Consider the following 70716-nt stretch of genomic DNA (forward strand, 5'->3'; position numbering starts at 1 on the left):
TCAGTAGTCCCACACTCACTGATTTATATACATGGGAAACTTTTGCAATAAAACATAATGCGTGCTGGAGTTCACCTTTAAGGTTTCAATTTCCTCTGACAAACTGTGTCCCTGTAAGTCAGGCACATGTGCTTCGAAGTCTTAGTGGTTAATGGAATATCAATTTATGATGTACCCCAGGATATAAAAGACTTCAGGTGAAAGCAAGCTGTTTTACAGCTATTGATCTCAATAAATACTCATGTAGAACAGAACAACAAATCTCATTTGCCTTTTACATTTACAACCAGAATGCACAAGACAGACTCGTAATACATGTAGATGGCCATTGATCTTTTTGGTATTAAAAATTCAGTCTCGAATAATTACTTTCTGGTTATTATATTATAAATTAGATTTTGGGTCAAATTAAATTAATTAAATCTGGATTATATTTTATTAGGAGAGTGAGCAAGAAACAATTTGTGAGCTAAGAAAGCATGGTTAGTCAATTGGGACTAAAATTTGAATAAAATAGCTTTTTTAGGCCGCAAATTACTATCAATGACCTGTCTGTCCATACAAGTAAGCTGATATCCTAAGGAACAAACTGTCTGCTTCCTGCTCCATCCTTCGCGTAGCATCGCAACTCCGTGATGCACATAGGGAATGGCAGAAGTCCTGGGTGTCACACTCCTAGGTATAAACTGCTAATAAAATATCCTATGGATAGTCCCTATTAGTTAATGTGCCTAGAAAACCCTTCTAACACTTGCATAGCACTTTGAAATTGGGGAGTCACCATATTTCCAAATATGCTGAGTTTCATACAAATTTTAATAAGAATTCTCATACATTTGACATGTTCTAGTGGGAAAGGGTATGGATTGGGGTGGTCATAGAGGTCAAGCTTGGTATAAAATTAGAATACCCCTTCAATAATCTAAGGCTGTAGGGAACATTTAATAATAATGAAAAAAGTTGTATATTGCTAGTTCTTGTTTGGCTGAGGTGCCATGATTGTGGGGGTACCCAGTAGTCCGACTCCCAGTGGGATAAGTGTGTTCAAAGAAACCTACCATTAGGATTCTACCATAAGAAGTAGATCTGATGGTATATTTCTCCTGCCTGCCTCTGCTCTGATATGTAGTTTAATAATCCTGGAACCTGACCTAACTTGTAAAAAAACTTATTTTAGTAATATGTAAATTAACTGCAGAGGCTACTGGGGTGTGTACTAGCCTGGCCAGAAACTGGGAGCTATTGCTACTCCACACCCCAGTAGCATTTGCCGTTAATTTACATATCACTAAAATAAAGTTAGGTTAGGTTCCAGGATTATTCAATTACAGATTAGGGCAGAGGCAGGCAGGAGAAATTTACCATCAGATCTACTTCTTATGGTTTCCTTTACGTGAGTACGTCTGTGCTTCAATACCAAAAAAGCCCATGCAAAGAAGTGGCGCTGTTTACTATTCCTGCCACGATTTGCGGCACTGCTCATTTCCTTTGGTTCTTTGTTTACAGAAGCCTAAAGGACATAAAATTACTTTCCTGTAAAACTAAATTCTTATTTTTAAATCCAAATGGAAAACAGTATGACAATCCTCATCTGCCAAATTTTATCTTTGTGAATTAATTCTCAAGACATCGACCCTCTGAGTAGGGTAAGTTGAAATTAGTTGCTCACTTGAGGTTGTTAGCAAATTAATTTCCCTAGCATGCAAACAACTGACTGGCAAAATGTCAATTTCTCTCAGTGCACCATGAAGAATGCAGACAGAATTGTAATTTTGTACGTGAATAAGTTTAATTTCAGAGAATTCTTTTGAAATCCCTTCTTAATACAGGTTATGTGACGATAATGGGGAACATTGGGGCAAGGGATTGTATGTTTATGAGCTTATGTGAAATTTTTGTAATATGTTGATGTTATGATGGTAAGGTTTGGCCTAATGGTCATGTTAAGGGTCAGTATTTAAAGGAACTACAATGGGCATTTTGCCAAATTACTACACAATATTGGATCTCTATCGTCTCTTCACCTTAAAATATACCTCACCTTTTAACAAACTTTGAAATAGTCAATGTTCTAACATCAGGCATAACAGTATTTAGGGTCAGCATATGACTTGTAAGATCTCATCTCTGCAGTCTCTGTTTGTGAATTTGCTGTGCACGTTCAGCTGGGTGGGTGGGGGCTTGGGTGGGGCTGTTACTGCTTTGAGTGACTGTTCCACTACCCCTTTGTATAAAATTCTATAAATTAAAACAACATATATGAACTTCTGTCTTTCTCATTAAGAAGACAGAATTCTGCAGGCACTTCAGAGTGAAAAGCAGATTGGGGGAGGGGGGAGGACTAGTGGAGAAAAAGAAATTGCAAAGAATACAGAAAATTTTCCTTTAATTTAAAAGGGTTTGGATATGAAAGAAAGTCCTCAGATCTTAATCCCTTAGTAATTCTAACATGATAAAGATAACTTTTATCCACTTATTTTGCTGTTTTTGCTCATATTACTGCATCAGTTCATCTCTGCAAGATTAAGCTCTGTCGATGGTCACTGGCTGAGCAGACAATTGCTGACTCCTCTGTGCTATCAAGGTGCACTAGAGGTTCCTGTCTACTGTTTTTGTATGCTGAAAATATAGATTATGATAGGCGTTTGGACTAGAGGGTATAAGGAGGAAAAGACCAGCGCGAAAAGACTCAATTTGCAGGAGTAGGTACAACCAATTTAGTAAAGGAGTAGTAGAATGCTCACCTTTACGATTGAGATAATAGGCATATAGGTAGTATCTTTTTTGCGGTAGGAAGTGCAGCTCACAGTGGATTTGGAGTTACGGGAAAGGAGTAGTCCACAGCTTCAGCCCGTTTGGAGATCAGAGATTTTTTGCAAGAAAGGGTTAAACCACTCTACAGGCGCATCTTCCAAGAGTATAAAGGATTTTTATTCTTGTTCATAATACAGGTATGCAAACAACGCGTTTCAGCATTGAGCCAATGCCTTCATCAGGTGAAACCAATGTATGTATAGGTATAGATTATGATGGTACAGGGTTTATCTACACTTTCATTTATCTTCTGAAGATTCTATTAATATCTGACACATAGAAAAAGAGAGAAGAGATAGATCAGAGTCATGAAATGGATATAAGATCTCAGCTCTGCTATCTCACCTAAACAACAACGTACTCTGATGCACGTGAATGTGAGAAGAATCTAACCAGGCAGGAAGACCTGTCCAACCATAGTCAAGACTGAGTTTATGGTCGGATCCATGGACAACCAAAAAACATAACAGCAGGACTGATGGATGCAGGCTACAATTTTATCTGTGAAATACTGCATTTTTATGTTCATGACATTGAATTACAAAATGTGTTATTTTGTCATTCTGAGTATATTTAAGAATACCCCTTAAATATAGACCAAAGAAACTGAGTAAAGCGGTGGAGATTATAACTTAATTTTGGAATTCTTGATTTAGAAAACTGGCTTCTTTTTGTAATGTTACTAGTGCCTAACAGTACTTATAGTTCATAAGGTTTCATTAAACAACAGTATTAGGCCCCATACACACGAACGTGTAGAAAACATATTAAAATGGTGGTATATACGGCTCCCCATTCCTATTTACCCCGTATACATCAGACTTTAGCCATCACACAGACTGCTGTAAGCTTCAAAAGTTCTCTGATCAAAGGGTAATAAAACAACCCCGGAAACCATCACCATCTAAGGTCAGACCATTAAGCGGGTCGATAGCTACAAATACCTATATGTCCTCATTGATGACAAACTGGATTTGGTAGCTAACAGTGATAAGGTATTTAAAAAGGCATCGTCAAGATCCTGAGAATTTTTTATGAATCACAATTGCAAGAATCATCTTTTTTTGCTGTTTGTTGAGGAGGATTAATCAAAAAAAGGGAAGAAAACAAGATTATCAAGAGGGCCCAGAGCACAATTGGTTTACCCCTAGGTCAGTTCAGGTCAAACTGGCAAGATGTCTTTGCGAAATTGCGTCAATTACAGGAAACAAATCACATCCCATGTTCACAATTTTAGCTGAACAACTAAGTACAATCAGCAAATCCGAAAGGTTTCACAACTCCTTTATCCCTAAATTGATTGACCTGTTTAATAAGTCGATTGGTAACAACAGGTCACGGATAGTGACCAGCCGAATCTTTCTACAACCCAAACAAGTAATATAGTCCCTTGTGTTCCTTTCTAGTGTTCCTTTCTACTTGTATGTATAAAACTAATGCACCTTAATGTCATTTGATGCCCGGACCGCTTGTACAAAGCAATTTCTGCCGCAGGGTCAATAAAGTTGTATTGTACATAAGACAGCACAAGAGACATAGTTTTCCTTTTCCCACCATAGATAACTTATTTGCTTTTTCCTCACCCAGAATCTCTATGGGTGAATGCATCACTTATACGACTCCATACTTACCTGCAAAGCCTTTCCCGGTGAAATGAAGAAATATCAGTAGTTTTTTTTTATGAATACTGGCTTTACTGTGTATAGATTGAGTGAAGATTGTTTATAGTAAAGGTAAAATATTAGACATTTTAAAAATACATTTTCTCTTTTCCAATGTAGATTCTTTGACGCACTGTCATATATTAGTAAATGGTGAAAGTATGATGCAGGAAATATATTAAAATGTTTCAGTTCACTAAATGTATTTAAAAAACAATAAAGGCAGCCAGAGGCTGTCCACTTCCAAATATGCCCATTCATCTGGAAAGCTAAAGTTGAAATCCCAAAGTATAAATGGGTAAGTGATGGACAAGTATCCTATGAGTTTTAAGCCAGGCACGAAATCTTGGCTTGTCAAGAGCAGTCTAAAAAGTGATTGATGCACGCCGTCGTGGGCATGTTAGTGACTCTTGAGAGAAGGCAGATTCAAAACTTTGTTTTATGTATCCACCTGCTCGTCTAAGAGTCTGGAGATTCAGATTTAGTGGATTTCGAAGAACTGAAGACAATGTGGTTTTATATCTGTATTTACAGCTTGAATTTAAGAATGTACTGCACAATCTTAAATGAAATTGATAAAATACATAATTAACATCCTGGTTTCCTGAAGTGTTTTTATTATTATTTAAGATCTCTTCAAATGTTTTTTTTTTTTATTAATCCCTGAGTTGCATAATATAATAGAAGAATATCATCCTCTAACGGTATCTGCATAAACCCTAAGGAGCTTTCTGTTGCTTCCTTCTCTCACTTCAGCAAGGGATTAGGTCCAGTTAATCGGATTGTGGTTACTGTTGGGATTCTCACACCCCGGGTGTGAAATGATATTTCAACTTCCCAACTTTTCACATAACTTTTTTATTCCTGAACCTTTAAACATGACAAAGAAGTAAAAATGTTATTCTCTATTATCACAGATGGGGGCATCTTTTTACTAGTTTTCTAGCAACTTTCAACTAGTCATTGAGTTATGAAAAGAGAGCACCATTCAAGCTACACAGTATTGGTGGATTGTTCAAAGAAAAAGTTTGTTTCTCTTTTATTTTGTAAATAAAAAAATTAATTATTAGCAACCCAGAGTAATATCAACAGGAGACAGATGTGTGTGGTAGAAATCTATTAAGTTAGCTAGGAATTAAATAAAGGAGTATTCAGACTAGTATAGATACAATGTAACCCAAGAACCAAATCACACTCATGAGCACATCCTCACAATTATTTTACTTGTGAGGATGAATAACTCTATTTTTATGTTTATACTTATTTGGGGACATATACACGTTTTTGGTCTGTATCAGTTTTGGTTTTCCCTCATGACACCCTTTTTGTATTTAGTATTTATTAGTTACCTCTAATATCTATAGGATTCTTGGCTATTTATTTGTGCCCTTGGCTGCGGATATTGGTGTATGTGGTTCTATTATGGTCCACACTCAGAGATTGCAGCTTTACAACATGTATGTTACATATGTTACACTGAATTGTGCATATTGTTGTTTTAGTCTGTCTTGTACTTTTTAGGTCTGCCTTTTTAGGATTAATAATGTGTATGTATAAGTATTAATAAAGTATATAATTTTTGCATCATTTTCATGTGCTCTGTCAGCTTTTTGCACATATAAGTTGGTAGCGTTATACATAATTAGATTTATATGCATGTCTATTTATTTATTTAGATATGGAATTATGTACATATGAATTTATTTACTGATTTATTTATTTCTATGTGTATTTACCTACATACATTTGGTTTTGTTTTTATTGTTATTATTATTGATACCTTTGATTCCTTCTGAATGTAGATATATGTATTCTTAACATAAAGCCTTTGAAGCGCTATACTTTTATATAGACCTACCCCTATTTTAAAATATTTTTACCATTTACAATTTTAACAGCATTGATCATTATTGCATAATATTACAATATTGTTAATGAATGTGTGAATAACCATTAAAGGGGTGGGCCACATTACCTCATGTTTTATGTAACGTATGTTTAAGTGTGAGGGGGCAGGATATTACGTTATTTACCAATATACATCTATTACTAGTTCTGCTCTGTTTTCTTGATATGTAAAGTGAAGCCTCCTGCCTGTTACCTAATCAGCCTGAGATTCCTGTCCATAAAATGGTCGCAGATGGAGGGTCATGTGATTTCTAGCTGGCGATTGTTTATGGACAGTTAGAGATCACATGACCTTCCATCTGTATCCATTTTTGTACAGTAATGTTTGGCTAATGAGGTAAAAGACAGGAGACTTCACTTCACATATGAAGAACGCGGAGAAGAACTAGTAATAGATGTATATTGATAAATTACCTATTATCCTGCCCCCCCATACTTACATCCACATTACAAAAAGGTAAAGTGTCCCACCCCTTTAGTGATAAGCTTCACCTTGTTTTGTTTTGCTTTATTTTTGCATGCATAGTTGCTGTGTGTATTTTGGCATGATGAAGACAGCCTTTCTTCGTTGAAACACGTTGCCCCAGTAGCTCAACAAAATTGAACATCATCTTTAAGCAAGCCCTTTTCTCCTCTAATTTGATATAGTGCGTCTGCATACCAACCAAATTTTTATTTATTTATTTACTCAGTCTACAATTGGATCTTGTTCCAGTCTTGGGTTTAGATGCTGCAACAACATTACCATTACCCTGTGGCACTTGTTATTCACAACGTATTTGCACATTTTTTTAGGCGCCCAGTTCACTAACTTCTTTAGATTATTTTCCGCTTTCATATAGGCTTATAATGTACCATACACAATTATGCTTTTACTTGTGAGATATTGGTAGACTCTGTTCTAGGAGGTTTATTTTAGTGTTTAGCAATGATATGATTTTATATGATTTTTTGCTTTAGCTCCTTCTGGTTTCACAACATTCATTAAATGTTTTAACTTCCTGGGAAGTCTCTGGTGGCCAAATCAAATAAGCAAGACTATAATGTAAAAGAGAGAAGTATTGACCTCACTCATAAGGTAGATGGAGGATTTTAAATGCATTTTAACAATGCATGTTTTTCAATAGACAGATCTAATAAGCAAACAATTACCCAATGCTTAATAAGCAGCAATTTTGAAAGCTTTATCAAAACCTAACTTGATGTAGACCCCAGACCAAATGTATACATTGAGACCACTAAATAAATTCAGATCTCATACCAGAATTGACCATCCTGAATTGAATGCAGGCATCCAAAAATATTCTTAATTTTAAAACCCAACCAGACTTACCCTCCACACTCCTGTGCTCCATTTTATCTACCACTGCCACTGCACTGGGCCATGATTTGGGACAACATTAGGAACCAGTGAGGCAATTCTTAGACTCAAAGAAGTCCCTAGGAGTGATATATAAATCACACAATTACTATATATACTGTATAAAAAAGATCATAGATAGGTAAACTGTATGTGTAAGTACTTAACCTGTGTCGATGAAGAGAGGTGGAGTTCATTGAAATATTAATAGTGAGAGTGAAGAGTAGGAAATGGATAATCCCTTGGGTTAGATAAAATTATGGAAACTCTGGATGATGGATTATAACATAACAGCTCAGAGCTGTGTTAAACATAGAGAGAGAGAAGAAAGGGGTCTGGCTGAAATAGAATCTTTCTTACAAATAGAGAAATTATAGTGCTTACTATGGATAATTTTCAGTGTGTTTCCCTATCTAACAACCAACGAGGACAAGACAAATAAGAGTAGTCAGAGCAGAGTCAAGGACCAAGAGAATAAAGAAGTACCAAAATGGTAGACAAAATGATAATGAAGAAGACAAGCAAAGGGAGCCAGGTCAACAGATACCAGATATAAGCAGGCAGAATGAATGCAAGCTTACTATATTGTGAACTCTAACAAGCACTGAGCATAAATTCCCAGGGCCTTTTACATGATGTCAGAATCCTGGTTCAAATGCTTATAGGATAAGGATTTTGTCCATCACAACAGCCTAACTGTTAGTGAACCAGACAGGACACTGCTGATGCATAATTTATAGTACTGCTAGGAAGTATTGGACCAGTGTTCACACTACTAAAGGCAGAACTATTTTTACCAACATATCCTCAGTGGCACTTCGTTGATGCATGCATAGATATTACACATCGAAACACATCCATTCCCTGAAAGAATGTTTAAAAGTATCTAAAACAATAGTTACTCTTTAAGGATGTGCTTTTATACTTTCACCAAAAGTCAAAATAAAAACAGTTCTTTTTTTTTATAAAAAGCACACATATAATCCCTAGAACATTTTGAAATAATAAGTCCTTATCCACAGCCAAGTCAATATTTGAATTCAGTTTTAATGAAGTGTATGATATTCAACTTGTTACTAATCAAATGCAGTCAAAAAGAAATGTTTTATTGAGCAGTCTGTAGTATTCTGTAACGTTTTCTCTGAATAGTATTGATTGTAATGGATGTGTATGCTATCATATAGCCTTGTGAACTTATCTACTGAGAATATGTTCATTTCAGTAATATCTGGCTCATCTCTGTAGCTGACGAAACATAAATCATATTACAGAATTTATTGAGCAGTTGGCAGAGGTGTAACTTAACCCATTTTGGACGCAGCCACTTTGTGAGTTAAAGGGGTGCCCACGAAGACATGATTCTTAAATATACTCAGGATAACAAAATAAAACATTTTCTAATTCACTGTTATAAACAAAAATACAGCATTTCAAAGATAGAATTCCAACCTGTCTCTATCAGGCCTGTAGTTTACAATTTGGTTGTCCTTTAAACCGACCGTAAATCTTCTGACTATGGTTAAGTGCTTTCTGCCTCCTGCCCCTCCACAAGACCAGCTCAGACACAGGTACTTCTTGCCGGCAAGCAGTAGTGTGTAGAGTTTATTAACTATAGACAAGATAAGGTCTTGATCCTAGGGGAGGGAGAGGCATAGCAGAGTTTGACTGTTTGTGTGTTATCAGTTATATAACACTGGAGTATGTCATTGTTTCCTACATCCATGTCATGACTCTCATCTGTCTTATCTCTCTTTTTCTTTGTGTCAGATGCTAATAGACTTTTCAGAAGCTAAAAAAAATGTAGATAAACACTGTTAGGTAGCTTACAAATCAATGATTTTACAGATTTATAAGGAAATTTCAGAATATAATTTTTTGAGGATCATTTTTGTTTTTACTCAGATGTAAAATATTTATAATATTAAGCAATTCCTACTAATCATCCCATTTTGAAAACATCACCCCCACAAATATAAATGAAAGCTTTTAGGAAGCCTTTTGACCTTTTGAGACCTGCATAGTAATTAAAACAAAATGGAGGTGAAATTTGGTCCTAAAATGTATACATCCGCAAGAGAAACAAGGAGAAAACGCATCTTAAAATTTGCTATGCATGGGCATGAAAACACCCTATATGTGGATGTCACCTGTTGTATTAGCACAAAGTGAGGAGCAGAAGGGAAGGTAGTCATGCAGCAGCCAGTTTTGTCCTTCAGGATTTAGTGGCTTTTAATTTTTTCAATTGCGCACTTTTGTAAGCTAACAAAATATTTATATTTCCATTAATGTGGCCATGTGAAGGCAAATTTTTTTATTAAAAAAATCATTAAAACATATAGAAAACGTCACCTAGGATACCTTTTTTCCAAATGAAAGAATGGACATTTAACATTTTCCTACTGTCTGGAATGCTAGAGTTTTCCTGCTGGAATTTTTTCTTGTGCAAAATGATAATACTGGAGACCCCAGAGAAAAAAAAGTGCTGCAGACTCCATAGAAGACCATAAATAATACTGGAGACCCAAAGAATGGACTTCTAATACTGGAGACCCCAGTACAATCAACTAGTGGTATAGATCCCAGAGCAAACAATAAAAATAATGGAATAAAAAAAATGGAGACTGTAGTGGAGATCAAGAATATTGGAGACCCCAGAGCAAAGTAGCACCTTCTCTACCTTTCTGGTTGTATACGCCGTTGTCAGGACTCAGAACAAAGAGGTGCCCTAAGCAGAAGAAAACCCAGGAACACTGGGTCCGGAACAAGTTTTCACCTCTCCTCTGATGCTGTTACAACTAGTGTCAGAAAAAGGAGCAGGACAGCAGGAAAGGACATGTGAGTGGTGAGTACTTGTGAGCTCCATAACTGCATCAATAAGTGTTTCCATAAATTATGCAAAGGCTCCTTGTCTCTGCCAGGGGTTGTGTGTCCCTGGTTAAGAGGAGCATTTCTGAGATTCTAAAAACAAGATAAATCAATGCATTGAGAAAATGTACTCAAAAATATAAAATTAAAAAGGTATTTAAGTACTGCACCTTCACTGATGTCAGTCCTTCTAAAACCTCCAATAAGTAAATCTCTAGGCAAGAAACTTATCTGGGGAAAAAAAGTTCAACAGCAAGATATGACACATTGTACTAGTTGTTTGCTGTTGTTTTGCAGTATTGCTTGAATGTTTATAATACATGATACAAGTTCATTTTTGTGATCTTTTATAACAATTTATTATTTCCACTAGGGGGTATAAAACCAATTTTGGCTTGGTTATATCATAGATATGAAAGTAATTTTCTGCAAAGTCTTTTCTTTAAATCTATTTTTTGCTCTGTATAATATAAACTCCAAATTGTATGAAATTCTAAGGCTCCTAAGTGATTTTTCATTGAAGGGAACAAAGTCATTTACTGAATAGACTCCTTTGAAAAGCATCTGTCATGCGCTGAAGCATTCATCCATCAACAATTAAAACAAAGCATGTTCTCAGTATGACTAGTTATGTTGCTTTGTGCAATGTGACAATAGCTATAATGTTGGCAGTTATAATCATTAATGCTGTCATTTGATACTGTGAATAAGGGTCACAGAAGTGAATTGTACATTTTAGTTTATGTGCTAGAATTATCAAGAACGATCAGCACAGACATTGTTATGTTAAAACAAACTTAGTGTAATGATCACCTTGAATGTCCTAAATAACCACAAGGCTATAGACTGTGTAGAGGACTGAACATCTGATCGCCCAGCAGGTGAATATACTATAACATGTCTTTCATGGGGGAACTGTGAATAGTACTCATGTGTGAGGAACTTTGGTTGAATTGCTTGTGGCTCATTGGCAGACATTTAGAGAAATACAGAAATCTACAGATACAAGTTTTCATGTTTAAAAAAGTTGGTTGTTTTTGCTCAAGTGGGGCAAATAGTGGAAAAGTGTTATGGACAGATGAATCTAAGTTTGAGGTGTTTGGATCACATAGAAGAACATTTGTGAGACGCAGAGCAACTGAAAAGATTCCAGGTAGAGTGCCTGACGCCATCTGTCATGGTAGAGGTATTGTGATGGTCTGGAGTTGCTTTGGTGATGGTGAGGTGGGAGATTTGTACACGGTCAAAAGGATTTTGAAAAAGGAAGGCTATCACTCTATTTTGCTACACTATGCCATATAAAGGTATGAGTTTCTATGGAAAACACAAAATTGACCCCAAACTTTTGAGCTGTAGTGTATGTGTGTTACGAGTTATGCTTATACTGTACTGTTTAGAAATGTACATCTCTAGAGATACTTTTTATGTTAAGAGAGTAAACATTGCAGAAAACAGTTACACATTGTGGGATTTTATAAATGTGGAAACCCCTGTGATTGGCCCAATATAGGGTTTTACCAGTGGGGATGAGCATAGAGCTTAGAGAACCAGAATTTTCAGGTTCGGTTTGGCCCTAAATGGCCCCCACATCCCTATTTTTATCCCTTCCCCTCAGTCTTCTGGCTGTAAATTTTCATCCCTAGACCTAGATGCTGTGTTCCACTGCTCTTTAAATAGAATTTCTATGTATACCTCAGGGAGCTTCTGTTTGTAAGAATAGCAAGATGGAATTCAGAAGGGATTTCAGAGAGGAAAGCAGATTAGGAAGAAAGGAGGGAGAACGATATTAGTCAAATTAAGCGGGTAAAATGAACTTTTAGATTATTAAATAAAATAAACAAATTATTATATTATTATTTTATATTTTATTAATTGTTAGAGAAGAGCAGACCCCATTAAATAAAATAAACAAATTATTATATTATTATTTTATATTTTATTAATTGTTAGAGATGAGCAGACCTGTAGTTTCCGTTTAGATTTGGTGTTTCGGTCCGGCCACACAACCTGGATGTGTTGCCTTAATTCGCCATCGGGCTAGTAACAAGGGGCTTCAATTTGCTGGATTGGCAGGTAACACAACCGAACATGAACTAAAACTGTCATCACTTGTACTTTAAGATTAAAGAGCTTTTAACATTTGTGGAATATTGAACTTACTTGTTTTTGTTTTACCATTTTAATAAACAGCGATATTTTAAGGATCTATTTAACCCCTTCAGGTTTGAGCCTATTTTTGCCTCAATGACAGAGCCCCATTTTTCAAATATGTGTCACTGGGCTTGATTTGGCGGGAGGGTTCTTAATGGTTCTGGATTAGGAGCTGCATATGTGCATTAAGAGTTATGCTTATACTGTACTGTTTAGAAATGTACATTTCAAGATATACTTTTTTTTTCAAGTCGGCAGCACCGACTGCGGCAGTAACAGGCGGGTGTCAGCTGTATTACCCGCTGTGTATGGAAAGAGTTCAGCCTGATGCGCGAAGGGGACGTGGCAATTTTATCTGCAAAAAGACAAATTTATTGCAAAATACTATCTTAACTTTTTTGATAAACCTCCTTTCCCTTTGTATATATATTTGTGAAATTATATTTAAAACTTGTTTCGCATTTCTGTCTAATTTTTGGGAAGGCTAGAGGCAGAATGTTTTGCTTGCTCCTTTGTATGTTTGAAAATGCATTGTATTCCAAAACCAATGTGACCCATGAGTGCAATTTCACTGTTTATTATAGATCTATTATTGCCGTAGCAGCAGAGGCCAAGTATCTTCCAAAAATCGTCTTATGAAAACAATTACGTGTCATTGCTTCATTTATGTTCCTTTTGTTTATAGACCATAAAACCTGTACTATGAGATGATTTACAAGGACTAAACTAGTTAGTTTAGAAAGATAGCTCTTGGGTTTTATGTACATATTTCTACTTTCGGAATGAACTAGAGGAATTACCATATATAATGCATTATAAAACACATATTACCTCGCCAAGCAAATGATCCACTCGGTTTAATTGTCTTATATTAACTATAGCAGTAGTGACACAAACCTGGCCCCTCATGCATTAGATTAATGAGGACTTTTTAACCACTTGCATTAACGACTTTATACTTAGAGAAAGCCAAGATGAACATGAAACACACAGGCGCACATTAATTAAAGTTTTGTACTGATTTATGTCTAACTTTGCACTAGAAAGAATGTGCAAACTGCTTGTACATGTATTTATAAAGCTGCACTGTGTCTGACAAAACATCTGTCCGATGTGCGCCACTATTGTGCCAGTGCCAAAGTGCACCCAAAAAAAAAATGTTTATGTATGTGCTGCATCTATACATACATATTGAGGGACTTACTTGTATCTTTGGTGTGCATGTGGGGGGCAGGCGGCAGGCCGTGGCATCATGTTGACAGTACAGGTGTCTGTGGTGGCTGGCCGTGGCGTTAAGTTGTCTGTGGCGGCAGGCCGTGGCATCCTGTCGGCAGCACAGATGTCTGTGATGGCTGGCCGTGGTGTCAGGATGGCAGTGCAGGTGCCCTGGTTGCGACCGGCAGGCTGTGGCATCAGACTGCCAAGACAGGTATTGTGGAGGTGGGCAGGAGATGATGAGCAGGACAGTTGTATGTGGTGGCAGGCAGATGGCTTGCCTTGGGGGTCAGACAGTCAAGACAGGTGTCTGTGGCTCTGATGGTGAGTAGGTGGGTTGCAGATGAGGTATGCAGGTGGGCCTGGTCAGCACAGAAGACGGGGCCCCATTACATTGCCCCTGTTACTGCTGTGCTGTTGCTATACCTAGCACACCGGTCATCAGGGAGGGCCAGGTTCTGCAGACCATCCTGGGCCCATGTGCAGCATGGAGAAGATACATGTGTACCTTTTTCAGTGCATCTGCATTCAGATTTCTGTTTTGTAGTTTTCATTTTAGGTAATAATGTATAATAATTTAAACAAAGGTCTATTTGGATCCATTAATAGCAAAGTATCAGTTTTTTAAATAGATCAGTTAAACAAAATCGGCATCTTGCTTTAGTTTGTCAGTAAGTTTCCATATTATCATCATTTTATAATTGTCCATTTTTTGCCGCACATTGAAACTCTGAAATTTAAAATCAGAGCATGCTCAGTGTGAAAAATTGATGGATTAACTGATGGAGCAATCTCATGCAAAAAATAAAAGACTGCCCATCATCCATAGAAAGCGTCCAACTATACACTCAAATAAAATTTTTTAAAAATTTTTAAAAACTATCCATTTAAAATCAATTGGGGAAAAGCAGTTATCCATTATAAAAGGTAAAATACATGGACTGCTAAATGGAAGCCTGAACACAGGTGTGAACTGACCCTAAGGCCCATTCCACACTTTCGAGTGTAATGCGAAGAACACTCACAACTGAACGGATTGCACGAACGTTGCAAACCGGGACTGAACTCAGCATGTCAGTTGACTCCCAGTTTCAAGGAGAATGCGCTGTGTCACAAATCTTGTTTGAAATCTGCATTAACTTTGCATGTTTTAACGATGTGTGCTCTCACAGCGCACCCCTGCACCACCTGCAACAAGCTTAGGGTTAAATTAATCTTAATCCCATAAAATTGACCTTACTGTGGGTTTGAGATAAGGGTTTTTTCAAGCCAAAACCCTGTACATTCTAGGATCAAAACATTTCAAGAAATAATATATATATATTACACTGCGAGTACAAGTTACAATACACTTCCCTTAAAGCATAACTGTAAAGTTATAGTGATTTTACCAAATTATATGTGATTTCCCCTTTAAAAAAAAAAAGGAATGATTCTTATTTTGTGCTGCTCGCCCTTTTCCTTCCAAAGTTATGGCATTTTCCGAAAGTGTTTGACAAAAATCTTTCTCACCAGAGAGTGTTTGTCAGTCTATGCCCTCAAGATGAGGCCTATTAGCTTGCCCACAGATTTCATGATGCCTTCAGCTTCCACCACATGGAGGAGCAGGGAACATGTAATAAGTGAATGAAATCATAAGTAAACCAGTTACGTGCAGTCTATAGCCTGTGCTGAGTGACCACTAAGGGATAATAGCTTATGTGCACAGAGCTGATACTGGCGATGACAAGTTGCGGGAAGGGCTGCAGCATGAGGAGAGGAGAGAGACAGAGAAAGTTCTGTAGAATCACAGACTGGGATGGATGGACTGTACCTCACTATTCTGTGCAGGAGATATCTATATCCACTGGACACATCCAGAACTTCACATGACCTCCTCCTCTGTGAGCAGGGAGCAGCAGCTCCTCCCCTCCCATGAAACCAAATGATAAACAAACTTTGTACTGTAAGTGTCATATTTTTAGCTGCACAGTGTGGAACTGTAGACATCTTGGCTGAGTGCAGCAGCGATAAGGCACATCCTGGAAAAGCCACCATGGTGTGTACCCCAAGAGCAGATTATCACCTGTGAATTACTAGATTCCACTTCTACATGTGTCTGATCTGTACTGTCACAAGCTAACCTCCAAACGTGTGTGACATTGCTACGTCATATGGCAATTTGCGCCGAGGGGCCCCCGCTAACCTTGAACTGGCACTGCATCTAGGCACTTCACCTAAAAATTACTAAAAATGTACCTGCAGTAGTACCTTTGCATGTGTCTCCCATTGCTCCTCCTACTCCCTCTCTATAGACTATTATGTTTGGCAGTTACAATATTATTTGTTTCCAATGTTTCAGGAAATTAATTTCTACAATTTCTTGATTAAGGTCCTTGTGAAAGGAAACTGAAAATATTTTCTCTTAAAAAAACTGTAGAATGCAAGTGAACATTTAGAATTAGATTTAATCTTGTTTGAAGTGAATCAGGCGGCCATCTTATCAGCGTAACAATAAATAGAACAATTATAACTGGAATACATTTAAGTGCTCTGGGACATGATCCAGAGAGTGGAAATAAATCCACAAAATATAGCCTTTGTAATCATAAAAAGTACACATAGCACATTTTGTCCAGATCTAGATTATGAAAAAAAAACTTATGATCCAGAGAATACAGACTAGTTACAAACACATCCCTTTAATTATTTTTACACAGAATATTTAACATATAGGGCAGGGTTCCCTCACCATTGCCTGTTTTATAGAAATCACTTTTCAGCAATAATTTTTTCATCATATACAGGGTTAATACAGAAGGTGCTTAAGAAATTTATATTATTGACATTGAATTTGGTGCAGCTTTTTTTCGCTTTCATTGGTGATTGTTAGAAAATAGTTGCTACTTCTTCAGCATCGAAACTATCTATGTCACCTGAGAAGGTATAGAGTCAGCTCACCTGAAGATCATGCAGCGGCTTCTGGTAAGGACAACTCTTGTTCCCAGTCCAGCACAAGCAACAACATGTAACGGATCCAGCTTCACACAACCATCCAGGGTCAGTAAAAACATAGCAATTTATTTCATATGCTCTAAAAATTCACAGAGGCAGATGAACATATAGGAGAACACAGACTTAGGCCCCTTCTCCACTGGCGTTTTTCACGCGCGAGTTCTGCGCGTGCATTTGACGCTCAGAACTCGCATTGCACTCTGTCCCATTGTATTCAATGGGTCTTTCTCCATTAGCGTGGTTTTTAACGCGCGTGCTTGCGTTCGTTTGCACGCGCGTCAAAATCGCAGCATGCTCTATTTTTGCGGGTCACGCGCGTTTTTCACGCCCCATTCAAGTCTATGGAGATGCATCAAGAACGCATTGCACTCGCAATCATTGCAAGTGCAATGCGAGTGCAATGCGTTTTAAACGTAAGGGTTGCTAGGTGACCAGAATAACATTATTTCCCCTGCTCGCGATCGAGCATTTAATTAAAAAAACACAATGAAGAACAGTGAAGAATAGAATAAAATCATTGTACACAGTGAACACAGTGACCACAGGATCATTTAAGATAAAAACACAGTGCAGAACACAGTGCAGAATAGATTACAGATGTTCGGCACATCTGCTTACTTGTCGGGAGATACGCGCGGAACGGTGCGAACAAAATAGCATGTGAAGAACAATATATATGTGTGAAGAACACATTGCAGATGTATTTAAACATCTGCAATGTGTTCTTCACAGACATATATATTGTTCTTCACATGCTATTTTGAACAACAATGTGCCCATCCTTGTAGTGGATAACATCGGTTACACCGCGGCTGGCAGCGCCTCCTCTCCCCCGCAGGACATTCCCGCAGGGTGTTATCAGATAACACTCCCGTGTGTACTGTATGCGGCACTGCCTGCCCTCCATGTAACTGAAGCTTTCCCTCAGTCATGTAGCACAGCGTTCATACACGTCAGGGACGTATGACAATAGTAAGCAGCCGCCACCCCCTTAATGTGTGCTGCACAGGTGCCGTGTCACTGCTGGGGCTGTCCCATTGTCGCAGGAGAAGAGGGGACACGAGGGCTCGGAGACTGTGTAGTATGCAGCTGTTCCCTCACTCAAAGTCCTGCAGCGCCGCAAGGAGGACGGCAGCAGGCACCTGCTGTACACGGGAGCACGCAGCCCGACACCTGCGGCTGCTATCCCGTACAGAGAAGGGGAACCTGGCGGTGTGTGAAGGTTTCCTATGTCACTGGCACCGCTCAGCAGACGTTACCCCGCGCCTGTGTGTACAGCTACGAGTAAAGGGAGGGTGGCCGACACCTGGGAAACTTTGTGCGCGCTCACGCCGTGCCCTGTCTACACCGCGGGGAGAAGAACAATATATATGTGTGTAGAACACATTGCAGATGTATTTAAACATCTGCAATTTGTTCTTCACACACATATATATTGTTCTTCACATGCTATTTTGTTCGCGCCGTTCCGCGCGTATCTCCCGACAAGTAAGCAGATGTGCCGAACATCTGTAATCTATTCTGCACTGTGTTCTGCACTGTGTTTTTATCTTAAATGATCCTGTGTTCACTGTGTTCACTGTGTACAATGTTTTTATTCTATTCTTCACTGTTCTTCACATCTGCTAAATTGTCGGGAGATAATATACGCGCGGAACAGTGAAGAATAGATCGCCGATGTTTGCAAATTATCAGAAGACATTATTTTTCAATTAAATAACACATTTTAATCCCAAACCATGGTCCCTTTGAAATATGCTCGAGTCTCCCATTGAATCGCGCGTCAAAAATGCGCCGAAAACGCAAAAAAAACGCAAATTACTCCAAGGAAAAATGCAACAAAAACGCAGCAAAAACGTCAGTTTTTCACGCATTGCACACGCACGTGAAACGCAACGCTAGTGTGCAAGAGGCCTTACACAGCGTAAATGCCTATGCGTTTTTGAAAAAATCCTTCATCATGGCATATCGTGAGGCATGAACAGGTGATTCTTAAATAGCCTGCAACTGCGGTCATGTGATCACGTTAAAGGAACATTACATGTTTAAAAAGTTTTAATCGTACGTGTGCCCGGTCATGTGTGAATAGGTAAAACGCACGATATAAGCATCAAACACTAAATAGAGAAAGCAAACAATAGAAGATTTATCAAGGAAATTTACAAATGAAAAATCATATCATGTCTTTTATCAAAACCCAGTGGAAATCTAGTTTCTAATACAAAGATCCAGTAGGATTCCCTGTTCATGAGCTTGCGCCTGTGATCTTCAGCGCGTTGGTTTTTTAGCTTTTTCTATTGCGGTTACCGCAAGGTGTGATCAGTCACACTGTGTACTGTTTGGAAATGCTTTGAGGCCATTGAAATATTCGAGGTCTGTGAATTTTTTACACGTTATACAGTACACGACATAAGTACTGTTACAATTAATATAATTATATATTTTGAAACTCTGCTGTGTCATTGTATACACAATCCCTGTATTGCCCTGGGATTTTGGCGCACACGGTCGGATTTTGACGCATCAGCACCGGCATGCACGCGACGGAAATCGGGGGGCGTGGCCGAACGAAAACCCGATGGATTCAGAAAAACCGCCGCATTTTTTTAAAAAAATGTGTCGCGAAAATTGCACTTACCTTCACCAGGTATAGGCCGGGGAATTTCAGGGCATTCCAGCGGGCCTCGGCGGACTTCAGCGCAGCAGCGCCACCTGGTGGATGGCGGAGGAACTACCTTAGTGAATCCCGGCCGGACCCAAATCCCCCGCAGAGAATGCGCCGCTGGATCGGGAATGGGCCAGGTAAGTAAATCTGCCCCAATGTTTGTAGTAGGAGAGATGTGATTGCAACAAGTGCAGATATTGTGACCACATTTACATGAGCCTTTCATTTTCAACCAATTTGAAGGATCTTGTGTTTTGGAAGAAAACAAGCTTGGTGACAACAACTGGCCAAGTGTAGGAGCTTTTCTTGAAACATAATAATCTAGGATACAGAAAAGGTCATCATCACAGGGCAAAAAAGGTAAGTGTTTGCGTATGATTGTCCGAATGTCATTAAATTGCTCACTATATGTGGTGACAAATGTAGTGGGACGTTTATTATTCACCCCCTTGTTTACATTTCTATTTGTCCTATGGACTTGTATCAAATCATTTCTTGGAATTTTTTGGTGATATTAGTCGCTCTCTCAAGCATCCATCTTGGGTACTGACGATTGGCAAACTTATTACAAACATTTTTAAACTGTAGATTGAATTGCTGGGGATCAGTACAGTTTCTTTTGGTACGGATTATTTCACCAGTCGGTACGTTCTTTATAACGTGGTGTGGATGGCAAGACGTAGCTTGTAATATTGAATTAGTAGCAGTGGGTTTTTTATATGGTGAAATGTGGACTGTCTCTAGCTTCCAATGTGATGTACAGAAAGTTAACTTTATCGTGATGTAAACTATATGTAAACTTTAAGTTAACATTATTGTTGTTGATGTAAAGTATAAATTCCTGGATGTATACCTCCGTCCCCCCCCATGTCAGTAGCAGATCATCAATAAAGCCTGATACCACCTGATTTGGGGGAGAAACGGATTAGTATCCGAGAAGATGTATTTTTCTTCCCAGACCACTAGGTAAATATTCGCAAGGGATGGAGAGCATTTCCCCCCCATAGCCGCTCCGCATTGTTGCATGTAAAATTGTCCGTCAAACGAAAAATAATTATTTTAAAGTAAAAATTCCATTGCCGCACATAAAAATTCTTTTACTGGTTGTGAGTACTGGCTGTATTTGTTAAGAAAGTATGAAAGGTAGTTTAATGCAGTATGGTGTTCCAAAGATGGATAAAGGCTGACAACATCACATGCTAGCCATATAAAATCTTGTTCCCAGGGAAAATGATCTAGTAACGCAATAGTATGCTTAGTACCCTTAAGATATCCCGGGATGGAAATGATTATTGGCTGAAGATGGTGATCTACCCACTCGCTGAGATGTTCCATCATAGATCCAATGCCTGCAACTATGGGGCGGAGAGGAGGAGGGAAGATTTGTTTATGCAATTTTGGAAAGGAATGAAAGATAGGGATAACAGGGTGATTAACATACAAATAATCAGCTATGCGATTGGAGATAGTTGTTTAGTTTTATTTTCACATTTTACTTTTTTTACTAAATTTTTTTTTATGTAAAGGTAGGTTCCTTGCAAATCTGTTAACATCCATTAGGGTGCAAAAAACATCAAAGTTATGTGTTGGAGAAAAGCCAAGTCCTTTTGATAGAACCTGCTGTTGTTCTGTCGAGATGTTATAACTTGAAATGTTGACTACTGGGATATCCTCTACTGCTGATGGCACAGAACATATTTTTCTCTTGTGCTTTTTTTCCGGCTCTGCATTGTTTTCTTGATTTTTTTTGAATTTTTGGTTGGTTTATTCTGATTCTTGTGTGTATCTTTGTTTAGCGGCAGACCAGACGAAGAATCAGAGCCATCATCGGATGTTTGTGCTGCTGAGGTTTCCGCTTCCGTGAAACTGACTCTACCCTCACTTCGGTTGTGTATGTTTTTCTTTGAATTTTTCAAAATTGATTTAACTCCTCTTTGTGATTTGTTTTGTCTTTGAATTTGTTGCCAATTATATACCTGATCCAAGGCATAGTCCTGCATGTCCCTTTGAAATTAGTTTTTCTTTGTTATAGTAATGTAGTCTTCCAATTTTTGAATATTTTCTTTTAGTTTCTTGTCATATTCCTCAAACTCTTTTAGGGGAATGTCTTCGGTATTACAGAGATACAACATGAATATCTGATGAATATGAGTCTCACACCTTACTCTAGGCCCCACCAGTGTTTCACGGCTGCATTGCCAGTGGCTCACGTTACTACAATTTAAGTTTTTGCTGGATTTTGGCTGAATAGTAGGTGAGCTGCAGTAACCTGTCCTATTACTCAGTGTATGGAGCTTTGCATTTGCAGGTTCTGGTGTAAAATGTATGAGAGAAGTTGAAAGTTTTAGTATGAGTCCATGTTTCTAGTAAACCTTATGACAATCCCTAAATTTGATATTACCAGTGGGACTTGGCAAGTGAAGCATGTTTGTTCTCTGCCCAACAAATTAACTATCATTTTCACCAGAAAGTGGCATACATGTTAGCTCAACCTTGCACAGAAGATGCATATGAAATCTAATAACATCACACATAGCATAAGCAGAAGCCTGATCCCTGGGGCTTTCAGACACGAGATAATAAAGGTTCTGAGATACATTGCATATGTAGGGTTTCCTTTGTAAACTGGCTGGTGTTTTCTGCATAAATCTAACACATATGAAACCTGAAGAAAAAAACAAAAATACACATCCACATATATCATACAAAAGGATAATCTTTATTAATTGACAGTTGATAAAAAGTATTAATTAAAAAGTGGGAACATACGCACAAGACTAAAGGCATTACCTAAGGTCAATGACCAAAAAGACCTACTACCATATTGCTGTAGCACAAATGCCACCCATAAACAGAAAATACATTCTTACATACAGTAGTACAGCAACATAGTCAAGTAGTAGTGAATTATAATAAAGGTGGTTTGGGCGGTAGCCCCTGGCCTGGTCACCCAAACCACAAACCAAATTTTATACTTAGAAGAGCCTTCACCCATGAAATCCTTGAACATTAGTTCCTGCTTTCAATACACATGTACATAAGAGCCATTTGAAAACCGCAGATTGAAAGCAGGCAGTAATGATGCATCCTCGATTTTCTTAATACTAGAACAATTTGTAGAAAGTGATTTCCTGTATGTGTAATAATCATGCAGCCCAGGGCTCATGGCAGTCTTAATCTGCCCCTGTAGTCAAAAGAAGAAAGCATAACACAGCAAAGGAGTGCAATTTATACAGACCACGGAAGCAAATCCCCAAAATATGTTTTGTGTCAGAACTCTTCGTCAGGAGTATGAAGGACTTACAGTGGGTATGGAAATTTAAATTTTTTGCTCATTAATGTACACTCTGCACCCACCCTGAAACAAAAAGGGAAATGTAGATACTTGGGCTGGATGGCCAGGTTTGAGGAAGAGTTGTGGTCATCCCATCTTCCATTTAAGGATTATGGAGGCCACTGTGCTCTTAGGAACCTTGATTTCTGCAGAGATTGTTTTGTAACCTCCTAGTTCCTTGCATAGTTCCTTAGACCTCATGATTCTCATGTGCTCTGTGAGCTGTGAGGTCTTATATAGACAGGTATGTGCCTTTCCAGTCAGTTTAAATAAACACAGCTGGACTCCAATGAAGCAGTGGAACCTTCTAATTTTTTCTTGTTTCATAAATTAGCAAAAATATCTACATTTCAAGATGGGAGTATACATTAATGAGCCAAAATTTAATGTTTTTGATATTACCAATTGGCTGTAATAAAACAAAGAGTAAAAAATGTAAAGGGGTCTGAATTAGAGATGAGCGAGCACTAAAATGCTCGGGTGCTCGTTATTCCAGACAAACTTTTCCTAATGCTCGAGTGCTCGTTTCGAATAACGAACCCCATTGAAGTCATTGGGAGACTCAGCATTTTTCAAGGGGACCAAGGGTTTGCACAGGGAAGCTTGGCCAAACACCTGGAAACCTCAGAAAATTATGGAAAGACCATGGAAATGGACAGGAAACAGCAGGGGCAGCATGCATGGATGCCTCTGAGGCTGCTTAATCGCACCATTATGCCAAAATTATGGGCAACAGCATGGTGATGACAGAGTGACTGAATGAGCCTAGATAGCATCTAAAACATCCAATAATTGACCCTGACACTATAGAAGACGGCATGCAGAGGCAGCGGCAGCAGCGGCAGGCTAGAGAGTGTCTTGGCAACATACCCCAAATGGACTCAGGCTTCAAACCAATTTAAAAAATTCCTTTTGGCGAGGATAACGTGTAGCACTGTATGTATCAGTATTTTGCCTGGTTAAGGCGGCAGAGTGGAACCAAAGGAGGTGAGCAAGAAATACTGAAATGATTTCCTATTTGAACAAAAGGTTGACGGTATATTTAGTCGATAACACAGCATGGTGGCGACATAGTGACCAAGTTTCATAACGTATCTGGTGAAACACCCGAAAAATTAGCCTGACACAGCTCGTTTGATAAGGGGACGACATGTGGAGGCAGCCATGGAGGCAACTTCCATGATTAAGAGCGACAGTATGGGGCATCCATATTGCGTTGTTATTATTGCAACTTCAGGTCTCCAGCATGATGGCGACAGATGAACAACACTTGAAAATTCTGCCTGACACAGCTAGTTTGATAAGGGGATGATGTGCTGTATTTCCTCTCGTGCTCCAGCGTCTGGGGCATAGACAGTTGAAAGTTGCGCATGGAGACATTGGTGGACGCTGTGGAGGATCGTGGAGGCGAAATGGACAGGAAACAGCAGGGGCAGTATGCATGGATGTCTCTGAGGCTGCCTAATCTTGGGATGGAGCTGGCGGTCCGCTGCCAGACGAGCTTTCGCCTGTCCAAGCCCCTGCCTCTCGGCTCCTCCCCACCCAAAATGGGCCTGGGGGCCGGAAGCATTTACTTTGAAAAAACTATAATTTTCAAAGCAGACGGGGGCTACAAACAGCACTTCTAAGAACCTTTTATTTAAGATCAAGTGTAGTACTGTCCTTATAAGTAAATGGCCTGGTTATGGCGGGGGAGGGGAACGAAAACAGGTCTGCAAGAAGCCCTGAAATAATATTGGTCAATGATAAAAGATTGGCGGTATATTTTGTGGATAACACAGCAGGGTGGCGACAAAGTTAACAAGGTTGATGTGGAAGCTGTTAAAACAACCCGAAATTCTGCCAGACACAGCTCGTTTGCTAAGGGGACGATGTATGGAGGCAGTAAGGTAGTAGTAGATTAAAGGTGCTACAGTTAAAACTATGTTAATTGGATCTTGGGATGGAGCTGGCTGTCCGCTGCCAGACGAGCTTTCTCCTGTCCAAGCCCCTGCCTCTCGGCTCCTCCCCACCCAAAATGGGCCTGGGGGCCAGAAGCGTTTACTTTGAAAAAATTATCATTTTCAAAGCAGGCGGGGGCTACAAACAGCACTTCTAAGAACCTTTTGTATAAGATCAAGTGTAGTACTGTTCTTATAAGTAATTGGCCTGGTTATGGCGGGGGAGGGGAATGAAAACAGATCAGCAAGAAACGCTGAAATAATATCGGTCAATGATAAAAGATTGCCAGTAGAGATGAGCGAGCACTAAAATGCACGAGTGCTCGTTATTCGAGACGAACTTTTCCTGATGCTCGAGTGCTCGTCTCGAATAACGAACCCCATTGAAATCAATCGGAGACTCGAGCATTTTTCAAAGGGACCATGGTTAGGGAATAAAATGTGTTATTTAATTGAAAAAGAATGTCTTCTGATAAGTTAGCAGATGTATGCAAACATCTGCAATCTATTCTTCACTGTTCTGCGCGTATATTATCTCCCGACAAGTTAGCAGATGTGAAGAACAGTGAAGAATAGAATAAAAACAGTGAACACAGGATCATTTAAGTGAAAAACGCTGTGAAAAACACAGTGAAGAATAGATTGCAGATGTTCGGCACATCTGCTTACTTGTCGGGATCCGTGCTGCTGCTCCCCGGTGTCTCCGTGCTGCCCCTCCCCGAGCGTGTGCCCCTCCCCGAGTGTCTCCCTGCTGCCCCTCCGTGAGTGTCTCCGTGCTGCCCCGATGTATCCGTGCTGCCCCAGCCCCGATGTCTCCGTTCTGCCCGTTCCCCCGATGTCTCCGTTCTGCCCGTTCCCCCAATGTCTCCGTTCTGCCCGTTCCCCCGATGTCTCCGTTCTGCCCCAGCCCCGATGTCTCCATTCTGCCCGTTCCCCCGATGTCTCCGTTCTGCCCGTTCCCCCGATGTCTCCGTTCTGCCCGTTCCCCCGATGTCTCTGTTCTGCCCGTTCCCCCGATGTCTCCATTCTGCCCGTTCCCCCGATGTCTCCGTTCTGCCCATTCCCCCGATGTCTCCGTTCTGCCCATTCCCCCGATGTCTCCGTTCTGCTCGTTCCCCCGATGTCTCCATTCTGCCCATTCCCCGATGTCTCCATTCTGCCCATTCTCCCGATGTCTCCGTTCTGCCCGTTCCCCCGATGTCTCCGTTCTGCCCCAGCCCCGATGTATCCGTTCTGCCCATTCCCCCGATGTCTCCATTCTGCCCATTCCCCCGATGTCTCCGTTCTGCCCATTTTCCCGATGTCTCCATTCTGCCCATTCCCCCGATGTCTCCATTCTGCCCGTTCCCCCAGTGTCTCCATTCTGCCCATTCCCCCGATGTCTCCGTTCTGCCCGTTCCCCCGATGTCTCCATTCTGCCCATTCTCCCGATGTCTCCGTTCTGCCCGTTCCCCCGATGTCTCCGTTCTGCCCCAGCCCCGATGTATCCGTTCTGCCCATTCCCCCGATGTCTCCATTCTGCCCATTCCCCCGATGTCTCCGTTCTGCCCATTTTCCCGATGTCTCCATTCTGCCCATTCCCCCGATGTCTCCATTCTGCCCGTTCCCCCAGTGTCTCCATTCTGCCCATTCCCCCGATGTCTCCGTTCTGCCCGTTCCCCCGATGTCTCCGTTCTGCCCATTCCCCCGATGTCTCCATTCTGCCCATTCCCCCCATTGTCTCCGTTCTGCCCGTTCCCCCGATGTCTCCGTTCTGCCCGTTCCCACAATGTATCCGTGCTGCCCCAGCCCCGATGTATCCGTGCTGCCCCAGCCTCGATGTATCCGTGCTGCCCCAGCCCCGATGCTCCCCCGGTGTCTCTGTGCTGCTCCCCCGGTGTCTCTGTGCTACTCCCCCGGTGTCTCTGTGCTGCTCCCCGTGTTCTTCAATGTGTTCTTCACACATATATATTGTTCTTCACATACTATTTTGTTCTGCGGGTATCTTCCGACAAGTAAGCAGATGTGCCGAACATCTGTAATCTATTCTTCACTGTGTTCTTTACTGTGTTTTTCACTTAAATGATCCTGTGTTCACTGTTTTTATTCTATTATTCATTGTTCTTCACTGTGTATTTTTAATTAAATGCTCGATCTCGAGCAGGGGAAATACTCGTCCGAGCAACGAGCCGTTTCGAGTACCTTAATACTCGAACGAGCATCAAGCTCAGACGAGTATACTCGCTCATCTCTAATTGCCAGTATATTTTGTGGATAACACAGCAGGGTGGCGACAAAGTTAACAAGTTTGATGTGGAAGCCATGAAAACAACCCAAAATTCTGCCTGACACAGCTCATTTGCTAAGGGGACGACGTATGGAGGCAGCTATATGAATGATTTTTGGAGGCAGCTATGGAGATGATGTGTGGAGGTAGCAATGGAGACAATGTGTGGAGGCAGCTATAAAGACGACGTGTGGAGGCTGCTATGGAGACAATTAAATTTGGATAGTGCCTGTATGTGGCAGTCCAGAAAAGTTTTCAAATCAGAGGAGCAGGTAGGTGGTCCTCCAGAAAAATTAAATAGATTGAGTGCCTGTATGTGGCAGTCCAAAAAAGTTTTCAAACCAGAGGACCGGGTATGTGGCTTTCCAGAAAAATTAAATACATAGAGTACCTGTATGTGGCACTCCCAAAAATTGTTTAAAACAGAGGACCGGGTAGGTGGCCCTCCAGAACAATTAAATACATAGAGTACTATAGCCAGAGACAGTTGGCCCTGGCAAAAAATAGCCAGTTTCCTCTGCTTTAGTGTACAAAGAGGAGGAGAAGGAGGACAATGAGGAGGAGGAGTGCATACATTATTCAGGTTGAGCTTCTTTCACCTGGTGGAGAATGGAAATCCTGAGAAATCCAGGCTTTATTCATCTTGATAAGCGTCAGCCTGTCAGCGCTGTCAGTCGCTTATCGGTGATGATGCCACCAGCTGCACTGAAAACACGCTCAGACAACACGCTAGCGGCAGGGCAGGCAAGAACCTCCAAGGCGTACAGCGCCAGTTTGTGTCACATGTCCAGCTTTGAAACCCAGTAGTTGTAGGAAGCTGTGTGATCATTCTGCCGAGACTGGGGACAGGTGACAGTGTCTTGCTGGGGTGACATAAAACTGGCAAAGGCCTTGTAAAGCGTACCCCTGCCAGTGCTGGACAAGCTGCCTGCTCGCCTACTCTCCCTCGCTACTTGTCCCGCAGAAGTACGTCCTCTGCCGCTAGCACTGTCAGAAGGTAAATACTGTTTCAGCATGTGCATCAGGGCCTGCTGGTATTCATGCATTCTCACACTCCTTTCCTCTCCAGGGATGAGAGTGGAAAGATTTTGCTTGTACCGTGGGTCCAGGAGAGTAAATACCCAGTAATCAGTGCTGGAATAAATTCTTTGAACGCGAGGGTCACGGGATAGGCAGCCTAGCATGAAATCTGCCATATGCGCAAGAATTGACTACCCTCACTGGCCTGACTCTCCATTTCCTCCTCCTCCAACTCCTCTTCTTCTGCCCATACACGCTGAACAGTGAAGGACTGACCAATGGTCCCCTCTTGTGTCTCGCCAACATTCTCCTCCTTTTCCTCCTCATCCTCCTCCCCCTCCTCCGATATGCGCTGAGAAACAGACCTGAGGGTGCTTTGGCTATCAACAAGGGAATCTTCTTCCCCTGTCTCTTGTGACGAGCGCAAAGCGTCCGACTTCATGCTGACCAGAGAGTTTTTCAACAGGCCAAGCAGCGGGATGGTGAGGCTGATGATGGTGGCATCACCACTGACCATCTGTGTTGACTCCTCAAAGTTACTCAGCACCTGACAGATATCAGACATCCACGTCCACTCCTCATTGTAGAATTGAGGAAGCTGACTGACCTGACTACCAGTTCTGGTGGAAGTTGACATCTGACAGTCTACAATCGCTCTGCGCTGCTGGTAAACTCTGGATAACATGGTTAATGTTGAATTCCACCTCGTGGGCACGTCGCACAACAGTCGCTGAGCGGGCAGTTGGAGGCGGCGCTGCGCTGCCCTGAGAGTGGCAGCATCTGTGCTGGACTTCCTGAAATGCGCACAGATGCGGCGCACCTTCGTGAGCAAATCAGACAGCTTGGGGTATGTCTTGAGGAACCGGTGAACTATGAGATTTAACACATGGGCCAGGCATGGCACATGTGTCAGTCTGCCGAGTTGCAGAGCCGCCACCAAGTTACGGCCGTTGTCACACACAACCATGCCTGGCTTCAGGTTCAGCGGTGCCAGCCACAGATCAGTCTGCGCCGTGATGCCCTGTAATAGCTCTTGGGCGGTGTGCCTTTTATCGCCTAAGCTCAGCAGTTTGAGCACAGCCTGCTGTCGCTTAGCGATGGCACTGCTGCTGTGCCTAGAGCTACCGACTGATGGCACCATGCCCACGGATGGTAATTCGGAGGAGGGGGTGGAGGAGGGGTGGGAGGAGGAGGAGGCATAGTAGGCCTGAGAGACCTGGACCGAAGTAGGCCCCGCAATCCTCTGCGTCGGCAGTACATGACCAGCCCCAGGGTCAGACTCGGTCCCAGCTTCCAGCAAGTCAACCCAATGTGCCGTCAGCGATATATAGTGGCCCTGCCCGGCAGCACTCGTCCACGTGTCCGTGGTCAGGTGGGCCTTGTCAGAAACGGCGTTGGTCAGGAAAAGTAGTGGCGGCTGGGGACCGAATACTGAGGGGCGGCCGCCGCCATGAGGTTGTGAAAGGCCTCGGTCTCTACCAGCCTATAGGGCAGCATCTCCAGGCTGAGTAATTTGGAGATGTGGACGTTGAGGGCTTGGGTGTGTGGGTGGGTTGCACTGTATTTCCTCTTGTGCTCCAGCGTCTGGGGTAAAGACAGCTGAACGCTGCGCATGGAGACATTGGTGGATGCTGTGGAGGATTGTGGAGGCGAAGGTGTGGTTTTTGCGAGGGAGGTGTTTGGGCCGGGGTCCTGGGAAGGGGGCTGACTAGCAGAGGCAGCAGATGACACAGGGGAAGGAGCAGTGGTGTGCCCGGCCGGAGGTGAACGGCCTTGGTTCCATTGAGTGGGGTGTTTAGCATTCATATGCCTGCGCATACTGGTGGTGGTAAAGCTGGTAGTGGTGGAACCCCTGTTGATCCTGGTGTGGCACAGGTTGCACACCACAGTCCATCGGTCATCCGGTGTTTCTTTAAAGAACCTCAAGACTTTCGAAAATCTAGCCCTCGCCACGGGAGCTTCACTACGTGAAACATTTGGCGCTGATGCACCAGCAATGGCCCTGCCTCTCCGTATGGCCCCACCACTGCCTCTTCCAACCTGTTCTCATCGAGGACTCTCCTCCATCTCAGAAGCACTGTGTTCACCCGGCCTATCAACCCAGCCCGGTCTGTCACCAGTCTGTCACCTCATCATCCACCGATCCCTCAGTCTGCTCCCCCCTCGGACTTCCTGCCCTGACAACAACTTCACCACTGTCTGACAACCGTGTCTACTCATCGTCCGACACCTCTTTACACACTTCTTCCACTAGGTCAACAATGTCATCATCACCCACAGACTGCGGCCGGTGGAAAACCTGGGTATCGGGAAAGAGCTCAGCAGCAACCGGACAAGTGGTTTGTGACTCTGGGAAGGGTTCAGAAAACAGTTCCCCAGAGTATGCCGGTTCAAATGCCAAATTTTGCTGGGAGGGGGCAGACTGGGGGAAGGAGGCTGAGGTGGAGGAGCTGGAGGAGTGCTTATTTCGGTGACGTGGGTGGACTGCGTGGAAGACTGACCGGCGGACAAATGGCTGAAGCATTGTCCGCAATCCACGACATCACCTGTTCGCACTGTTCTAGCCTCAACAGTGCTCTACCACGGGTCCCAGTAACTTGATACATGAACCTAGGGAGTGCTCCCTCATCAGCAGGTGGTGTCTCACCCCGCCCAGGACCACGGCCTCTGACCCCTGCAGTAGTTGGATGCCCACGCCCTCATCCTCTACCCCTACCCCTAGCCCCTGGGTTCAACATTTTCAAAATTAAAGTGTAAACTGTACATTTTTTTGTGTGTTTTTTTGGGGGTTTTTTTTCTGTGTGTTTTTTTTTTTTTTTTTTTTAACAAAACGATCAGAAGAAATCACACAGCAACCACAGAAGATGATGATGATTGCTATGGCTAGTTTCTAACCTACACTGGCAGCACACAACTGGATTTTGTGCTGTGCCTGTGATGACTTTTAGTTTTGAAAAAAAAATAAAAGTAAAAAAAAAAAATCGTCAGACTGTGCCTAATTCAATCAAACCCCTAATAAATTGTCCCACTTAGGTGTTTGAGATGGATATGTGTGTCACTAAGAGCTCAATAGAACGTTCGCAAGTCTCCCTGCAAATTCGTCACAATATGATACTAGCTGCACTACTAGTGCCAGCAAGGCCAGCCACAAGCAAATAAAATAAAATAAAATATATAACGCTATTGTAGCCCTAAGAAGGCCTATTGGGTTCTTGTATGACTAGTTTATAACCTACACTGACAGCACACAACTGGATTTTGTGCTGTGCCTGTGATGACTTTTAGTTTTGAAAAAAAAATAAAAGTAAAAAAAAAAAATCGTCAGACTGCGCCTAATTCAATCAAACCCCTAATAAATTGTCCCACTTAGGTGTTTGAGATGGATATGTGTGTCACCAAGAGCTAAATAGAACGTTCGCAAGTCTCTCTGCAAATTCGTCACAATATGGTACTAGCTGCACTACTAGTGCCAGCAAGCCCAGCCACAAGCAAAGAAAAAAAAAATATTCTAGCCCTAAGAAGGCCTGTTGGGTTCTTGTAGACTCACTCCTGCCTAACAGTAAGCTAATATAACACCCTAACGCTTTCCCTGACCAGCAGCAGTTCTCTCCCTAACGGCATCAAGACAGAGAATGATGCGAGAAGCGCATGCAGGGGCTAGTCTATTCCAGGGTCACCTGATCAGGCCAGCCAACCACTGCTATCGACGTGTAAGTGTACCATGTCATGCTGGGTGGAGTGCAGAGTCTCCTGGCTTTTGATTGGCTCTGTTTCTGGCCGCCAAAAATCAAAACGGCGGGAGATGCCATTTTCTCCAGCTGGCAAAATATTTGTCCAAGCAACGAGCAGTGTCGGTACGCTAATGTTCGAACGAGTGTGTTCGCTCATTTCTAGTCTGAATGCTTTCTGTACCCATTGTAGTTTTTTTTGCTTTATTAATAAACACAGGTCATCAACGGACCAGAAATGCTAATCCCCAACCAAGAAAGCTGTACCATCAAAATCCATATTTTAATTTTTACATAGCATTATATAAGCTCGACTTGCAGATGTAGAGAATACATAATCTGTGATTGGCACTTTCAGCAACATACCATCAATCTACCATGAAATCTATTGCATTACAGTGTCTGATCATATGAGCTTACATTATTTCCAGAAATAGAGATTTCAGCAACGCAACCCTGTGGGGTTTCAAGGAATTGAATCACTGCTGGAAAAAAATGTCCCGTCATGTAATTGCCCTAGACATAAGCATCTCCACGTGAAAAGCAGAGAATTCTCTTTAAAGGACACCTGTCATCAGGTCTGTGTCACTTGTCCTGTCACTACTACCTGTTGGAGCAGCTCACAAGGATCCCATCCCAGCCTTTATCTAGTTATTTCATACATTATTCATTGTAAAATCATCTATTTTTTATCATGAACATGAGGCTGGTCACATGGTCAGAGGCAGTGATGTCACCCCTGTTACCCCTCCCCTCTCCTCCCCCTGCTCATGTCTGTGTGTAATGTATAGTAAAGCATGGCTAGTGTGTGCTGCATCTGCTGACATGCTGCATCCTCCTAATATACAGGTGAGAGACACAGACATCAGCTACACATGAATCTGACATGTTCTGCTGTAACATGGCTGCCTGGAGCTGCTGTACCTGTCCTATACACACACACACATGCACACACAGGCTGCAGGGGGCGTGGCCACCAGCACCAGGAAGCACATCATTATACAGCCTCACATCATTATACAGGCTGTCAGTCATGCACTGGGGGTGTGGCTGTGCCTCCCACTCATGAATAGAGTGGACAGCTTGAATATGCTAATGCTTCATTGGACATTTCACAGGTCATTTGCATACAGCTTTAGGACCTCATTGCTTAGGTTTACAGGCATGTAGAGGGACAATGAAGGGATAGAGGCAATGCTCTCTAATGGCAGTTTATGAAAATATATTTAGTTTAGGGGGGCTATTTTGCATGACGGGTTCTCTTTAACCTATCCTCTGCCAGTCAGTGTGTGGCACTGTGGTGCTCTGCAATACAGCAGACTCTTCAAAAAAACAGGCAGGGTTGGAAATCAGGATTGTTCTTCATCGGCTGATCAATGTGTCTGCAATTACAAGGTATATATTCAGGCCAAATGTATGAGTAATCATCTCTTTTATTGGAAAGGAGACAGAAAGCCACTTGCATCTGAGATAACCACGGTTAGTATTTTCTGTACAGAGAGAACGCCAGAGAAGATAATTGCATGTATCTAGGTGAGAGTATAGAGGGGTAATTAGCCATAGTTTTCTTACATAATCATATGAATATGCGCTAGAAATAAAGGACATTGGAAGACATTGCTTATACATTTCCCACTTATGGATAATCGGCTGAGATTAGAGCAAGTCTACGGATTTGGCAGAAGCTGTAGCTAAATAAATATTTCTATTGCAAAGGAATGCATAATATTCTATATCTTAATGGACCATAACCCAAAGCAGTGCCTGGACATTTATGTTCAGAAGCCTTTAAATTCTTCATGAAAATTATATGCGAGTCAATATCTACAACATTACCTGCTATATGTCACCTCAGAATTTGCTGAGCCATGATGTGTGACTACACAGTCTCTACATAAGGTCTAAGGCATACTTATTCATTATTGGTTGAGGCTGCTGCCCCCTTCCTCCCCCTGCAATTCTGTCCCTCAGATTGGCTATAATCACAATCTCCCCTGGGAGTCAATGCATGGAGTAGGAAACTTTATTACATAATAATTAAAAATTACTAGGACTACTAAATCACCACAAGTGTAAAAAACTGGTATCTAGTATCTCTAGCACTTGGGCTATAAAAAGGTCTATAGTGGATCATATTAATGTTACATTAAACATAATCTACAACCTCCTTCATGTCTGTTTTATTCTAGGTCTAAATGATGCTATGAAGTGCAAATAAACTGATGATGACAGACAACTTGTAATGTTGGTTAAAGGGGACTTAAAACCAATAAAAAAAAGTAAGAGAAAACACATATGCTGAGCCCTAAAGGTAAACCCAACCAGCTATCCCTACCAACTTGTCTGTCTCACCCTGGGTGAAGATAACAACTGGGTGATATTCCCTTCCTGTGCCTAAGTGAAAAACAGAGGCAAAGAGAGATCACAACAAAACACAGTACAAAATTCATACAAATATGGGTGAATCAAAGAGGAAACTCGGAACATAAAAACAGTCAAAAGGCAGGTAAGTCAGTGAGCAGAGATCAGAAAACAAATAAAATATATAAAAAAACAAAATAATGTAATAAAGAACATGCTACCAAGACATATAGCAAGCACTAGGAAGATAGCACTTCATCTTTTTATGGGAAGAGACCTGGTCCAAGCGTGATTGGACCCCCTTCCCGACACTTGGGTCAAACAGAAGACAGACCAGCAGGAAGGAATGTAAATCAAGAAAGCATCTGTCTATTACAACTAGCGTTAAGGAAATCTACCATCAAAATCAGGCATGATAAACCAGGGACATTTGCCAATTTACCCAGGCACTGTGACCATAGTAATCTTGTTATATTTGTTATCCATGGCCCCTTTCCTTTAACATTTACAATTTAGCTAATGAGCCAGAAAGGCTCTGGGGGTCTTATCAGAGCTAGTAGTGCTGAATTTTCACAGGCTGTTACAATGAGCAAAACATGTTTCAACCCAACCCCCTCCTCCCTCTGCCTGTGTAATCTAGCAGCAGCAGGAAGTGCAGGGGAAGAGGAGACCTGCTCTGCTCATTGTAACAGCCTGTGAATATGGTAACAACTGCCAGAGCCAATGAGGCTCATTAGCATAATTATAAAAATTGATTATAGAAGGAAGGAGGCCATGGATAACAAATATAATTAGACAAGTAATTTTCCCTGGTTCACCATGCTTGATTTTGATGTTTGATGGTATATTTCCTTTAAGTTGTTTCTCACTTTTGAACAAACTTATAATCTTTTTTATCTGCATCTCTTACATGCTGGCGGAGACCAGGCTGTATGGCTCACAGTTCCCCTTGGAGCTTCTATATAATCTAACCCCTTCGTGAGCTTATTATAAAGATGGAATTCAGCCAGAGAAAATTTAGTTATCATGAAGTTAAGGAGCAAAGGCTCAGCAAGGTGATTGAAGGCATCTTGAGACATCTATCTTTCATTTCCTTATACTATTTATCCATACCAAGTTTTTAAAAAGTTTGTGACCATTTCAAAATGTAGCAATTTATTCCCAAAAGTAAACCAACATTCAGAATCCAGATGGAAGATATGTAAGTACTTGCTTTCTATGTCCATAATCATCCAGAGTGTGATTAGCAGCCAGGTGCTTACACATCAAACGCACAATTAGTTAATCCTCAAGAAGTTTGACGACCTTCATAAAAACGTACATTTTGACATTTTGGAGTTGTGGAGAGCTCAGGTGTGCATCTACATCATGCCAAGAAAAAAGAACATCAGATGATCTCTGATATGTTCATCAATCTAAGTCGTGTTATAGGGCCATGACAAAACTATTTAAAATTCATGAGTGAGTGCACATTTTACAGAGTGAAGGATTGATAATACAAAGATATAATGGAGAATATAAGAACTGTGATATGTCCTGTATATATGCTCAGAACAGCACATATAGAAAAAGACTGCGGACGACATTTATTAAAGTGCAAAACATGTGCACCTAAAGGGACGTGTTAGTGTTTAGTAAGACTGTGCACCACAATTCGGTCTGCAGCACAATTCTGCAACCTGAATCTGGGGTGCCAGATTCATAATAATAATATAATAATAATAATAGTTATTTATATAGCCATCAAATTCTGTAGCGCATAGATTTATGAACAACGTGCACAACAAATCATGCAGGCAACAAATCATGCACAGGCAAACAGTTTTTTTGAACTGTTTTTCATAAATTTGGGACTAACTTTAACAGAAGGAAAAGTATCTTTTTTTTTCAAATAGGAGACTAAGGACCAAGGTTGAATTTGGTCTGACAAACTTGGTCCAGGTACCAAATGGATCTACCAGCCTAAACATATTGGTCCACATTTATCAAAAACAGTGCAGTCTGTACTATTTGGAGTTTTCCTGTGTAGTGCCTAGAGGAAGCCAGATGCATGATTTGTGGCAACCGTTCTTCATTTATCTGTCACCCCCTGCACTGCACCGACAGAGAGCACCAACTTTTTTTGGGTGCACCTTTAACATGTGGCGTGCTACACAATTCTGTCCGACTGTGCCCCGAAACGCCCATTTCAGTGCAGAATTTTGTGTCATCGGGTGTAGTGTAGCTGTGACACAAATGTGTCGTGGACACTTAAATACTTGTGCAAGCAGTTTGCATTGAAAAGAAGGTAAAAAGTCAGACAGAAAACTGGTGCAGGGGCTTTAATAAATGTGGGCCCATAAAGCTGAGCTAAACTGCCATGCTTAGGTGTACTGGGTTCCGGCTGATAAATTTGTCTGACAGAGGTTTGTTGAATCAATCTTATCCATGTGCAATGACTAGAGATGAGCGAGCACTAAAATGCTCGGGTACTCGTTATTCGAGACGAACTTTTCCCGATGCTCGAGTGCTCGTTTCGAGTAACGAGCCCCATTGAAGTCAATGGGAGACTCGAGCATTTTTCAAGGGGACCAAGGCTCTGCACAGGGAAGCTTGGCCAAACACCTGGGAACCTCAGAAAAGGATGGAAACACCACGGAAATGGACAGGAAACAGCAGGGGCAGCATGCATGGATGCCTCTGAGGCTGCTTAATCGCACCATTATGCCAAAATTATGGGCAACAGCATGGCCATGACAGAGTGACAGAATGAAGCTAGATAGCATCTAAAACATCCAATAATTGACCCTGACACTATAGGGGACGGCATGCAGAGGCAGCGGCAGCAGCGGCAGGCTAGAGAGTGGCATGGCGACATACCCTAAATGGACTCAGGCTTCAAACCAATGGGTGGCAGAGAGGAACCAAAGGAGGTGAGCAAGAAGCGCTCAAATAATATCGGTACATGATAAAAGTTTGCCAGTATATTTTGTGGATTACACAGCATGGTGGCGACAAAGTTAACATGGAAGCCATGAAAACAATCCAAAATTCTGCCTGACACAGCTCGTTTGATAAGGGGACCATGTATGGAGGCAGTGAACTAGTAGTAGATTAAAGGTGCTGCAGTTAAAACTATGTTAGTTGGATCTTGGCATGGAGCTGGCGCTCCGCTGCCAGGCGAGCTTTCGCCAATCCAAGCCCCTGTCTCTAGGCTACTCCCCAAACAGCACTTCTAAGAACCTTTTGTATAAGATCAAGTGTAGTAGCGTTCTTATAAGTTTGGGATATGGCGGGTGAGGGGAATGTAAACATCTGCGCAAGAAGCGCTGAAATAATATCCGTAAATGAAAAAAGTTTTCCAGTATATTTTGTGGCTTACACAGCACGGTGGCGACAAAGTTAACAAGTTTGATGTGGAATGCCCTGTAATAGCTCTTGGGCGGTGTGCCTTTTATCACCTAGGCTCAGCAGTTTGAGCACCGCCTGCTGTCGCTTAGCGACGGCACTGCTGCTGTGCCTAGAGCTACCGACTGATGGCGCCATGCCCACGGATGGTAATTCGGAGGAGGAGGAGGTGGAGGAGGGGTGGGAGGAGGAGGAGGCATAGTAGGCCTGAAACACCTGGACCGAGGTAGGCCCCGCAATCCTCTGCGTCGGCAGTATATGACCAGCCCCAGGGTCAGACTCGGTCCCAGCCTGCACCAAGTTAAGTGTAGTAGCGTTCTTATAAGTTTGGAATATGGCGGGTGAGGGGAATGTAAACAGATGCGCTAGAAGCGCTGAAATAATATCCGTAAATGGTAAAAGTTTGCCAGTATATTTTGAGGATTACACAGCAGGGTGGCGACAAAGTTAACAAGTTTGTTGTGGAAGCCATGAAAATTCTGCCTGACACAGCATGTTTGATAAGGCGGCCATGTATGGAGGCAGTGAACTAGTAGTAGATTAAAGGTGCTGCAGTTAAAACTATGTTAGTTGGTTCTTGGCATGGAGCTGGCGCTCCGCTGCCAGGCGAGCTTTCGCCAATCCAAGCCCCTGTCTCTAGGCTACTCCCCAAACAGCACTTCTAAGAACCTTTTGTATAAGATCAAGTGTAGTAGCGTTCTTATAAGTTTAGGATATGGCGGGTGAGGGGAATGTAAACAGATGCGCAAGAAGCGCTGAAATAATATCCGTAAATGGTAAAAGTTTGCCAGTGTATTTTGTGGATAACACAGCAGGGTGGCGACAAAGTTAACAACTTTGATGTGGAATCCATGAAAACAACCGAAATTTCGGCCTGACACACCTCGTTTGATAAAGGGACGATGTATGGAGGCAGCTATATGGACGACTTTTGGAGGTAGCAATGGAGACAACGTGTGGAGGCTGCTATGGAGACAATTCAATTTGGATAGTGCCTGTATGTGGCAGTCCAAAAAAGTTTTCAAACCAGAGGAGCAGGTAGGTGGCCCTCCAGAAAAATGGAATAGATTGAGTGCCTGTATGTGGCAGTCCAAAAAAGTTTTCAAACCAGAGGAGCAGGTAGGTGCTCCTCCAGAAAAATGGAATAGATTGAGTGCCTGTATGTGGCAGTCCAAAAAAGTTTTCAAACCAGAGGAGCAGGTAGGTGGCCCTCCAGAAAAATGGAATAGATTGAGTGCCTGTATGTGGCAGTCCAAAAAAGTTTTCAAACCAGAGGAGCAGGTAGGTGGCCCTCCAGAAAAATGGAATAGATTGAGTGCCTGTATGTGGCAGTCCAAAAAAGTTTTCAAACCAGAGGAGCAGGTAGGTGGCCCTCCAGAAAAATGGAATAGATTGAGTGCCTGTATGTGGCAGTCCAAAAAAGTTTTCAAACCAGAGGAGCAGGTAGGTGGCCCTCCAGAAAAATGGAATAGATTGAGTGCCTGTATGTGGCAGTCCAAAAAAGTTTTCAAACCAGAGGAGCAGGTAGGTGGCCCTCCAGAAAAATGGAATAGATTGAGTGCCTGTATGTGGCAGTCCAAAAAAGTTTTCAAACCAGAGGAGCAGGTAGGTGGCCCTCCAGAAAAATTGAATAGATTGAGTGCCTGTATGTGGCACTCCCAAAAATTGTTTAAAACAGAGGACCGGGTCGGTGGCCCTCCATAAAAATTAAATGCATAAAGTACTATAGCTAGAGCCAGTGGGCCCTGTCAAAAAATAGCCAGTTTCCTCTGCTTTACTGTACAAAGAGGAGGAGAAGGAGGAAAATGAGGAGGAGGAGGAGTGGATAAATTATTCAGGTTGAGCTTCCTTCACCTGGTGGAGATTGGAAATTAGGAGAAATCCAGGCTTTATTCATCTTGATAAGCGTCAGCCTGTCAGCGCTGTCAGTCGACAGGCGTGTACGCTTATCGGTGATGATGCCACCAGCTGCACTGAAAACCCGCTCGGACAAGACGCTAGCGGCAGGGCAGGCAAGAACCTCCAAGGCGTACAGCGCCAGTTCGTGCCACATGTCCAGCTTTGAAACCCAGTAGTTGTAGGGAGCTGTGTGATCATTTAGGACGATGGTATGGTCAGCTACGTACTCCCTCACCATCTTTCTGTAAAGATCAGCCCTACTCTGCCGAGACTGGGGACAGGTGACAGTGTCTTGCTGGGGTGACATAAAGCTGGCAAAAGCCTTGTAAAGCGTACCCTTGCCAGTGCTGGACAAGCTGCCTGCTCGCCTACTCTCCCTCGCTACTTGTCCCGCAGAACTACGCACTCTGCCGCTAGCGCTGTCAGAAGGGAAATACTGTTTCAGCTTGTGCACCAGTGCCTGCTGGTATTCATGCATTCTCACACTCCTTTCCTCTCCAGGGATGAGAGTGGAAAGATTTTGCTTGTACCGTGGGTCCAGGAGAGTGAACACCCAGTAATCGGTGCTCGAATAAATTCTTTGAACGCGAGGGTCACGGGATAGGCAGCCTAGCATGAAATCTGCCATATGCGCCAGAGTACCAACGCGTAAGAATTCACTCCCCTCACTGGCCTGACTGTCCATTTCCTCCTCCTCCAACTCCTCCAACTCCTCTTCTTCTGCCCATACACGCTCAACAGTGAAGGACTCAACAATGGTCCCCTCTTGTGTCTCGCCAACATTCTCCTCCTCTTAGTCCTCATCCTCCTCCACCTCCACCTCCTCCGATATGCGCTGAGAAACAGACCTGAGGGTGCTTTGGCTATCAACAAGGGAATCTTCTTCCCCCGTCTCTTGTGAGGAGCGCAAAGCTTCCGACTTCATGCTGACCAGAGAGTTTTTCAACAGGCCAAGCAGCGGGATGGTGAGGCTGATGATGGCGGCATCGCCACTGACCATCTGTGTTGACTCCTCAAAGTTACTCAGCACCTGACAGATATCAGACATCCACGTCCACTCCTCATTGTAGACTTGAGGAAGCTGACTGACCTGACTACCAGTTCTGGTGGAAGTTGACATCTGGCAGTCTACAATCGCTCGGCGCTGCTGGTAAACTCTGGATAACATGGTCAGTGTTGAATTCCACCTCGTGGGCACGTCGCACAACAGTCGGTGAGCGGGCAGTTGGAGGCGGCGCTGCGCTGCCCTGAGAGTGGCAGCATCTGTGCTGGACTTCCTGAAATGCGCACAGATGCGGCGCACCTTCGTGAGCAAATCAGACAGATTGGGGTATGTCTTGAGGAAATGCTGAACTATGAGATTTAACACATGGGCCAGGCATGGCACATGTGTCAGTCTGCCGAGTTGCAGAGCCGCCACTAGGTTACAGCCGTTGTCACACACAACCATGCCTGGCTTCAGGTTCAGCGGTGCCAGCCACAGATCAGTCTGCGCCGTGATGCCCTGTAATATTTCTTGGGCGGTGTGCCTTTTATCGCCTAGGCTCAGCAGTTTGAGCACCGCCTGCTGTCGCTTAGCGACGGCACTGCTGCTGTGCCTAGAGCTACCGACTGATGGCGCCATGCCCACGGATGGTCGTTCGGAGGAGGAGGTGGAGGAGGGGTGGGAGGAGGAGGAGGCATAGTAGGCCTGAAAGACCTGGACCGAGGTAGGCCCCGCAATCCTCGGCGTCGGCAGTATATGACCAGCCGCAGGGTCAGACTCGGTCCCAGCCTCCACCAAGTTAACCCAATGTGCCGTCAGCGATATATAGTGGCCCTGCCCGGCAGCACTCGTCCACGTGTCCGTGGTCAGGTGGACCTTGTCAGAAACGGCGTTGGTCAGGGCACGGATTATGTTGTCTGACACGTGCTGGTGCAGGGCTGGGACGGCACATCGGGAAAAGTAGTGGCGGCTGGGGACCGAATACCGAGGGGCGGCCGCCGCCATGAGGCTGCGAAAGGCCTCGGTCTCTACTAGCCTATAGGGCAGCATCTCCAGGCTTAGCAATCTGGAGATGTGCACATTAAGGGCTTGGGCGTGCGGGTGGGTTGCACTATATTTGCGTTTCCGCTCCAGCGTCTGGGGTATGGAGAGCTGAACGCTGGTGGATGCTGTGGAGGATCGTGGAGGCGACGATGGGGTTTTTGTGGCAGGGTCCTGGGCAGGGGGCTGACTATCAGCTGACACAGGGGAAGGAGCAGTGGTGTGCACGGCCGGAGGTGAACGCGCTTGTTGCCACTGAGTGGGGTGTTTAGCATTCATATGCCTGCGCATACTGGTGGTAGTTAAGCTATTAGTGGTGGAACCCCTGCTGATCCTGGTTTGGCAAATGTGGCACACCACAGTCCGTCGGTCATCCGGTGTTTCCTTAAAGAACCTCCAGACTTCTGAAAATCTAGCCCTCGCCGCAGGAGCCCTCGCCACGGGAGCTTCACTAGTTGACACATTTGGCGCTGATGCACCAGCTCTGGCCCTGCCTCTCCGTCTGGCCCCACCACTGCCTCGTCCAACCTGTTCTGGTCGAGGACTCTCCTCCGTCTCAGAAGCACTGTGTTCACCCGGCCTCTCAACCCAGCTTGGGTCTGTCACCTCATCATCCTCCGATCCCTCAGTCTGCTCCCCCCTCGGACTTCCTGCCCTGACAACAACTTCCCCACTGTCTGACAACCGTGTCTCCTCATCGTCGGACACCTCTTTACACACTTCTTCCAGTACGTCAACAAGGTCATCATCACCCACAGACTGCGACTGGTGGAAAACCTGGGCATCGGAAAATTGCTCATCAGCAACCGGACAAGTGGTTTGTGACTGTGGGAAGGGTCCAGAAAACAGTTCCTCAGAGTATGCCGGTTCAAATGGCAAATGTTGCTGGGAGGGGGCAGACTGGGGGGGAGGAGGCTGAGGTGCAGGAGCTGGAGGAGTGCCGATTTCGGTGACATGGGTGGACTGCGTGGAAGACTGACTGGTGGACAAATTGCTCGAAGCATTGTCGGCAATCCACGACATCACCTGTTCGCACTGTTCTGGCCTCAACAGTGCTCTACCACGAGTCCCAGTAACTTCAGACATGAACCTAGGGAGTGTAGCTCTGCGGCGTTCCCCTGCTCCCTCATAAGCAGGTGGTGTCTCACCCCGCCCAGGACCACGGCCTCTGACCCCTGCAGTAGTTGGACGCCCACGTCCCCGCCCTCGTCCTCTACCCCTAGCCCTCGGGTTAAACATTTTGAAAATGAGAGTTATAACTTTAATTTTTTTTTAAACTTTTTTTTGTGTTTTTTTTTTTTGTGTGTTTTTTAGTTTTTAAAACCAAACGATGCTATCCTATTGCTATGGCTATTTTCTAGCCAAGTATGAAAGCACACTGCTATGCCAGATGAGATGACACTGAGTTTTTAAAAAAATAAACGTAAAATAAAAAAGGAAATGGCAGACTGTGCCTAATTGAAATCCAACCCCGGGCCCTAATAAATTTTACCACTTCGGTCTTTGCGATGGATATGTGCGTCACTAAGCGCAAAACACAGTGGTCGCAAGTGTCACTCCAAATTGTTTACAATTTGCTAGTAGATGCACTGCAGCAACTACAGCCACCAGCAGATCAACCAGAAATCAAATATATATAACGCTACTGTAGGCGTAAGTAAGCCGTTTGGATTCTCCTATGGCTATTTTCTAGCCAAGTATTAAAGCACACTACTATGCCAGATGAGATGACGCTGAGTTATGAAAAAAATAAACGTAAAATAAAAAAGGAAATGGCAGACTGTGCCTAATTGAAATCCAACCCCGGGCCCTAATAAATTTTCCCACTTCGGTCTTTGCGATGGATATGTGCGTCACTAAGCGCAAAACACAGTGGTCGCAAGTCTCACTCCAAATTGCTCACAATTTGCTAGTAGATGCACTGCAGCAACTACAGCCACCAGCAGATCAACCAGAAATCAAATATATATAACGCTACTGTAGGCGTAAGTAAGCCGTTTGGATTCTCCTATGGCTATTTTCTAGCCAAGTATTAAAGCACACTACTATGCCAGATGAGATGACGCTGAGTTATGAAAAAAATAAACGTAAAATAAAAAAGGAAATGGCAGACTGTGCCTAATTGAAATCCAACCCCGGGCCCTAATAAATTTTCCCACTTCGGTCTTTGCGATGGATATGTGCGTCACTAAGCGCAAAACACAGTGGTCGCAAGTCTCACTCCAAATTGCTCACAATTTGCTAGTAGATGCACTGCAGCAACTACAGCCACCAGCAGATCAACCAGAAATCAAATATATATAACGCTACTGTAGGCGTAAGTAAGCCGTTTGGATTCTCCTATGGCTATTTTCTAGCCAAGTATGAAAGCACACTACTATGCCAGATGAGATGACGCTGAGTTATGAAAAAAATAAACGTAAAATAAAAAAGGAAATGGCAGACTGTGCCTAATTGAAATCCAACCCCGGGCCCTAATAAATTTTCCCACTTCGGTCTTTGCGATGGATATGTGCGTCACTAAGCGCAAAACACAGTGGTCGCAAGTCTCACTCCAAATTGCTCACAATTTGCTAGTAGATGCACTGCAGCAACTACAGCCACCAGCAGATCAACCAGAAATCAAATATATATAACGCTACTGTAGGCGTAAGTAAGCCGTTTGGATTCTCCTATGGCTATTTTCTAGCCAAGTATTAAAGCACACTACTATGCCAGATGAGATGACGCTGAGTTATGAAAAAAATAAACGTAAAATAAAAAAGGAAATGGCAGACTGTGCCTAATTGAAATCCAACCCCGGGCCCTAATAAATTTTCCCACTTCGGTCTTTGCGATGGATATGTGCGTCACTAAGCGCAAAACACAGTGGTCGCAAGTCTCACTCCAAATTGCTCACAATTTGCTAGTAGATGCACTGCAGCAACTACAGCCACCAGCAGATCAACCAGAAATCAAATATATATAACGCTACTGTAGGCGTAAGTAAGCCGTTTGGATTCTCCTATGGCTATTTTCTAGCCAAGTATGAAAGCACACTACTATGCCAGATGAGATGACGCTGAGTTATGAAAAAAATAAACGTAAAATAAAAAAGGAAATGGCAGACTGTGCCTAATTGAAATACAACCCCGGGCCCTAATAAATTTTCCCACTTCGGTCTTTGCGATGGATATGTGCGTCACTAAGCGCAAAACACAGTGGTCGCAAGTCTCACTCCAAATTGCTCACAATTTGCTAGTAGATGCACTGCAGCAACTACAGCCACCAGCAGATCAACCAGAAATCAAATATATATAACGCTACTGTAGGCGTAAGTAAGCCGTTTGGATTCTCCTATGGCTATTTTCTAGCCAAGTATGAAAGCACACTACTATGCCAGATGAGATGACGCTGAGTTATGAAAAAAATAAACGTAAAATAAAAAGAAACTGGCAGACTGTGCCTAATTGAAATCAAACCCCTAATAAATTTTCCCACTTTGGTGTTTGAGGTGGATATGTGTGTCACTAAGAGCTAAACACAACGGTAGCAAGTCCCCCTGCTAATTCCTCACAATATGGTACTAGCTGCACTACTAGTGCCAGCAAGCCCAGCCACAAGCAAATAAAAAAAAAAAGTATAACGTTATTGTAGCCCTAAGAAGGGCTGTTGGGTTGTTGTAGAATCACTCCTGCCTAACAGTAAGCTAATAGAACACCCTAACGCTTTCCCTGACCAGCAGCAGCTCTCTCCCTAGCGGCATCCAGACAGAGAATGATCCGAGCAGCGCGGGCAGCGGCTAGTCTATCCCAGGGTCACCTGATCTGGCCAGCCAACCACTGCTATCGACGTGTAAGGGTACCACGTCATGCTGGGTGGAGTGCAGAGTCTCCTGGCTTGTGATTGGCTCTGTTTCTGACCGCCAAAAAGCAAAACGGCGGGAGCTGCCATTTTCTTGAGCGGGCAAAATACTCGTCCGAGCAACGAGCAGTTACGAGTACGCTAATGCTCGATCGAGCATCAAGCTCGGACGAGTATGTTCGCTCATCTCTAGCAATGACCCTAAGGCCTCTTACCAATCATGTTGAAAATCACACAACTTTGCTCAGTTAAAATCGTATGATTTTGATCAGCTTTTGGTCTGAGTGTGCTCCAAGTTTCTTGCATGTGTGATGCTATGTTGTGTTTTTCTCGTGCAAGTGTAATTTGATTTTGGCTAAACAAGGGCCCTTGACCTTATAATTGCTTATGATCTTCAGTAATTGCATCTAAATAACCTTGGTGGGATGCTTGTATGGACCATATATGTGAGCAAATGATACCAAACATTCAGCTAAACTTTTTGATTTTTATCTTTCCTCAGAAACTGGCTGCTTAACGACCAGAAATCAATGTCTGTAAAAAAGTTTCAGACAAGTAGAAGAAAAATACATGTAATTTTGACTTTCAAAAAACATTTCGGGGATTGCGACAGGACCGGGAAAGTAAATTTGCCCCAGTATGTATAAGCTTCAAGTTTTTTTGCTGCCTAAAATTTTATATAACCTCATCATCCACAATTTGAGATGAACCAGAATTTTGTCCACATGATGATCCACCTCTGCGCTACCTCTCAGTGGTCCTGACAGGCACTTCCACATCTGGCGCAGTTGGGGTCTGAGTTGTGGTTGCATCAAGTGCAGCACCTGAAGTTCCTCCATCCAAGTTCGTTCCAGTATCCCAGGAAGCTGCCATGGCCTCAGAAGCAGAATATTTTCTTTAATGCACATCATCAGCTAAAAATGTATATGCAGGATAAACATACTTAGTACCCAAAAACATTAAACCCCTCAAAAATAAAGCCCAAAATATACTCACTCTGAACGAGCATTGAGGGCAGTCTTGAGCCACCCTGAAGGGAAAAGCACCTTACAAATGTCTTGCCATTCATGCTCCTTTTTATTGGTCATTGGCCTTGAAGTCACAGAGTTGAGGACACTAAAGGACCATTTCTATCAGTTTTTCTGCGCCTGTGGGTCATGACAATCTTCAAAATCCAGCAGATGAAGCAGCAGCAGCACTGATAAAATAGATGCCAAAAGCTGAAATCCATTTCCTGGTTCGATTTAATCGAGGTCATAGGGCACCATGTATGACAACACCGGAGCCATAGGCAAAGCAGGAGCATGACGGTGGTAAGGGGGGACCTATAACGACTGAATTTAGGTGATAGTATTGATGTAAGATGATGGTTATTGTTAAATGAACAGAGTAGGTGGGATAGTGTAGTGATGTAAGAACAGAGTAGGTGGGATAGTGTAGTAATGTAAGAAGGGAGGGGCTCAGGAGTAGATGTCACTTCCTGTCCTATATCTCTCTCTCTCTCTTTTTCTCCCTAGAAGAACAGAAAGAAACATGTCCCTCCATCCACCCTGATTTATCAGTAATTTACAACAGGTTATTTACCAATTACATGTATAATGCTATGAAAATGATTGTCTGTTATTTGTTGAACTTTTACACTGTTTATCTTGTATCATGTAAATTTCTTAATTGACTGTGGATGAAATGGAGTTGGTGTTATCCTCCTAAGCACAAGGGAAGGGCAATCCTTCAGCCATGGATCCCTAGGGGTTTCTTCCACAGGGGTTTTTTCCTCTCCTGCGCGCTGTGGGATGACTCTATGTGAGTCGGAGGTTGCCCATATTTAACGTTTCTGCCTGGAGATTAAAATTTCTCAATGTTATGCTCCTGGTTCTATAAAAAAAAAAAGGAAGAATAAAGAAATATCTAAATAAGAAATATAGATATAATATATATATAAAAATATGTATATGAAGGAAATAGAATGGGAGTCAAAGTATGGCATTTTGTTATCTGTCGCAGCTTTTATTTTGCGGTGCAGAAGTCAGGTGGAAGGTGCAGGCAAGTTATTGGTGGACTAATTTACCTTATATAGGATGTAAAACCTCATGGTGTTGAACAGGCTGAGCTTTGGAAGTGGCCAGCCTCAAGGGACTGGTAATGGTACAAGCAGCCAGGTGTGGGCACCTTGGTGAAGCACACAACAGATAATCTTCACTAGGGTCATTGGTACCCTTAAAGTGTACTGGCTCTGCTAGAATGGCAAGCCAGAGTGTGCCACCCCCCTTTGTTGATGGCTGGCTGGGTGCTGTATGTCAGGCAGCTGTAGATTGGGGTATTGTTGAATCCCACCTCTAGCATGTCACCTGACTCCTCCTCTGATTGTTTCATTCCTGTGATTCAAATAAAGCTCTGGCCATATCATCCATTAACTCCTTAACGCTCTGCGCCGTAGCTCTACGGCGCAGAGGTATAAGGAGTGTATGAAGAGGGCTCACGGGCTGAGTCCTCTTCATACAAAGGTGGGGGTTTTTGCAAAATGCATAAAACCCCCACCGCTAATAACCGCGGTCGGTGCTTGCACCGATCGCGGCTATTAACCCCCTAAACGCCGCCTGCAAAGTCGCAGGCGGCGTTTAAAAGACGGCGGCGCGTGGGCGCCGCCATCTTTTTTTTGATCGCCACGCCCCCGAACGTCATCGGGGGGTGGCGATCAGTTGCCATGGTAGCCTCGTGTCTTCTCTTGACACGAGGCTATCTGGCAGCTGCATATTCGTTACAATGAGCCAGTGGCTCATTGTAATGAATGTGCTGCAAAAATGCCATATATTGCAATACAGAAGTATTGCAGTATATGGTAGCAGCGATCTGACCATCTAGGGTTAATGTACCCTAGATGGTCTAAAAGATAGTGAAAAAAAAAAGAAAAAAAAAAGTTTAAAAAATAAAAAAAATTAATAAAATATTAAAAGTTCAAATCACCCCCCTTTCCCTAGAACGGATATAAAACATAACAAACAGTAAAAATCACAGACATATTAGGTATCGCCGCGTCCCAAAATGCCCGATCTATCAAAATATAAAAACGGTTACGGCCGGCGGTGACCTCCGAGGCGGGAAATGGCGCCCAAATGTCCGAAATGCGACTTTTACACCTTTTTACATAACATAAAAAATGAAATAAAAAATGATCAAAATGTCGCACAGACCTCAAAACGGTAGCAATGAAAACGTCGCCTCATTTCGCAAAAAATGACCCCTCACACATTTCCGTGCGCCAAAGTATGAAAAAGTTATTAGCGTCAGAAGATGGCAAAAAAATTTTTTTCTTTTTTGTACACATTCGTTTAATTTTTGAAAATGTATTAAAACACAATAAAACCTGTATAAATTTGGTATCACCGCGATCGAACCGAACCAAAGAATAAAGTAGGCGTGTTATTTGGAGCGAAGAGTGAAAGTCGTAAAAACTGAGCCCACAAGAACGTGACGCACGTGCGGTTTTTTTTCAATTTTTCCACATTTGGAATTTTTTTTCAGCTTCGCAGTACACGGCATGTTAAAATAAATAACATTACGGGAAAGTAAAATTTGTTACGCACAAAATAAGCCCTCACACAGGTCTGTACACGGAAAAATGAAAAAGTTATGGATTTTTGAAGTTGGAGAGCGAGAAATGAGGCGAAAAACCCTGCGTCCTTAAGGGGTTAAAGGACACCTGTCATCAGGTCTGTGTCACTTGTCCTGTCACTACTACCTGTTGGAGCAGCTCACAAGGATCCCATCCCAGCCTTTATCTAGTTATTTCATACATTATTCATTGTAAAATCATCTATTTTTTATCATGTAAATGAGGCTGGTCACATGGTCAGAGGCAGTGATGTCACCCCTGTTACCCCTCCCCTCTCCTCCCCCTGCTCATGTCTGTGTGTAATGTATAGTAAAGCATGGCTAGTGTGTGTCCTGCATCTGCTAACATGCTGCATCCTCCTAATATACAGGTGAGAGACACAGACATCAGCTACACATGAATCTGACATGTTCTGCTGTAACATGGCTGCCTGGAGCTGCTCTCTCCTAAACACACACACACATGCACACACAGGCTGCAGGGGGCGTGGCCACCAGCACCAGGAAGCACATCATTATACAGCCTCACATCATTATACAGGCTGTCAGTCAAGCACTGGGGGTGTGGCTGTGCCTCCCACTCATGAATAGAGTGGACAGCTTGAATATGCTAATGCTTCATTGGACATTTCACAGGTCATTTGCATACAGCTTTAGGACCTCATTGCTAAGGTTTACAGGCATGTAGAGGGACAATGAAGGGATAGAGGCAATGCTCTCTAATGGCAGTTTATGAAAATATATTTAGTTTAGGGGGGTTATTTTGCATGACGGGTTCTGTTTAACCCCTTATCGCTCTGCGCCGTCCCGCGAATAGCGCTCAGCGCGGTAAAGCTACTGCGCAGAGACGATGCCGGTTCAGCGCTGCACAGCAGCCGAACCGGCATCGGGGGTCATGGGATTTCAGCGGTAATCTACCGCTGACATCCCCGGCTAACACCTGCGGTCGGAGTGGGCTCTGATTGCGGGTGTTTTACCCATTAAATGCGCGGTCATGCGACCGCGGCATTTAACATGCCTTTCCGGGGGTCTTTACACCACGATCGGCCATGTCCCATGGTGGATCAAGTAAAAAATGTAAAAAAAAATGTTTTTCAATAGAAAATTACTTTATAAATCGCTAAAAATTACCATAAGCCCCAAAACATATAAAGAGACATATAACGCTCAAAAAAGTCTAAATCATAACACAAACCCCACATATATAGTATCACTGCGTCCGTAACAATCCAAAGAATAAAACTAAATAACTATTGAACCCATATGATGAACGCCGTAAAAAAAACCCTTTAAACCAGCCAAAAATTAGGATTTTTACCTTTATATCCCACTAAAAATGCAATAAAAAGTGATCAACAAAACATATGTACTCCAGAATGATACTGCTGCAAAGTAAAACATGTCCTGCAAAAAACAAGCCATCAACTAGCTCTGTAGCCAAAAACATAACAATGTTATGCCACTTGGAAGACGGCGATGCAAAAATGATAGATTTTTTCCCCACATTAAGGTTTTATTTGGCAAATTTAGTAAAAAATAAGAAAAAATATTCAAATCTGGTATCCCCGTAATTGTATCAACCCATAGAATAAAGATAACATGATTATTAGGCTATACGGTGAACACGAAAAAAAAAAAAAAGTAAAAAATCCAGTACAGAATTTTCTACTCATGACCTCAAAAAAAGTAATACCAACCCCAAAATGGTAACACCGGAACAAGCATCTCATCGCGCAAAAAAAATGCCAACACATGGCCCAAATAATGGAAAAGCAAAAATTTTATAGCCTTCAAAAAGGGGGCAACGAGAAAACTAAAATCCTGGCAGCTGCAGGGCTCCTTCCCTTCTGCGCCTCGCTGTGCCCCCTTAAAACAAGTAACGGTCACATGTGGGGGGTCTCTGCACTCAGGAGAAATTGTAGAACAAATTTTATGGTGGATTTTCTCTTTTTATCTTTTGGAAATGTGTAAATTTTAGGGCTAAATGAACGTATAACCGACAAAATTTGACCATTCTAAATTTCACAGCCATTTTGATTCAATTACTATGAAGATCTCAAGGGGTTAACAATCTTCGTAAAAGCTGTTTCTGATAGCTTGAGGGGTGCAGATTTGAAAATGGGTTGGTTATACAGGGGGGTTTAATGCTAAATATGTAAAATTTAATTTCAAACAGTATTTATCCCCAAAATAGTCAATTCTGAAAATATGGAAAATCGCTATTTGATTTGTAAGCCGCGGAACGTCAAAATAAATTATCCAGGCATTTCAAAAATTATGAAAAAGTAAAGTAGACATATGGGAAATGTTATTCGGCAATTAATTTAGGTGGTAAATCGATCTGCCTGAAAACGCGGTGATTTCGAATTACTAAAATGGCAAATTTTTCTAAAAATTCATCATTTTTTTCTTTTTTTTGTAAATAAATGCAAAACTTATCAGCCAAAATTTACCACTAAAATGAAGTACAACATGTGGGGAAAAACCAATCTCAGAATCGCTTTGATAAGTAACAGTGTTCAAAAGTTATAACCATATAAAGAGACGCAGATCAGAATCCAAAAAATGGGGCTGAGCCTTAAGCTACAAAATGGCTGCGTCCTTAAGGGGTTAAGTTATGTGGTTGTGTATTTTTTCCATACACCGTGTTTTTCTCTTGTCTAAGTTGTTTTAAAATAAAGTGGGGGTCCATCCCATATTCACACGTCATGAAAAACATGTGCACTTGGATGACATCCGAGTGCAATTAGTTTTTTTTTTTAACACAACCATAGAATTCAATGGACGTTTCTTTTCTCAAACTCACACCAAGGTAGGACATGCTCTAGTATTGATAAATCGCAATGCAGCAACGCAGCAAGGGAAAAAAACTGATGTATGAAAAGATGTATTGAACACCTAGGGTTTAGTGAGAGTCCAATGTGATGAAGGATGACACAAGTAATAGGTTTGTGGGCAAGGGGCGTTAGTCTTATAAAACTGCATCTGAACAAACCACAAAAGTTCTGGATCAATGTCCCATTAATATTTAGACAGCGTACACTTAAAACATTTATTCTGAAGATAAACTAGATTCATCACTGTGGCTCACACTGTGGGTCATAGCTTTCTGGAGTAGACATTTTTATTACATACTAATCCGTGTAAGCCTGATTTTACAGCGTCTTTCCCTGATCCAAAATGTCAGTAATGACATCCTATCCAAATACCGTATTTAAGATATTATGATCACTAAAATGTATCATTCTAAAGAAACAATTGTAGCTACTGAAGATGTCGTCCATTTTAATACTATTTTAATGCAAAATAATACATTGCTTTTTATCTAGAAGCTAGCTGGCCTAAAAAAAACAGCCACCCTCTTCAGCATTTGTAATCACTGCACCAAGACACAGAACAGGCCTTATAAGAATTTATGAATACAGCGACTGTGATTTTCAACATTATGTTGATGTATCCTGAATGTATTAAGATGCAAATCCATGCATGCATTTCTGCTTTGCTTAAGATTTTCACGGATGCAAAGCTAGTGATGAAGCCCCCAGGGCCCATCCACTATACACAGACTTCGACGTGACAACTGCAGAACAACAGGAAGCATATGGAATATTTATGCGCCTGTTCTTCATGATTCTGTCACTCCCTGCACTGCTCTGACAGAGTGCACATTTTTTGGTGTACCTTTAACATGGGGTGAGCACCACATCTTCTGTCGGACTTTGCATGATAAATGTGGCACACGATCTGACTGAGCACCGGAACGGCCATTTCAATGATGAAATTTGTGTTGCGTGAAGAATAGTGCAGCCTTGATAGGGTCGCGTGTGACACAAATGTGACACGGAGACAGTAAAAAGAATGTGCAAAGTCCACCAAAAAACTGGTGCAAACAGCTTAGTAAATGGGGATCACTATATCCGATACATTCTATAGAGTTGAAGGAAAACAGGGATATTAAATAGTAGATATGAAGATGGAAGGGATTTTCATGGTTGAAATGATTGATTATTCTCTATCCTGTGGCTTGGGTAATAACCTTTCAAAGCCCTTTTAGATATAAACTATGTAAAATAACAGGTACTATATATTTGTATCTACTTAATATTCCCAAAAAGCACAAAAATCCATAGTAATATAAAACGTGCTTGTTGGCTGAATATATTTTGGTTGTATAATCACCGTATGATTGTGCTCCTCGTGCTACTTTTCTGCATCCTGAGAATGATTAGCAATTAAAATGTGATCCTGTTAGAAACCACTAATCTGACATTGCCAGCCGTAAGGAAAAAAAACACTTATATCAGGAAAGACTCAGCAAGTAAACACAATTTACATCACGTAGTAAATATGAGCATTTGAAGAGAAGATTTTAGCTACTGATTACCTGTGTTAGCCAGGCTGGATTAAGGTTGGTGGAGGCCCCGGGCGTAAACCAGTGGGGGCCCTCCCCACAATTTTTGCTAGTTATAAATATATCCAGCCCTCCGCAATAAAATGTCCAGCCCCCTCAATACCTATATCCAGGCCCGCTATAATATATACAGCTCCCTATAATATATACAGGACCCGTAATAAAAATATCTAGCCCCCCTATAATAACTATAAACAGCCTCTTATTATAACTATATTCAGCACCCTATAATAACTATATACAGCCCCCTATAACTATATACAGCCTCTATAATACCTATATACATCCTCCCTATAACTATAAACACCCCCTATAATAACTATATACAGCCTCCTATTATAAGTATATATAGCCTCCCATGATGACTATATATAGCCCCTCTATAATCACTATATACACCCCCCACAATAACTATACACAGACCCCCTGCAATAACTTTATAGAGTCCCCCCATAATAACTATATACAGTCTTCTATTATAACTAAATGTACCTCCCATAATAACTATTTACACCCCCTATAATAACTACATACAGCCTCCTATAATAACTATATACATCCTCCCTACAACTATATACAGCCCCCTATAATAACTTTATACAGCCTTCTTTTATAACCATATACTCTATATTCCCCATAATAACTATATACAGTCCCCCTATAAAAACTATATACAGTCCCCCTCCAATAACTATATATCCGCCTTACCTTTCTCCGTTCCCCGCACGCCTACCTCATCTGCTTCCCTCACAGTGAGCAACATACTGGCACTGGAGCAGTCTTGGTATACCTCCGATGGTCTATGACAGAGCAGGGAACTTATTGTTTCCTTGCTTCGCCATAGATTGAAGTCTATGGGGGTACAGAGTGTGTTAAGTACTGCCAGGGGAGTTGGACCTAAATATACTGTGGGTGATTCGGGAGGTCATGTACACCCTCCCCCCCCTCCTATGATCTGGCCCTGTGTGTGAGTATAACATAAACTCATTGTACATGCTAATATGTGATGTGGCATAAATGTTGTAGTGTTATATTTAAAGTGGAAGTTGAATGTGACTTGTAATCTTTATTTACCATGCAGTTTGTATTTTGTAGTTTGCTATCCTCTCTGTGTTGGTGGATTGACCTAGAGTCTATGACCTACTCCTCCTTCCCCTGAGACCTGAAGGTTTATTCAGATGACCAGATCCCGTCCGGGTAAGCACAGGGCCAGAAGAACAAAGGGGGAGGGGTGAGGAGTGCTCCATAGGAAGATGAGTGGCTGTGCCACAAATCTGCCAAATTATAGAGAATGTGCTATTGAAATTTAGTGAAATTTTATAGGTATTTTTGGGGGGCAAGGTTAAGTCCGGTCCTGTACCAAAATTTTTCACAATTTACAGTCATTCCAGTCAAACTCGAATTTCAACAGACCCGCCCATCCCTAATAACAAAGTCAATGGGGCACATTTACTAAGGGTTTTGTGCCTGTTTTTTTGCAGACTTTGCACATTCTTTTTGGTGCAAACTGCTTGCACAGGCATTTAAGAAGTGTCTGCAACACAAATGTGTCGCACGTGACCATTTTGTGGCACAAAACACTGGTGTGTTCCCCCCTGGCAGGATCTAGTGTTTTTTCAGCTTCCTCTACCTTAGTTTTTACTAAAAAGGTAAAATGATGCAAATGAGCCTAGGGCTCTATATGATTTCAATGGACCCTGGAGCCCCACAGGCTCATTTGCATATATGTAAAGCTTTTTATTCTTAAAAACAAGCGCATAAGAATGTTAAAGAAAAGTGGATCCTGCCAGAGTGGGCACACACCAGTATGTCAGTGTGCTTGGTTTATAATCCTTCATCCAGGTCGTAGATGTCTTTTAAGTTTTCCATGCTCTTATGTATCATATATTATACTGAATCCTTCTTTATTATTATCATCTAGGGCACAATGGGGGTCATTTACCAAGGGCCCGATTCGCGCTTTCCCGACGTGTTACCCGAATATTTCCGATTTGCGGCGATTTCCCCTGAATTGCCCCGGGATTTTGGCGCATGCGATCGGATTGTTGCGCATTGCACGCAACGGAAATCGGGGGGCGTGGCCGAATGAAAACCTGACGGTTTCGGAAAAACCGCCGCATTTAAAACAAAAAATGTGTCGCGGAGCTTGCACTTACCTTCACTAGGAATAGGCCGGTGAACTTGAGTGCGTTCCGATGCTTTTCAGTGCAGCAGCGCCACCTGGTGGACGTCGGAGGAACTGCCTTAATAAATCCCGGCCGGACCCGAATCCAGCGCAGAGAACGCGCCGCTGGATCACGAATGGACCGGGTATGTAAATCTGCCCCATTATCTTGTTATACAGTTGTTTACATTCTGTGTGAGACTATGTCACCATATTCCAGTTCAATCCTTAGGGAATGCCGTTTACATCAAAAACCTGGAAAACCCCTAACAAATTACAAATAGTAACACTATAAATAGTAATAATAATGTATTCTTTCTCACAATAACTCAATAAGTCATCATTCTTGCAGCAGCCTTACCATCTCCCTTTTGCAATGAGGAAGGATTTGCTGAGTTATATAGCAAGGACATTGTGCCTGTGAGTGATTTTATTGTACATGAAGTAGTCGCTTTCACCCGAGTCATGTGCTCTGTCATTTTAATGCTGCCTCCTCATTATTGTGGAACCTTGACTGAATTTAATAGCTGGTACTTATAGCTTGGCAAAGTAATTCCATTAACTTCAGCTGCTTAAACCAAGTCTTAAAATGGAGAAAAGCACAAGATGAGAAGTGCTTATATATCGGCAGTATAGGAAGCAAAGAATACATGGACCAACTGATGTCACTGTGAAGAGTTGTTTCTCAATGAATAGGGGTAAGTAGCCACAAAGAAATAATAATGGATTATAAAGCCTCCCTCACCCCATATGGATTCCTTATGAACAGCCTTATGTGGGCCCCCCCAGCAGCCCGGGCCCTGGCACTATGCCAGGCATGCCCAGTGCTGGCGCCAGCCCTGAAATATTCACATTTATTGTAAAAAACTGTAAAATCTTCACATGCTAGTGAAAAGCAAGCAAAAGGAAAAATTTTTTTTTACTTAGTACATTCTGTTTAGCAGTTTAAAGATTCAGAGACACAAAAGGACATGTTGTACTGGATCCAAGGCCTGGAGGCCTTCACAAATTCTCACTGTAACTAATCTCATCTTTTCAAATCTGTTTAATTGGTGACTGGGATGAATAAGATTTTCTACTACAAGGCTGTTTGAGTATGTTTTTTAAGAAAAATCATTTGTAGAAAGGATTTTTTTGCAATAAAACCTGTCAGGACAGAGAATATCAGGCACAGGCAATAAATCTGACATCAGTAAAGGCGTTTGGTGGTCAAGATCTCAAAGGAGGAATGTGCTTAGTGGTTACAGGTTACATTAGACTCATAAGAACATGGCAATACTGGCAAAGAAATTTCTATAAAGTCTATAAAAGCGGTAAAATGTAAGTAGAAACAGATCAAAGTAAAATGTCCTACATATATTGCTCTTTCTCTTAGAAGATTTTCTGCGTACCATTCACTTTAGAAAAGATTCCCCAAATGACCAAGGTCACACAATACCCATAGAATACTTGGTCCCAGTGCTCCTCGCTATTTTTCTTTTCACAGACTGGTTACAAATGCCATAGTTCTTTTTATTTGTCTTACAAGATCAAGAATAGATGGCTGCAGTGCAGATTACTTTTTCTTGGACTAGACCCACCCATTTGCCACAGGACTTGAAAAAACTGGATAATACATCCAGCCAACCTAATTCCTTCAGCAATTCAGGTACGTTGTTACATCTGTGGCTGCGTCATCCTCTGTTCATAAAGTGTGGCTGAGGATACGCTAAGCATCATGTCGTCAAAACACTCCTTTCCTAGCATCCTTGATTGATTTTTACCACATCTATCTGTCTCCTGTGGACTCCGTTCTGGCTCACTTACAGTTAGTATGCAGTGATAGACAGAAGTATGTGTATACTGTAAATGTGTATGTGAAAGTATACAGTATATAAATGTATACATGTATATATATGAGTGCATGTGTATATGACTGTGTATAAAAGTGTCTATATGTGGCTAAACATGACAGTATATATATTTATTATATGACTGTATGTGTCTGTATCCGTGAATACTTGTAATGGGAGGTGGTAGGGACTATGAATGACAGTACAGTAAGCTCAGAACTAAGCCCCCCCCAAAACTGTCCCCTGCCTACTAACTGGGCGGCACCCTAAGTAGCCAGTAACCAGGTCTTATTTGCCACTAAGCATTACATTTTTTTTTTTTGGTAACCCACTACAGGGGTAGGGTAGGAGGGTGCATGGCGTGGGTGGAGGGTGCGCCACACACTACATCGGAGGTGTTATTAAGACAGCGGAGCACAGCAGCTCTGAGTTCCTCTGCTTCTCTGCCCACTATCAATCACACAGACTGCAAGGCTGCAGTTTGTGTGATTTTAGCTATGGCGCAGGAAACATGTGTTGATGTCCGCCTGCACCACGTCAAATGACCAGGTGCAGGCGAAGTCATCATTTGTTGCCTGCGCTGAAGCTATGGAGAAGCCGCTGGGAGCAAGGCAAGTATTTTTTTAATTTGGGTTTTGGGGCAACAGTAGCTACTGGGGCATGCCATGGGGGTAGCACTTTACTACTTGGGGGCAGCAGTGGCTACTGAGGCTTGGGGATAGCACTGTGACTACTTGGGAGCAGCACTGGCTGCTGGGGAGACGGTGACTACTTGGGGGCATCACTGGCAATTGGGGTATGGGGCAGCACTGGCTACTGGGGAGACGGTGACTACTACTACGTGATGGAAGCACTGGCTATTGAGGTATGGGGCAGAACTGGGACTACCGGTGGCCAGCACTAGCTACTAGGGCATGGGGCAGACTTTTGAATACTTGGGGGCAGCACTGGCTACTGGGGAATGGGGGCATGCTGTTACTAGTTGGGTGCAGCACCAGCTACTGTTTCATGGAGGCAGCGCTGTGATTACTTGGGGGCAGCACTGGCTAATGGGGCATGGGGGCAGACTATGACTACTTGGGGGAAGATCTGGGACTACTTGGAGGAAGCACTGGCTACGGGGCATGGGGCAGACTGTGACTATTTGGGGGCAGCACTGGATACTAAGGCATAGGGGCAGCGCTGTGACTACTGGTGGGAAGCACTGTGATTGCTTGGGGGCAGCACTGGCTACAGGGGCAGACTGAAAATGGGGGCAGCATTGACTATTGGGGCATGGGGCAGAACTGTGACTACTTGGCAGCAGCAAAAGCTACTAGGGCAAGGGGCGGACTTTTGACTACTTGGGGGTAGCACTGGCTACTGGGGCATGAGAAAATCACTATGACAACTTGGGGGTAGCCCTGTGGCTACTTGGGGCAGCTCTGTAACTACTGTCTAATGGAGCATTAGTGGCTCCTTGGGGCAGCCCTGTGACTAATTGGCGGCAGCCCCGTTACTACTGGGGGCACTCTGTGACTACTGTCTACTGGAGCATTATTGGCTACCTGGGGCAGCCCTTGATATTATATATTGGCGGGGATTTAGCAATGTCTCTAGCTGGAAAACAAAAGTCTTTTGCTGCGCCAGATTTATCACTATGATGATGAATTCTAATGCAGCATAAGGCTGTCAGTTCCTACTTCAGACCTACTTTTAGTTGGTCTAAACTGTGTGCCAGAATTTTGAGAACAGACGATATCCTGCAAGCTATGCCCCTTTCTTGTGAAGGCCATGCCAAGTGCCAGAAAAGGTATAAAGGCCTTGATAAATGTAAATCTCCCCCATTAGTTCACAATTCTGCAGACAATACACATGTGTATATGAATGTATGTATATGTAAGTGTATACATGTGTATATATGAATGTATATGAGTGTGAAAATGCATTATATGATTGTATTTATGTATGTTTACATGCGTGTATATGAGTGTGTCAGTGTCTTAAATGAGTATATATATGCAAGTATACATACATATAGATGTGAATTTCCCCACTGTGGGACTAATAAAGGATTATCTTATCTTATCTTATCTTATACAAGTATACATACATATAGACATACAAGTATACATGTGTGTATGAGTGTAAACAAGTGTGTACAAGTGTATACAGATGCATTAGTGTATATATGAGCGTTTGAATGTATATTTGTAGACATTTATGTATATATAGTGTATATATCAGTGTATACATGCGTGTATCTAATTGTTACCTGGTCGTCCTCAGGCAGCGCTGAATGGGTTAAGTCTATGTTCTCCTATTGGACAGAAGATAACAATTAATTAGCAATAGTTATTGGCAGGCTGACTCCCTATAAGATATCACAGAGGCAATAAACACATGTGTTTTTTTCTTCTGCGGACAAGAGGTAACTCCCGAAGACATGTTGGTTGCAAGTAGCCTGTTACAAAACCCACATGTGTTTCAGAGTCCCTGCACAACGCAGGATGCCATCTTTGCGGTACGTTTAACTTTGTTATTCTATGCAAATGTTCCTTGTGTTTGCGCCATTTACCTCGTGCCTGTGCTTCTCCGCCTGGTTGCGGTCTCCATTGCCGGGCTCTCCAGGGAGCAGAGTCTACCCACGGGTAAAGTAAGTGATGACTCCTGAACTCCTTGTGCCTATTTTAACTGTGCATATGGTAATGTCTGTGTCTTTTGCTCTAGATGCCTACTGAAGGAAGAAAGAGCTCCAGGAAGTCCAGACACAGGTGTTGTGTAACATGTCAGCAGCCCCTGCCTGATGATTGTGAGACTGAGTTTTGGGAGGGGTGTTCCCCACTGCAGGAGGAGAAGTCATGCTTACAGACGGATTCCAGGGTTTTCTTTTCGTGGTTTAAAACCACTATATCTCAAGCAGTTTCTGAGGCTACACAACCCAAGAGAAAGAGGTCTGAACCTGTACCCTCAGAGTCTCCAGGGCCTTCTGGGCTAGAGGAGCATAGGTCTGAAGGAGAGATTAGTTCTGATGATGATATGGATACTGATCTGAATGATTAATATCCCTTCAATCGGGAAGTTATTAACAGACTGATCAAGGCAGTTAAAGAGACTGTAGAATCTGATAAGGACACTGAGGAGCTTTCTAAAAACGAAGCCTTAGATTACTTCCCTAAGAAGACGTCTATGTTTATGCCTAGCCGTCCTGATTTGAAAACCCTTCTTGAATCTTCTTGAGGAAATCCTGACAAAAAGTCAGACCCTGGTGTCAGATTTTAAATTGTCTATAAGTTAGATCCTCAAGTTTCAGCTGAATGGGAGTCGGTTCCCAAAGTGAACCTGTCTCTAGACAAACTGGCCATGAATTATGTCTTTCCTGCAGAAGAGTCTGCTCTGCTAAGAGATCCTCTGGATAGAAAGATGGAGCAAGATGGATCGGTGCTAGCACCGATCGCGGGTGTTTTCTCCTCGATCGCCGCCGGCAATGCTATCAGCAATGCTATCAGCACATTGTAATGTATGAGTAGTAAAATCCCCATATACTGCCATACTGTAGTATGGCAGTATATGATAGGATCGTGCAGACCCCCTAGGGCAGTGATGGCGAACCTTTTGGAGACAGAGTGCCCAAGCTACAACCAAAACCCACTTATATGTTGCAAAGTGCCAACATGACAATTTAAGCAGTAACTTATTGATCCCTGCTGTATCATAGGTTTTAATCGTATTGGCGTCCTGAGTTCACCAATACAATTTGGATTGAAGCTTCCCTCCAGGGTCCCAATGGTAACCCATCTCTATCCACACCTTCTACTTACTTTAAAATAGGGCTGAGCATGGCACGTCCTGGGCTGTCTTGGACCACAGGAGGAGGCCTTGAGTCCTATCTGGCAAACTCTGTGTTGGGATAAAGTCCTGGGTGCCCACAGCAAGGCCTCTGAGTGCCACCTCTGGCACCCGTGCCATAGGTTCGCCACCACTGCCCTAGGGAGTCTGAAAAGTACTAAAAATAAAAAAAAGTTAAAAAAAAAAATTATAGTAAAAAACCCTAAAAACTCAAATCACCCCCCTTTCCCTAGAACTGATATAAATATAAATAAACAGTAAAAATCATAAACACATTAGGTATCGCCGCGTCCGAAAATGCCCAATCTATCAAAATATGATAACGGTTTTTCACTGCGTTTAATCCCGTAACGGAAAATCGTGCCCAAATTCGAAAATGGCACTTTTTTTGTCATTTAAAAAAATTTAAAAATTCTATAAAAAGTGATCACAAGGTCGAACAGTCCTAAAATTGATAACATTGTAAACGTCATCAAAATCCGCAAAAAACGACACCACCCAAAGCTCAGTACACCAAAGTATAAAAAAGTTATTAGCGCCAAAAGATGGCAAAATCCCCCAAAAATTTTTTGTACAGGAGGTTTTAATTTTTTTAAATGTATGAAAACATTATAAAACCTATACAAATTTGGTATCCCCGTAATTGTACCGACCCAAAGAATAAAGCAGACATGTCATTTGGGGCGCACAGTGAAATTCGTAAGATCCAAGCCCACAAGAAGGCGGCACAAATGCATTTTTTTTACCAATTTCACTGCATTTGGAATTTTTTTCCTGCTTCCTAGTACACGGCATGGAATATTCAATACCATCTCTATGAAGTGCAATTTGTTACGCAGAAAATAAGCCGTCACACAGCTCTGTACATGGAAAAATAAAAAAGTTATGGATTTTTGATCATGGGGAGTAAAAAATGAAAATGAAAAAACAAAAAAGGGCCAGGTCCTGAAAGGGTTAAAAGCCCCCGGCATGGAGAAAGAATTTTCTGCTTTATGAGCTTGTGAGCCATCTTCATACACCTCCTCCCTCATCAGGATGTTCAGGAACGTCTAAATGCGGTAAGAGGTTAAAATTTGTAGTCTTGTTTATATGGGTTTTCCAGCTTTAAAATATTAACAGCCTATAAGAGAGGACAGCAGCGCTTTCAGCAGCTTTACTGTGCACAGGACAAAGACAAAAGCAGACAGCTCTGCCTGTTGTGTAGTGGAAATTTAGGACTACTACAGGCTCCGGTCACTTCAATGAGAGCCCACCCTGCAGTATCCCTGAACCATTACCATACAACAGACAGTTGTCTGCTCACGTCTATGTCCAGTGTGAACCTAAGTTCCTGGAGGTCCTCCTCTCAGCTGATCGGCTGTGGTGCCAGGTGTCAACCCATTATAATTCTCATATAATTCATCTTTCCTACAGAAAGGCTGTTAATATTTTGTAGCTAAAAATCTTTACTCCAAAATGATTTTATGGTTTTACAGTAACATCACATCTACCACCAGGATGAAGGGTTGTAAACCAAGCACACTGACATACTAGCAGGATATGTTCTTCTTTTAGCTTCTTACCAGCTATGGAGGACAGAGCCCCTCAGGCTCATTTTCATAATTTTAAAAGCCTTTAAGCCTTTTTTTTGGAAAAAAACAGGGAATAAGAAGCTAAAAGAAGAGCATATCATGCCAGAGGGTGCACACACCAGTATGTCAGTGTGCTTAGTGTACAATCCTTCATCCTGGTGGTAGATGCCCTTTAAGGGGCTGAGGGCCCAATTCAGAATTCTGCTACAGGGCCCAGCTTCTTACATCCCTGCATGTTAAATGGACACAATGGGGCAGATTTACTTACCCGGCCCATTCGCGATCCAGCGACGCGTTCTCTGCGGTGGATTCGGGTTCGGCCGGGATTCACTAAGGCAGTTCCTCCGCTGTCCACCAGATGTTGCTGCTGCGCTGAAGTCCGCCGAGGCCCGCCGCAATGCCTTGAAATTCACCGGCCTATACCTGGTGAAGGTAAGTGCAATTTTAGCGACACCTTTTTTTTTTTAAATGCGGCGTTTTTTCCGAATCCATCGGGTTTTCGTTCGGCCACGCCCCCCGATTCCCGATGCATGCATGCCGGTGCCGATGTGCCAAAATCCAATCGCGTGCACCAAAATCCCGGGGCAATTCAGGGAAAATCGCCGCAAATCGGAAATATTCGGGTAACCCGTCGGGAAATGCGAATCGGGCCCTTAGAAAAAGACCCCCAATATATGCTATATAAACCTATAACTCAGAAAAGGACACCTAAAATATGGAAAAATATCTATATATATTTTGTAAGAGATTGTGGGTAATGGTTGGGTGGATGTTACTCTAACCACTCTATTTCATGCTATATAATACATAAGGGGTATAAAATTTAAGCTTTTTATTACTCACAGATCTCACAATGCTCAAATTTTTTGTATATAAAAAAAAATCTAACATCATTTCATTTCTGAAAGACAACCCCAAACCTATCTTCCTCTGGCAACAGACTACAGCATAATGCATATAGTAACCGGCTTCTAATATAGATAACTGCAGAATTGTATGGTTTCAGCTAATTTGAGTTAAGTTGTGTTTCTTGGCACTGTAAATGGTTCCCATGGGTGATAAGTTCACATGTTTTGGCTTTGAATGGCATCAACTTGTTTGCATGCATTCTTTTTTAATTCATCACCTGTTATCAGATATTCACAAAAGAAACAGATCAGCTTAGAATATGCTAAATTGGCCTAATTTAAGACATTTATCATGACTATAGAAAAACGATTGATTTGTGAAGAACCATTTTCCACGGCCTTGGATATACACTCACCGGCCACTTTATTAGGTACACATGTCCAACTGCTCGTTAACACTTAATTTCTAATCAGCCAATCACATGGCGGCAACTCAGTGCATTTAGGCATGTAGACATGGTCAAGACACTGGGGGTCATTTATTAAGGGCCCGATTCGCGTTTTCCCGACGTGTTACCCGAATATTTCCGTTTTGCGCCGCTTGTACTTAAATTGCCCCGGGATTTTGGCGCACGCGATCGGATTGTGGCGCATCGGCGCTGGCATGCGCGCGACGGAAATCGGGGGGCGTGGCCGAACGAAAACCCGACGTATTCGGAAAAACCGCCGCATTTAAAAACCGAAAATGTGTCGCATAAGGACCGCTTACCTTCACCTGGTCCAGCTCGGTGCATTCCGGCGCGATGAGTTTACTTTCAGCGCAGCAGCGCCACCTGGTGGACGGCGGAAGAACTACCTTATTAAATCCCGGCCGGACCCGAATCCAGAGCGGAGAAGCCGCCGCTGGAACGCGAATGGACCGGGTAAGTAAATTTGCCCCAATCTCCTGCAGTTCAAACCGAGCATCAGTATGGGGAAGAAAGGTGATTTGAGCCCTTTGAACGTGGCATGGTTGTTGATGCCAGAAGGGCTGGTCTGAGTATTTCAGAAACTGATGATGTACTTGGATTTCCATGCACAACCATCTCTAGGGTTTACAGAGAATGGTCCGAAAAAGAAAAAACATCCAGTGAGCGGCAGTTCTGTGGGCGGAAATGCCTTGTTGATGCCAGAGGTCAGAGGAGAATGGGCAGACTGGTTCGAGCTAATAGAAAGGCAACAGTGACTCAAATCGCCACCCGTTACAACCAAGGTAGGCAGAAGAGCAGGAGGTAGATGGGCCACAGCAGCAGAAGACCACACCGGGTGCCACTCCTTTCAGCTAAGAACAGGAAACTGAGGCTACAATTTGCATAAACTCATCGTAATTGGACAGTAGAAGATTGGAAAAATGTTGCCTGGTCTGATGAGTCTCGATTTCTGCTGCGACATTCGGATGGTAGGGTCAGAATTTGGCATCAACAACATGAAAGCATGGATCCATCCTGCCTTGTATCAACGGTTCAGGCTGGTGGTGGTGGTGTCATGGTGTGGGGAATATTTTCTTGGCACTCTTTGGGCCCCTTGGTACCAATTGAGCATCGTTGCAATGCCACAGCCTACCTGAGTATTGTTGCTGACCATGTCCATCCCTTTATGACCACAATGTACCCAACATCTGATGGCTACTTTCAGCAGGATAATGCGCCATGTCATAAAGCTGGAATCATCTCAGACTGGTTTCTTGAACATGTCAATGAGTTCACTGTACTCAAATGGCCTCCACAGTCACCAGATCTCAATCCAATAGAGCATCTTTGGGATGTGGTGGAACGGGAGATTCGCATCATGGATGTGCAGCCGACAAATCTGCGGCAACTGTGTGATGCCATCATGTCAATATGGACCAAAATCTCTGAGGAATGCTTCCAGCAAGCTTATGCTCCATTCATCTCTGGAAGCAGCAAGGGGTCTGACGGAGATACCTTGGACCCCGGAGGACCTCCTGTACTTGTGATCTGTGGGGGTCTCATCACTGATTCTTGGAGCTTCTGTCTTTTCCCAAAGAATTTCTGTTTTAGCTCAGAGGCAGTACACTTCTGAAAGGTTGTGCGCAGCCTATTTAGGATTTGGGCCACATTATGGCATTCTACTTGGGGCCAATACTTGACTTCCCGGAAAGTGGTTCCTTTTAATTGCCCAGTTAGGGTGCCCACTTTCTGCTATTCTGCTCCTCTGTAAGACAGTGAGCTGTACAGGAGCACAAAGGTGGGGGCTGAGAGCTGAGGAGTATGCAACACAGACAAGTCACAACCCCTAGGACTACACAGAGGATTCTGTCCGGGAGCAAGGTAAGTTATAACATACAATTATATTGTAATGCAAAAGTTTAGAGAAAGCAGAAAGGCAGATTTGCCATGCAGGGCTTTGGTAACCTGTCTTTAGTGAAAAATGAGGTCCCTAGTAGCTGGTTCCATTTAAATTATATGATGAGAAGAATTTATACAGCAATTCATCTCCATTTGTATGAGGAATGTATGTGCTTTACAATATATTTTTTTCATATGTTTGACCTCTAGAACCACGTAGATGTCATGCCAAATTGCACTGGTGTGCATGTAATGGATCTTCTTTTTATGACGACTTCACACCACAGGAATTGTATTCTGTATATTATCTTATACTCAGAAAGAAATGGAGAGTTAAATTGACAAGATCCCTTGGGGCCTTTACACTGAGCTATGGAGCTGCAGTAAAGTCTAGTCTCCCACATTTTATTAAAAAGCCATTATTTTTTCTTGAAAATAGATTTCAGGTTGGGCAGTGGATGCCATTCAGATGGACCATTTTAACCTCTTCCTTTCTGTTGGATATTTATTGCAGATACACTTTAGACATGGACCATTTTTATTACTGTGGTTGTATTATGGAGGAATGTGTGTTGCTGTAACCCTCAAAAATCATCCCATTACTTTCTTGATTCATTTCTTAGATTGTTAACTTGGTCACAAATGTAATGACTTTTGTCAAAACGGTATAATTGTTGCATTTACATATATTGCTAACTGCAACAATTTTATATATTGACCATAAATCCAAGGAATTTAAATATAAAATCCAGCATTTTATTAGGAAAAAAGAGCTATAAAAACACAAATCAGAAGAGTCACAAGATCTGACGCGTTTCGGACCATGTGTGGTCCTTAGTCGTAGCCTAAAAACAAAGTGACTTAATGCATGTTATATACAAGAGGAAGTTAACTTCATTAGGCACTCCTTAGATACGCACCACACTCAATACTTTGAAATGCATTTTTGGAAACTGACTGATACATGTAAACGAAAAACACAAATGCACATAAAATCTCTGTGTGTAAACAGGTATATTAATACAGACATGAAAGGTCATTCGTATAGTTCATGCCAGCTGGAAACCTGGTTGCTAAAACAAGGATCCAATATGCTTCACTTGTACGCAACTCACGAGTCCAGTCCTCGCTTCTACAGGTACCACATTCATACTGGACATATTACCTCCGTGTAATGTTTTGAAATGCTTGGATAGCCCAGAGGAACCTTGGCCTGGGGTAAAAGTTTTTTATAAAGACGCATCGGTGCAATGTTCAGAGATGCGTTTTTTCAACTTTTGTATTGTACAGTCGATGTATTGTTGGCATGTGATGCATGTGGCCTTTCACAATTAAGATGTGTTTTAATTGGAAATGTTTTGGACGTAATGATGGAAGTGAAACTGGTAGTTTTTGTCCTGTATTTGCAAAGGTTGCAACGTGGGTGGCCACATTTAGAGCTATCCTTGTTACGTAACCATGTTTCAGAAGTGTTTCTAGATGTATAGAAATTAGGAGATAAAATATTACCAAGTAAGAGGGCATTTTTGGAGACGAATCGTATCCCATTACTCAGAAAGTTTATATATATATATATATATATATATATATATATATATATATATATATATATATATATATATATATATAATGGTAAGTTGTACTAACGGTAATAGGAGAATTGGCCATATTAGAATCCTTTTTGAGATTAGAACATGGTTTTTTATAAAAAAAAAGTTTTTCCTTGCTTTGGACTTAAGTGAGGCTATCGTCCTATTAACCCCTTAACGCCGCGGCCCTTTTACGTTTTTGCTTTTTCATTTTTCACTCCCCACCTTTAAAAATCGATAACTTTTTTATTTTTCCATGTACAGAGCTCTGTGATGGCTTATTTTCTGCATAACAAATTACTCTTCAAAATGGTGGTATTTAATATTCCATGCTGTGTACTGGGAAGCGGGAAAAAAAATCCAAATGCAGTGAAATTGGTGAAAAAACGCATTGGTGCCGTATTCTTGTGGGCTTGGATTTTACAGATTTCACTGTGTACCCCAAATGACATGTATACGTTATTCTTTGGGTCTGTATGATTATGGTAATACCAAATTTGTATAGGTTCTATAATTTTTTCATACATTTAAAAAATTAAAACCTCCTGTACAAAATTTTTTGGGGGGATTTTGAAGTATTCTGGTTCAAATAACTTTTTTATACTTTGGTGTACAGAGCTTTGGGAGGTGTATTTTTTTGCGGATTTTGATGACGTTTACAATGTTATCATTGTTAGGACTGTGCGATCTTTTGATCACTTTTTATCGATTTTTTTTTTTTTTTTTAAATAGCAAAAAAGTGCCATTTTCGACTTTGGGTGCGATTTTCCGTTATGGGGTTAAACGCAGTGAAAAACCGTTATTATATTTTGTAGATTGGGCATTTTTGGACATGGCGATACCTAATGTGTTTATGATTTTTACTGTTTATTTATATTTATATCAGTTCTAGGGAAAGGGGGATGATTTGAGTTTTTAGGTTTTTTATTATAATTTTTTTTTTAAACTTTTTTTTATTTTTGATATTTTTCAGACTTCCTAGGGTACTTTAACCCTAGGTTGTATGATCGATCCTATCATATATTTCCATACTACACCATACTGCCACCGAACGCGGCTGTTACCGGTAAGCCTTTGCTGCAATATGCAGCAAAGACTTACTGGCTATGGAGTGGGCTCAGCCCGTGATCCCTCTCCATGCACCAACACCCGCTATGTGACGTAGTATTACGTTACATGTCGGTAAGGGGTTAATACTGTGTTGGTGGTAACCTCTCTTTTGTAATCTCTGACAGATTGTTTCGGAGGTGGTTACAAAGGAATCATGAGTGGAACACATTCTCCTAGCCCTTATTAACTCTTCTTTGGGTAAGTTGCTTGTAACATGGGGTGGGTGATTGCTAGTATCAAACAGTAAGGTGTTAACTGCAGTGGATTTGTTTGTATGCTATGGGATGTTGGGTCACCTGTTAGAGTTAAATATAAAAAAGAGATAGTGTGTTGGGCCAAATTAAATGTGAAACTGAGATTATAAGTATTGTTATTAAAATAGCTGACGAAATTATGTACGAGTGTGGGGGGGGGGTCCAGTCCATATGAGTAGATAATCATCTATGTAAAGCCCAACCATTTAATATGTGTCAGATAGTTGTTACTGTCACTGTACACTATGTGCTCTTCAAACCAGGACATATACAAACGTGGGCGAAAATTTCAAACCCATGGGGCAGCCCTGCTTCTGAAAGAAAAACTTATAAAAAAGTTAGACAATAAATATAACAATAGATCCAACACAAAACCAATCAGTTCAGATGAAAAATTGCCCCTATCACACTTGCGTTGATCATCAGAGTTCAATCAGTTTTCAGTCAGTTTGTTCAGTGTCTCAGTTTTTCACCCTTGTTTTTTTTTGTGTTTCCAATGCATTTTTCACACAAAGATAATAAGGGCTTACTTACTAGGGGTCCACGGCTGCACTTTTGTTGGTTTTTCCGATGTTTTCAGGATTCGCACTGCTGGGACAAGTATTTATCTGGGGATTGTGTCGCAAGCAATGGAATTGTGGCGTGACTGCGCTGGTTTTCATGCAACAGAAATTGGGGGGCAGGCCGTAGGATGATCCGACTGATTCGGACTGAGCGTGGGATTTAACTTTCAAATTGTGTCGCAAGATCAAGCACTTAGAAGAAGGTGAATCAAACGGGCGCACAATCTTAATGAATCACAACACAGTGCATGATCATTGGACATCTCCGCAGGACCAGGTAAGTTAAAGTGCCCCATTGCGTGTGAAAAAGACTCAGGACTGAGGTCTATTTTTTCTATGGCAATTGATTGCTGAAAAACTTATTGCACTTGCATGTGTCTCAGAGTGCAATGCGTTTCTGATGCATCTCCATATACTTGTAGGGTGTGCTTTATCAATAAAGCAGGTCTGAAAAAACCCATTGAGTACAATGGGTAAGAGTGCAATACATCAAAAGCATGCACGGAATAAGCGCCTAAAAGGGGCTCATTGTTAACTCAATTAGATCTTTACTATTTTGGACATTTGAACTTATTGAATATTTATTATATGGACTGTTGGCTCATTTTGAATTACCATATTGATTAAAATATGTCCCTGTATGTGGGGTAGTGTCTCTCAATGTATGGCAGTAGTGTTCCTCACTGTACAACGGTAGTGTTCCTCACTGGATAGGGGAAGCATTCCTCACTGTATGGGGGTAGTGTTCCTCACTGGATAGGGGAAGCATTCCTCACTGTATGGGGTAGTGTTCCTCACTATATTGGGGGTAGTGTTCCTCACTGTATAGGGTAGTGTTCCTCACTGTATGGGCATAGTGCTCCTCACTGTATGGCGGTAGTGTTCCTCACTGTATGGGGGTAGTGTTCCTCACTGTATGGTGGTAGTGTTCCTCACTCTATGGGGGTAGTGTTCCTCACTGTATGGAGGTAGTGTTCCTCACTGTATGGGCATAGTGTTCCTCACTGTATGGCGGTTGTGTTCCTCACTGTATGGCGGTAGTGTTCCTCACTGGATAGGGGTAGTATTCCTCACTGTATGGAGGTACCGTTCCTCACTGTATGGAGGTACCGTTCCTCACTGTATGGCGGTAGTGTTCCTCACTGTATG

At 42.3% G+C, this 70716-nt stretch overlaps 2 long non-coding RNA genes across 2 annotated transcripts; one reads left to right on the plus strand and one right to left on the minus strand.

The window, feature by feature from the left end:
• Positions 1-21437: 21437 nt before the first annotated feature.
• On the plus strand, positions 21438-47254 carry LOC140076980 (uncharacterized). Its single transcript, XR_011849683.1, has 3 exons — positions 21438-21524; positions 45940-46750; positions 46955-47254. It is a non-coding gene; the product is annotated as an uncharacterized lncRNA (long non-coding RNA).
• On the minus strand, positions 46676-60215 carry LOC140076979 (uncharacterized). Its single transcript, XR_011849682.1, has 3 exons — positions 60014-60215; positions 59711-59755; positions 46676-47312 (listed from the first exon to the last, which is right to left on the minus strand). It is a non-coding gene; the product is annotated as an uncharacterized lncRNA (long non-coding RNA).
• Positions 60216-70716: the final 10501 nt, after the last annotated feature.

The sequence above is a fragment of the Engystomops pustulosus genome, chromosome 9, assembly GCF_040894005.1.
Source record: "Engystomops pustulosus chromosome 9, aEngPut4.maternal, whole genome shotgun sequence".
NCBI classification, from domain to species: Eukaryota; Metazoa; Chordata; class Amphibia; order Anura; family Leptodactylidae; genus Engystomops; species Engystomops pustulosus.